The sequence below is a fragment of the Salvelinus namaycush genome, chromosome 26 (assembly GCF_016432855.1).
Source record: "Salvelinus namaycush isolate Seneca chromosome 26, SaNama_1.0, whole genome shotgun sequence".
NCBI classification, from domain to species: domain Eukaryota; kingdom Metazoa; phylum Chordata; class Actinopteri; order Salmoniformes; family Salmonidae; genus Salvelinus; species Salvelinus namaycush.
In genome coordinates, this window is record NC_052332.1 from 26,705,982 (window position 1) to 26,766,869 (window position 60,888).

The window sequence follows — 60,888 nt, forward strand, 5'->3', positions numbered from 1 at the left end:
ATAACCTGCCCAGGGACTGCGGTTGAAAATTAGCCGGGTGGCTAAAACCGTCACTTTTACTGAAATGTTGATTAATGTGCACTGTCCCTGTAAAAATAAAATAAACTCAACTTATATATATATATATATATATATATATATATATATATATATATATACAGTATCAGTCAAAACTTTGGACACACCTACTCATTCAAGGGTTTTTCTTTATTTTTACTATTTTCTACATTGTAAAATAATAGGCATCAAGGCATCAAAACTATGAAATACACATATGGAATCATGTAGTAACTAAAAAAGTGTAAGAAAAAATATATATATATATATATATTTGAGATTCCTCAAAGTAACCACCCTTTGCCTTGGACAGATTTGCACACTATTGGCATTCTCTCAACCAGCTTCATGAGGTAGTCAACTGGAATGCTTTTTCAAAAGTCTTGAAGGAGTTCCCACATATACTGAGCACATGTTGGCTGCTTTTCCTTCACTCTGAGGTCCACCTCGTCCCAAACCATCTCAATTGGGTTGGGTTGAGGTCGGGTGATATGATGCAGCACTCCATCACTCTCTTTCTTGGTCAAATAGCCCTTATACAGCCTGGAGGTGTGTTTTGGGTCATTGTCCTGTTGAAAAACAAATGATAGTCCCACTAAGCACAAACCAGATGCGATGGCGTATCGCTGCAGAATTCTGTGGTTGCCATGCAGGTTAAGTGTGCCTTGAATTCTAAATAAATGACTGACAGTGTCACCAGCAATGAACTCCCACACCATCACACCTCCTACTCCATGCTTCACGGTGTGAACCACACGTGTGGAGATCATCCGTTCACCTACTCTGCGTCTCACGGCGGTTGGAACCAAAAATCTCCAATTTTGGACTCATCAGACGAAAGGACAGATTTCCACCGGTCTAATGTCCATTGCTCGTGTTTCTTGGCCCAAGCAAGTTTCTTCTTCTTACTGGTGTCCGTTAGTAGTGGTTTCTTTGCAGCAATTCAACCATGAAGGCCTGACTCATGCAGTCTCCTCTGAACAGTTGATGTTGAGGTGTGTCTGTTACTTGAACTCTGTGAAACATTTACTTGGGCTACAATCTGAGATCCAGTTAATTGCCAATTTCTGAGGCTGGTAACTCTAATGTGGTCCCAAGTGGCGTAGCTGTCTAAGGCACTGCATCTCAGTGCTTGAGGCATCACTACAGGGTGTCCCTGGTTCGATTCCAGGCTGTATCACAACTGGTTGTGATTGGGAGTTCCATAGGGTTGCTCACAATTGGCCCAGCGTCGTCCGGGTTGGGCCGGTGTAGGCCGTCATTGTAAATAAGAATTTGTTCTTAACTGAATTGCCTGGTTATAATAATTAACTTATCCGCTGCAGCAGAGGTAACCCTGGGTCTTCCTTTCCTGTGTGACGGTCCTCATGAGAGCCAGTTTCATCATAGCACTAGATGTTTTTTACCTCTGCACTTGAAGAAACTTTAAAAGTTATTGAAATTTTCCAGGTTGTCTGACCCTCATGTCTTAAAGTAATGATGGACTGTCATTTCTCTTTGCTTATTCGAGCTGTTCTTGTCATAATATGGACTTGGTCTTTTACCAAATGGGGCTGTCTTCTGTATACCACCCCTATCTTGTCACAACACAACTGATTGGCTCAAACGCATTAAGAAGGAAAGAAATTCCACGAATGAACTTTTAACAAGGCATACCTGTTAATTGAAATGCATTCCAGATGACTACCTCATGACGCTGATTGAGAGAATGTCAATAGTGTGCAAATCTGTAATCAAGGCAAATGGTGGCTACTGTGAAGAATCTCAAATATATAATATATTTTGATTTGTTTACACTTTTTTGGTTACTACATGATTCCATATGTGTTATTTCATAGTTTTGATGTCGTCACTATTATTCTACAATGTAGAATATAGTAAAATAAAGAAAGATTTTGGAATGTGTACAGTGGGTGTGTCCAAACCTTTACAGTGTGGAAAATAGTACAAATAAAGAAAAAACCCTTGAAGGAGTAGGTGTGTCCAAACTTTTGACAGGTACTGTGTATCTTCAAGAAATCTATGCAAACTGGTATTGTTCCTAAAGATTTGAACAGTTCCAAAATTATCCACCTTCATAAATCTGGGAATCCAAGATCTTTTACAAATTATCGCCCAATTTCTTAAAATTCATGGAAAAGTTGGTTTATAAGAGAATGTTGAAATATATAAATAAACGCTGTATTCCATATGAGCAGAGCCAGTCTTGACCTCCCTGGGGCCCTAAGCATACTTCTGCTAACGGCCCTCCAACCTGATCCGTGAGCCATGTAAACCATTTGCCATTGCCACACAGTCACACCTGACACCCCAGGGCTCCCACTACAATCCTCCCTCCTTTAGAACAGTTTGCTCCATCTGTCGGTCTAAGAATAAGCTGACCTATACAGAACGAGGTATAAACAAACAATATTTCTTAAATATAGTATTTTTTTATAGAATCGTTAGATAATATTCACTTAAAACTTCTTATGGCTGCAACGGGATCGATATGACAACAGCCAGTGAAAGTGCAGGGCGCCAAATTCAAACAACAGAAATCTCATAATTCAAATTCCTCAAACATACAAGTATTGTAAAGGTAATCTTGTTGTTAATCCCACCACAGTGTCCGATTTCAAAAAGGCTTTACAGCGAAAGCACCACAAACGATTATGTTAGGTCACCGCCAAATCACAGAAAAACACAGCCATTTTTCCAGCCAAAGACAGGAGTCACAAAAAGCAGAAATAGAGATAAAATTAATCACTAACCTTTGATGATCTTCATCAGATGACACTCATAGGACTTCATGTTACACAATACATGTATGTTTTGTTCGGTAAAGTTCATATTTATATAAAAAAATCTCAGTATACATTGGCGCGTTATGTTCAGTAGTTCCAAAAACATCCGGTGATTTGCAGAGAGCCACATCAATTTCCAGAAATACTCATAATAAACGTTGATCAAAGATACAAGTGTTATAGATGGAATTTTAGATCCACTTCTCCTTAATGCAACCGCTGTGTCAGATTTCAAAAAAGCTTTACGGAAAAAGCAAACCATGCAATAATCTGAGGTCGGCGCTCAGAGCCCAATCAAGACAAAAAGATATCCGCCATATTGTGCAGTCAACAGAAGTCAGAAATAACATTATAAATATTCACTCACCTTTGATGATCTTCATCAGAATGTACTCCCAGGAGTCCCAGTTCCACAATAAATGTCTGATTTGTTCGATAATGTCCATCATTTATGTCCAAATAGCTACTTTTGTTAGCGCGTTTGGTAAACAAATCAAAACTCACGAAGCGCGTTCACTAGTTGCAGACGAAATGTCAAAAAGTTCCGTTACAGTCCGTAGAAACATGTCAAACGCATGTGAATGCGCGTGACCAGCTCGTGGCTGCTGGCAGACCTCTTACTCATTACCCTCTCATTCAGCCCCCCTTTAGAAGCCTCAAACAAGTTTCTAAAGACGGTTTACATCTAGTGGAAGCCTTAGGAAGTGCAACATGACCAATATCCCACTGTATCTTCAATAGGGGCTGAGTTGAAAATCGACCAACCTCAGATTTCCCACTTCCTGGTTGGATTTTTTCTCAGGTTTTTGTCTGCCATATGAGTTATGTTATACTCACAGACATCATTCAAACAGTTTTAGAAACTTCACAGTGTTTTCTATCCAAATATACTAATACTATGCATATATTAGCAACTGGGACTGAGGAGCAGGCAGCTTACTATGGGAACCTCTGGGCACCTTATTCATCCAAGCTACTCAATACTGCCCCCAGCCATAAGAAGTTAACAAAAAAAAAATGAAAATCTAAAATGTAGAAAATAATAAAATATAACACTGAGCTTTGGCTCTTCTGCCTGGTAATTAGTCCAGTCCTTACAATATTATACAATTAGCTTTGCCTATACTATTTAAACCTAAGCCTATAGACTATGGCTGCAGCTATATGTCTCAAAATAGTCAAATAAAACCTATACAGCTGTATGATTAACTTTGGTTCCCTCTACAGCCTGGGCATTGTCAGCATCAGCATGGACACCAGTCTGTCTGGACTGTCTGGAAGAAATTGAGAACGTATGTCACATACTTAAGCAGTCATTTACACAAATGCACTTCTGCCATACAATCTTAAATGTTACTAAGTGTGTAAACATTTGAATGTTTAAATTAAAATCTTACCATCAAAATATCCCTATTCTGCACTTTCTTGAGGCAAAATCATCAATGATGTCATCATACGACATGTGTATCCCCACGTCATGATTTATACTCATGATGGCCAGACCATTCAAACGTTCCTGTGACATGGAAGACCTCACGTAGCTTTTGATGAGCGTTCACTTTGAAAAGCTCCTCTCTGCCGATCCTACTCTTACTGGTAGGGTGACTGCAATTCTTAGGGCTATCCAAAGATTAGGATAGAGTTCCTCCAGGTTTTTCTCACAGAGAAAGGAAAGCAGCTCAAAGGCAGTCATCTTATCTGATGGCAGATCAGGTAAATTCTGATTCTCGTGTACCAGATCCATTCCACTGATGTCACAGTCATCTCTGAAGGTCAGAGTGTTTAACTTCCATGCAGTGAGCCTTTAAAGATTCACTGGACATCTGAGAGGCAGTGCTGAAGTTCAGCAGCACTCCATATTTGGTTTTCACCTGGTTGAGTGTTTCAAATCTCTCATCCATGGATGTCACAGCAGAGTCGACCACAATGTTGAAGTAGTTGACTTCAAGGTTTTTCAGTGCGTCAGTCACGGGTTCATCAGGAACTTCATAGCTGAAATGCCTCTTGCTGTTTCTCAGTCTCTTCTCTTTCAGAACAGCCTCCACATAAATTTTTTCTTCCGGACCAACAGATGGTATGTAGTGAGGGAGTGCTTGTGCCTCCACTTTGGCTACAGGATCGTTGATCGTCTGTCTGACTTCCAGTAATGCCTCCCGAACCTCAAGAGCTTGATACCTGATTGCATGAACACTTTGGAGCCTACTCTCCCATCTTGTGTCACTCCATGACTTCACGGTTATGTTCACGTGTTTCTTCAAAACACTCCATCTTTGTGTGCCAGCTGAAAAGAAGGTGAAGAGCTTTTGCACATGCCCAAAAAACCCAACTGCATCTTTTGAAGATTTGGCAGCATCTGCAATGACAAGGTTTGGACTATGTGCTCCATATGGGACGAACACGGCTCTGGGATTTCTTTTAGCAGTCTGGCTTGTACTCCTTGGTGCTTGCCCTTCATGTTGGCCCCATTATAAGCTTGCCCTCTGCAATCTTCAAATGGAATCTTCAGCTCGTTCAGCTTATCTAAGATGACAGTGGACAGATTCAGTTCTGTTATAATCTCCACCCGGCACAGCCAGAAGAGAACTGGCCACCCCTCATAGCCTGGTTCCTCTCTAGGTTTCTTCCTAGGTTTTGGCCTTTCTAGGGAGTTTTTCCTAGCCACCGTGCTTCTTCACCTGCATTGCTTGCTGTTTGGGGTTTTAGGCTGGGTTTCTGTACAGCACTTTGAGATATCAGCTGATGTACGAAGGGCTATATAAATACATTTGATTTGATTCGGGCCTGTTGTAACCTCAACATTCACAAAGCTGAGGAAGTGCTCCTTGATCTCTGGCTTTCCCTTTAAAGCCACGCTTCTCAGAATAATGGACATTTTCTCCTGGTGACTAATGTCAGGTGTACAGTCCAAGATAATGGAGAAGTACTTTGAGTCTCTTACTTGAGTCACTATTGCTTCCAGAATCTTGTCACTCACAATCTGTATCAGCTCATTCTGTGTGCGCTTCCCAAGGTAATGAGCATGTGTCTCTCCATCTTTAATTTTGCTGAGATGATTTTCCGTAACAGGGTCAAATTTTGCCAGTAATTCAACCTCTTTTAGGAAGTTTCCATTATCTGGTTGCAAGAGTTTGTCTGATGAACACCTGAATGCTAGGGTTTATTTCAGCCAGAGACTGGGTGATACTTATTAAACGTCTTTAGGGTAAGAAAAATCCAGTCGTGGTTTGAATGGACCTCTGCGCACTAACTCAGTCATCATAAAGTCTGTTAAGACTCGGGGCCAATCTGCTGGGTCATTTGGTGGAGCAGCAACTGTTCTATTAGGGTCTGAGCTGCTTGTATCTGATGCTGGTTGTACACCTCTGGTTGAGCTAGTACTGGCTGAGGCTGCCTGTACATCACCCGGGTCTGTATTAGTACTTGCTGAAGATGGCTGTACTGTGTCTGTGTTAGTATTTGCTGAAGCCAGCTGTACTGAGTCTGTGTTAGTATTGGCTGAGGATGGATGTGGATCAACTGAGTCTGTGCTTGTACTGACTGATGATCCAGCATCTCCTCTACTGACAACTTAAGCATAGCACCTGTAAATTATAGATAATAATAGTATTGTTCATTTGATCAGCTGCATCAGGCCGATTCAAACTGTCTCCCCCAGATTTAATTTCATACATTTTCAAATATAAAATACTATTTATACTATGGTGCATGATGTGATGATACAGATGTGATACTGATGTGCATCCATATTGCCCAGTATGCCCAGCTAAGCAGCATTTTAAATTCAATATAAACATCAATAGTCAATTTCAGTCCATTGCTTTCCATCCTGCATTAGTCCAGAGTTGTAACTAAACCTTGACTGACAGACTAGATGATCATTGTCTTGTTTTAAAATTATGTGCGCCTATGAGGAGTGCCATCACGCCCATATATTGTCTGGACTGGTCCCCACAGAGGTTGCTGCTGGAAAGTTTCATTTCGCGCACATGCATTTTGACGCATGGGCACAGGGTGAAACCCAGATGCAGACATGGGAGGCAGATGGTTCGAGTGTCTGATATTTATTATGATCCAAGGGGCAGGCAAGAGAATAGTCGTGGACAGGCAAAATATCATAAACTAGGTCAGAGTCCAGGAGGTACAGAGAGGCAGGCAGGCTCGAGGTCAGGGCAGGCAGTATGGTCAGGCAGGTAGGTTCAGAGTCAAGGCAGGCAAGGGTCAAAACCGGGAGGACTAGCAAAACAGAAATAAGGAACAAGCAGGAGCATGGAAAAAACACGCTGGTTGACTTGACTTGACAAGACGAACTGGCAACAGACAAACAGGGAACACAGGAATAAGTACCCAGGGACTAATGGGGAAAGCAGGTGACACCTGGAGGTGGGTGGAGACAATCACAAAGACAGGTGAAACCGATCAGGGCGTGACAGTACCCCCCCTCTAGGGATGCCACCTGGCGTCCTACCTGGGCGCATACCTGGCTGACCGGGGTGTCGGCGATGAGGGCCAGGTCCAGGATGGATGAGAATGGGGGCAGTAGTGAATCGCTGCTTCAGATCCACAAAAGCCTTGTCCGCTGCTGGGGACCATGTGAACGGTACCTTGGGAGAGGTGAGTGCAGAGAGGGGAGCCGCCAGGCTGGTGTAGCCCCGAATGAAACGGTGGTAGAAATTAGCAAACTCCAGAAACCATTGTAGCTGCACCCTGGACGTGGGTTGGGGCCAATCCAACACCGCTCTCACTTTTTCCGGATCCATCTGAATATTCCCTTCAGCGATAACATATCCCAGAAAGGAGATAGTGGAGCAGTGGAACTCACACTTCTCAGCTTTTAGAAACAAAAGGCACTGAAGGACTTGTTGAACACGGAGAACGTGTTCTTGGGCAGAGCGAGAGAAAACCAGGATGTTGTCGAGGTAGACAAAAACTAAACGATTCAACATGTCCCAGAGCACATCGTTGACCAGGGCCTGGAAGACAGTGCAAGCGTTGGTGAGTCCAAACGGCATGACCAGGTACTCATAGTGTCCACTGGCTGTGTTGAAAGCCGTCTTCCACTCGTCTCCTTCGCGTATCCGAACAAGGTGGTAGGCATTCCGGAGGTCCAGTTTGCAAAAGATGGTAGCCCCCTGGAGAGGTTCGAAAGCCGAGGAGAGGAGTGGCAGCGGGTACTGATTCTTGATTGTGATGTCATTCAGGCTCCGGTAATCAATACATGGATGCAGGGTCTTGTCCTTCTTCCCCACAAAGAAGAACCCTGCGCCGGCAGAAGGGCAAATGCTCCCAGCAGCCAGAGTCCTCAATGTACTCCTCCATGGCCTTGGTCTCATGGCCAGACAGGGAATATAGCCGGCCTCGAGGAGGTGTGGTGCCCGGGAGATGGTCAATAGCACAATCGTAAGGACGATGTGGAGGAAGGGAGGTGGCACAAGCCTTGCTGAAAACCTCCAGGAGGTCATGGAACTCTGCGGGAACGACAGAGAAATCCGAGGCCGTACTTAACTTCTTGTCAATAGGGGGTGCTGTTAGCACTTTGTAATAATGACGTTCCCAAATTAAACTGCCTCGTACTCAATTCTTGCTCGTACAATATGCATATTATTATTACTATTGGATAGAAAACACTCTCTAGTTTCTAAAACCGTTTGAATTATATCTGTGAGTGAAACAGAACTGGACTTAGAGCAATTTTCCTATGTGGATGTGAGAATGCCAAATTTTGCAAGCTGCTCTGAGATCTGTTTATAAATCTGCCTGTCTTCTATTGGTTGAGATGCACTGCATACGCCTTCCCCTGGATGTTAGCGAATAGGGAGACTTGAAATGGAGTCTCTACGTAGATCTGAAAGGTTATAAATCGCTTGGCAAGGACGTGTCTGGTCTTTTCCCTCTTCGCTCTGACGCACTGAGGACCTTGGCATATTGTACTAGAACCTTCGGTTATAGCTCTTAGAAATTTCCGGCTGTGTTTTTATTCGATATAGGCTTTAAAGACATCATAATGTTGTTATTTTAAACCGAATTATATCAGTTTATGTCAGTATATTGCGATTTTCGGGTATTTATTTTCGTGGCGTTCTAGGAAGTTGGGTATCTCTCTCTCACATGCTAATGTTTACTGCTAATTGCAACGTTGAAGAGGACGTTCTACAACCAAGCAACGATTCTTTTGGACAAAGGACACCTTTCCCAAGATTCTGATGGGAGTTCATCAAAAAGTAAGAACTATTTATGCTGATAATTCGTTGTTCTGTTGAAAAATGTCAAATGCATAAGCCGCCATTAATTGCAGTGCAGCCTCGCTTTAACGCACGCTGTATGTTGAAGTAACGTTAATTTAAAAAATGTAACACAGCGATTGCATTAAGAACTAATTTGTCTTTCATTTGCTGTCCAACCTGTATTTTTTAGTCAAGTTTTGGATTAGTTACTGATTAGAATAGGTGCCTCTCCAAAGATTTCTCCCGACATTTTCTGGGCAGCTTTGCTACTTTTCTCATTGTATAACCACGATTTGTGCCGCTAAATATGCACATTTTCGAACAAACTCTATATGCATTGTGTAATATGATGTTATAGGACTGTCATCTGAAGAATTCTGAGAAGGTTAGTGAAAAATTTAATATATTTTGGTGGTTTATACGTTATCGCTATTTTTGGCTTGAATCAATGCTGTTGTGATGTTTGCTATTGTGGTAAGGTAATATAACGCTATATTGTGTTTTCGCTGTAAAACACTTAGAAAATCTGAAATATTGGCTGGATTCACAAGATCTGTGTCTTTCATTTGCTGTACGCTGTGTATTTTTAAGAAATGTTTTATGATGAGTAATTAGGTAATACACGATGGTCGCTGTAGTTATTCTAGTTGCTTTGGTGAGAGTTGTGATGGTGGCTGCAATGGTAAACTATGATTTATACCTGAAATATGCACATTTCTCTAACAAAACATATTTATTGTATAGCATATGTTATCAGACTGTCATCTGATGAAAGTGTTTCTTGGTTAGTGGCTATTTATATCTTTATTTGGTCGAATTTGTGATAGCTACTGATGCAGTAAGAAAATGGTGGAGTAAAAAAAGTGGTGTCTTTTGCTAACGTGGTTAGCTAATAGATTTACATATTGTGGCTGGATTCACAAGATGTGTATCTTTCATTTGGTGTCTTGGACTTGTGATTTCATGAACATTTTATTATATGATATCCCTGTGGCTTTAGGCTAGGCTATGCTAGTCAGCTTTTTTGATGGGGGGGTCCCGGATCCGGGTTTGTGACTCGTTAGAGGTTAACCCTGGAGGCAGACGTTCCAGGGAAGGCTGCACCGCCTTTAGGCAGTGTGAATGGCAGAATGGGCTCCAACACCAGGATTGAACACGTGGTCCAATCAATATCGGGGTTGTGCTTCTGGAGCCAAGAAAATCCCAAAACAAAAGGGATGTGAGGAGACTCAATGAGGAAAGCTGTATTGACTCACTGTTATTACCAGATACCTGCAGATTAATGGGAACTGTGCTGTGCGTGACTCTACCAATGGAGCGGCCATCCAGTGCTCTGGCATCCATGGGAACGGAGAGGAGTTGAGTGGAGATACCTAGTTCCGATACTAGGGTAGCGTCTATGAAACTCTCATCAGCCCCAGTGTCAATGAGCACCCAAAGAGACTTAGACGGGTCTCCCCACAGCAGGATAACAACAAAAGGAGTACAGGTAATGGGAATTGGAGGGTTCCCAGTTTGGCTCACCAGTGTACTTGTACCTACTAATGATTGAGGTCTCTTCACTGGGCAGGTGGCTCTTCACTGGGCAGGTGACTCACCCACTGCCGATGATTCTCGAGGGAACTCGGGTGGCTTCGGGTCTTCTCGGAAATACAGCCTTCGGGGACTTCTGGATTCCTTCAAAGATGAATGAGCATCAGCGGTTGAACGAGTGTGCCCATGACCCGACCTCCTCTCACTCCTGCGTTCCCGTAGATGCCCATCAATCCTAATAGTAAGGGCGATAAGGGAATCGAGGTTCAGCGGTAACTCCAGAGCTGCTAGCTTGTCTTTTATTTCCTCTGATAGTCCGTGAAGGAAGGTATCGAATAGGGACTCTGGATTTCAAGCATTCTCGGCGGCCAATGTGCGAAAATCTACTGCATAGTCTGCCACACTACGGGAATCTTGATGTAATTCAAGTAGTTTTCGGGCCACCTCTCACCCGGATAATCAAACACCTTCCTCACCTCCGTCATGAAATCTTCCAGATGACGACAAATGGCGGATTGTTGCTCCCAAACTGCCATAGCCCAGGAGAGCGTCCTTCCCGACATTAGCGTAATAATATACGCTATCTTTAACCCATCCGAAGGGAACGAAGATGGCTGTGGCTCAAAAATGAGGGAGCACTGAGAAAGAAAACCCCGGCAGGTTCCAGGATCCCCAGAATATTACTCTGGAGGAGGTAAGCGGTGTTCTCGGGGAGCCGGGGTAGGCTGTACAAACCCACAACAAATAGGGGAGTTACTGAGCCACTGGGAGGACTCCGTTATGGAATGCTGACTTTGAGATACCTCACGGAATTGCTCCAGTAATGTCTTAAACCCCTGGTCATGGCGTTTCGTCAGCAAATGGATCCCTTCCATAAGGTTCTTGAGTAGCTCCTCATGTCTTTGTATAGTGGCCTCCTTGCAGGGAGACAGAGTGACGGAGCCGGTCTGTGTCTGCTGGGTCAGTCATGGCCAGTTCGTATTATAAGGGTACAGGGCGAGACCCAGATGCAGACATGGGAGGCAGATGGTTCGGGTCTCTGATATTTATTATGATCCAAGGGGCAGACAAGAGACTGGTCGTGGACAGGCAAAGATCATAAACTAGGTCAGAGTCCAGGAGGTACAGAGTGGCAAGCAGGCTCGAGGTCAGGGCAGGCAGCGTTTGACACAGGTGATCATGAAATAAAACTTTCTAAATTGCATTATAGGGGGCAGTATTCGGAAGTTTGGATGACTGAGGTGCCCAAAGTAAACTGTCTGTTACTCAGGCCCAGAAGCTAGGATATGCATATAATTGGTAGATTTGGATAGAAAACACTCTGAAGTTTACAAAACTGTTAAAATAATGTCAGTGAGTATAACAGAACTGATATGGCAGGAGAAAATCTGAGGGAAATCCATCAAGGAAGTGGGATATTTTTGATGTGTGTAGTTTTCAACTGCCTATACAGTATGTTATGGGTTAGGACCCAGATTGCAGTTCCTATGGATTCCACTAGATGTCAACAGTCTTTAGACATTAGAATGTAGAATGAACCAGAGCTGGTTTGCGCCCATGACCGATTGTGCGCCGTTCGTTGTTTTTCCTTTCGATTGTCCAGTTGAAATATTATCGATTATTTAGAAAATAGACAACCTGAGGATTAATTATAAACATTGTTTGACATGTTTCAACGAACTTTACCGGTACTATTAGGATGTATTCGTCTGCCTGTTGTGACCGCCTTTGAGCCAGTGGATTACTGAACAAAACGCACCAACAAAACTGAGTTTTTGGGACATAAAGAGGAATTTATCGAACAAAACTAACATTTACTGTGTAACAGGGACTCTTGTGAGTGCAACCAGATGAAGATCATCAAAGGTAAGTGATTAATTTTATTGCTATTTCTGACTTTTGTGACTCTACTTGGCTTATATGTTTGTATGCTTTTGTAAGCGGAGCGCTGTCCTCAGATAATCGCATGGTATGCTTTCGCCGTAAAGCCTTTTTGAAATCTGACACAGCGGCTGGATTAACAAGAAGTTAAGCTTTATTTTGATGTATGACACTTTGTATTTTCATGAATGTTAAATATGACTATTTCTGTAATTTTAATTTGGCTCTCTGCAATTTCACCGGATGTTGTCGAGGTGTGCCGCCAGTGGGACGCCTATTAACTTGGGTCAAACGTTTTGGGCAGCCTTCCACAAGTTTCCTACAATAAGTTGGGTGAATTTTGACCCATTCCTCCTGACAGAGCTGGTGTAACTGAGTCAGGTTTGTAGTAGAGGTCGACCGATTAATCGGAATGGCCGATTAATTAGGGCCGATTTCAAGTTTTCATAACAATCGGTAATCGGTATTATTTTGTGTTTTTTTTGTGAAGTGCACCAGTCCCTCCTGCAGCAAAGCACCCCCACAACATGATGCTGCCACCCCCATGCTTCACGGTTGGGATGGTGTTCTTCGGCTTGCAAGCCTCCCCCTTTATCCTCCAAACATAACGATGGTCATTATGGCCAAACAGTTATATTTTTGTTTCATCAGGCCAGAGGACATTTCTCCAAAAAGTACGATCTTTGTCCCCATTTGCAGTTACAAACCGTAGTCTAGCTTTTTTATGGCGGTTTTGGAGCAGTGGCTTTTTCCTTGCTGAGCGGCCTTTCAGGTTATGTCGATATAGGATATAGATGTTGTTGTACCTGTTTCCTCCAGCATCTTCACAAGGTCCTTTGCTGTTGGTCTGGGATTGATTTGCACTTTTCGCAGCAAAGTACATTCATCTCTAGGAGGCAGAACGCATCTCCTTCCTGAGCCGTATGACAGCTGCGTGGTCCCATGGTGTTTATACTTGCGTACTATTGTTTGTACAGATGAACGTGGTACCTTCAGGCGTTTGGAAATTGCTCCCAAGGATGAACCAGACTTGTGGAGGTCTACAATTTATTTTTTGAGGTCTTGGCTGATTTATTTTGATTTTCCCATGATGTCAAGCAAAGAGGCACTGAGTTTGAAGATAGACCTTGAAATACATCCACAGGTACACCTCCAAATGACTCAAATTATGTCAATTAGCCTATCAGAAGCTTCTTAGGCCATGACATAATTTTCTGGAATTTTCCAAGCTGTTTAAAGGCACAGTCAACTTTGTGTATGTAAACTCCTGACCCACTGGAATTGTGATACAATGAATTATTAGTGAAAAAATCTGTAAACAATTGTTAGAAAAATTACTTGTGTCATGCACAAAGTAGATGTCCTAACCAACTTGCCAAAACTATAGTTTGTTAACAAGAAATTTGTGGAGTGGTTGAAAAACGAGTTTTAATGACTCCAACCTAAGTGTATGCAAACTTCCGACTTCAACTGTATATATACAGTGGGGAGAACAAGTATTTGATACACTGCCGATTTTGCAGGTTTTCCTACTTACAAAGCATGTAGTGGTCTGTAATTTTTATCATAGGTACACTTCAACTGTGAGAGACGGAATCTAAAACAAAAATCCAGAAAATCATATTGTATGATTTTTAAGTAATTAATTTGCATTTTATTGCATGACATAAGTATTTGATAACCTACCAACCAGTAAGAATTCCGGCTTTCACAGACCTGTTAGTTTTTCTTTAAGATCCCTCCTGTTCTCCACTCATTACCTGTATTAACTGCACCTGTTTGAACTCATTACCTGTATAAAAGACACCTGTCCACACACTCAATCAAACAGACTCCAACCTCTCCACAATGGCCAAGACCAGAGAGCTGTGTAAGGACATCAGGGATAAAATTGTAGACCTGCACAAGGCTGGGATGGGCTACAGGACAATAGGCAAGCAGCTTGGTGAGAAGGCAACAACTGTAGCTTGGTGAGAAGGCAACAAAAACTAACAGGTCTGTGAGAGCCGGAATTCTTACTGGTTGGTAGGTGATCAAATACTTATCATACAATGTGATTTTCTGGATTTTTGTTTTAGATTCCGTCTAAAACGCTACTGTTGGAGCATGACCTGTACGTCAAGGCTGAGAAATGCCTGTTCTTTCAACAGTCCGTCTCCTTCCTAGGGTATCGCATTTCCACATCAGGGGTGGAGATGGAGAGTGACCGCATAGCAGCCGTGCATAATTGGTCGATTCCCACCACGGTAAAGGAGGTGCAGCGATTTTTAGGGTTTGCCAATTGCTACCGGAGATTTATCCGCGGTTTTGGCCAAGTGGCTGCTCCCATTACCTCACTGCTGAAGGGGGATCCTGTATGTCTGCAGTGGTCGGTTGAGGCGGATAGGGCTTTTGAGCAGCTGAGAGCTCTGTTTACCTCGGCTCCCGTGCAGGCCCATCCGGATCCCTCTTTGGCATTCATAGTGGAGGTGGACGCATCAGAGGCTGGGATCGGAGCCGTGTTCTCTCAGCGCTCGGGTATGCCACCGAAGCTCCGCCCCTGTGCTTTATTCTCGAAGAAGCTCAGCCCGGCGGAGCGGAACTATGATGTGGGGGACCGGGAGCTGTTGGCTGTGGTTAAGGCTTTGAAGGCATGGAGACATTGGCTTGAGGGGGCTGAAGTCACCCTTTCCTCATCTGGACTGACCACCGCAACCTGGAGTACATCCGGGCAGCTAGGAGACTGAATCCTCGTCAGGCAAGGTGGGTCATGTTCTTTACCCGTTTTGTGTTTACCCTGTCCTACAGACCAGGTTTCCAGAATGTTAAGGCAGACGCACTGTCCCGGCTGTATGACACAGAGGAGCGGCCCATGGATCAGACTCCCATTCTCCCGGCCTCCTGCCTGGTAGCGCCGGTCGTGTGGGAGCTGGATGCGGACATTGAGTGGGCGTTGCATACTGAACCCGCTCCACTCCAGTGTCCCGTCGGACTTCAGTACGTTCCGTCTGCTGTCCGTGACCAGTTGATCTATTGGGCCCACACATCACCCTCCTCTGGTCATCCGGGGATCAGTTGGACGGTGCGCTGTCTGTCTGGGATGTACTGGTGGCCCACCTTGGCTCGGGACGTGAGGGTTTATGTTTCCTCCTGCTCGGTGTGCGCCCAGTGCAAGGCTCCTAGACACCTGCCCAGAGGTAAGCTACATCCCTTACCCGTTCCACAACGGCCTTGGTCACACCTGTCAGTTGATTTTCTAATGGATCTTCCTCCCTCACAGGGGAACACCACGATCTTGGTCTTTGTGTTCTGTCGTCTCCTCCCTCTGCCCGGTCTCCCTACGGCCCTACAAACTGCGGAGTTCCTGTTTACACGTCTTCCGGCACTACGGGGTGCCTGAGGATATAGTGTCTGATCGGGGTCCCCAGTTCACTTCGAGAGTCTGGAGGGCGTTCATGGAATGTTTGGGGGTCTCGATCAGGGTTTCCACCCCGAGAGTAATGGGCAGGTGGAGAGAGTGAACCAGGATGTGGGCAGGTTTCTGCGGTCCTATTGCCAGGACCGGCCGGGGGAGTGGGCGGCATTCGTGCCCTGGGCAGAGATTGCGCAGAACTCGCTCCACCACTCCTCCACTAACCTCTCCCCCTTTCAGTGTGTATTGGGGTACCAGCCGGTCCTGGCACCGTGGCATCGGAGTCAGACCGAGGCTCCTGCGGTGGACGAGTGGTTCAGACGCGCGGAGGAGACCTGGGAAACCGCCATGGTCACCTCCAGCAGACCACGCTGCGCCAATAGACCAGCGCGGACCGTCACCGCAGTGAGGCCCCGGTGTTCGCACCAGGGGACAGGGTCTGGCTCTCGACCCAAAACCTGCCCCTCCACCTGCCCTGCCGGAAGCTGGGACCGCGGTTTGTGGGGCCATTCAAAGTCCTGAGGAGAGTGAACGAGATGTTACAGGTTACAGCTTCCCCCTGATTACCATATTAACCCCTCGTTCCATGTGTCTCTCCTCAGGTCGGTGGTGGCTGGTTCGCTCCAGGAGTCTGAGGTACGGGAGGTTTCTTCCTCCCCCTCTGGACATAGAGGAGGCCCCGGCGTACTCCGTCCGTTCCATCCTTATTGAAGGCGGGGGGCCTTCATTATCTCGTGGAGTGGGAGGGGTACAGTCCGGAGGAGAGGTGCTGGGTTCCGGTGGCTGATGTATTAGACCCGGCCGGATCGCCCTGCGCCTCGCCCTCCGGGTTGTCCCTGTTTCATATTTCCATCGACTACACTAATCGACACTAATAGTGTAGTCGATGGAAATATGAAACACCATTAAAAGAAAAACAGACCGGGTATTACGATCGTTGATGGAAGGATCGGACCAAGGTGCAGCGTGGTAGGCGTACATCTTTCTTTTATTGATGACACCCTAAAAAACAAATACAAAATGAAACGCACAGTTCTGTAGGGCTGGAAAGCAACAGTACAAAAACAAGATCCCACAAACTAAGGTGGAAAAAAGGCTGCCTAAGTATGATCCCCAATCAGAGACAACGATAGACAGCTGCCTCTGATTGGGAACCATACCAGGCCAACATAGAAATACAACATAGATTGCCCACCCTAGTCACACCCTGACCGAACCAAATAGAGAATTAAAAGGCTCTCTAAGGTCAGGGCGTGACACTGGGTACAATTGTAACACTTTTTAGATTTAATTTACTCTTGTTTAAAAACTCTAAGCACATTTTCAATTGACTGAGTACGACAAACAAATTCACAAAGTCACTTGTTTACTGCACCAAATCACTCTTTCAATTTGGATACGTATTCAATCTAAGTATCTGCTTTTCAAAATGCAATATTCACTTTTGATTTTGATATGATTTTCTTGTCATTTGTCAACAATACAATTAACTATCACTTAAACAAACTGCTCAAAACTGATAACTACTGAATCAAAATTATGTAGTGCCTCGTTAACGTATACAATTTTTTTGTATTGCTTTGGTGCAATTTTCTCAAGTATGTGGTAAAACAAAATTGTACAAAATTCAAAACAGGTCATCAAAAAGACAGTTTCAAAACTCTAAGCACATTTTCAATTGACTAAGTACAACACACAATCATAGTCACTTTTTCACCAAACTTTCACCAAAAATCAGCGTTTCATTTAGATATACATGTTTCACTTTGCAGTTCATTTTCATATAAAGTAATGAAATGCTCACATTACTTTATATGATTCTTTTGTTAAAATAAATACATTGATTTTACTATTACTTAATCCGACTGCTCTTAATTGATGATCACTTAAACGTTAGGTAAACCTATTTTGAGAACTACAGTCCTTTCATACCATACCTCCACATGTTGTTGTGTTACAGCCTGAATTAAAAATGAATTAAATCTATTTGCTTCTCTCACACATCTACCAAGACGACACACAATACTCCATAATGACAAAGTGAGAACATGTTTAAGACATTTTTGAACATTAATTGAAAATTAAATACAGACATAAGTATTCACACCCCTGAGTCAATACTTTGTAGAAGCAGCTTTGGCACCGATTACAGCTGTGAGTCTTTTGGGGTATCTCTCTAAGAGCTTTGCACCACCTGGATTGTACAATATTTGCCCATTTATTCTTTAAACATTTTTTCAAGCTATGTCAAGTTGATCATTGCTCGACAGCCATTTTTAAGTCTTACTATAGATGTTCAAGATGATTTAAGTCAAAACTGTAACGAGGCCACTCAGGAACATTCAATGTCGTCTTGGTAAGCAATTCCAGTGTAGAATTGGCCTTGTGTTTTAGGTTATTGTCCTGCTGAAAGGGGAATGTTGGAAAGCAGACTGAACCAGGTTTTCCTCTAGGATTTTGCCTGTGCATCTCCCACAGCTGTATTCCATTTATTTTTATCTTAACGCCCCAGTCCTTGCCGATGACAAGCATACCCATAATGTGATGCAGCAACCATCTTGCTTGAAAATATGAAGAGTGGTACTCAGTGATGTGTTGAATTTGCCCCAAACATAACACTTTGTATTCAGGACAAAAGGTTAATTTCTTTGCCACATTTTTTGCATTATTACTTAAGTGCCTTATTATATTTTTATTCTGTACAAGCTCCCATCTTTTCACCTAGTTAATCATTGCTGTTTGAACTGTCTAATTGCTCAGTACTTGTGACTATCGTTGTGGACTTGGATTAGTTTCAGGCCAATTTGTGTAATAGCCCTTGGCAATTGTTGTGTGTTTTAAGAGGGAGTGGCCTGTCTTCCCTGACTGTATAAGGAGCCTTACTTGGCCCCAGTCTTAGTGCGTCATCTATAGTTAGGAAGGGGATCAACTCTTACAAGATCAGAAAGTATATTTTTTGATTCAATAAGTATCTGTTATTGTCTTGCGAGGGAAATTTAATTTAGGTGCATTATTATACCTAGTAGCCTAGTTAATCATTGCTGTTTGAATGTCTGATTGCTCAGCACTTGTGACTGTCATTGTGGACTTGGATTCATTTCAGGCCATTTTGTGTAACAGTCTTACTACATTGTGGGTGTGTTGTATTGTAGGGAGCGTTGCCTTCACCTCTGCCAGGCAATCAACAATCAGTGCTGGGAGGTGTGTCTTTCACCTCTGCTAGGCATTTAGTGCTAGTACTTCAGTCTCCTCTATTTTTTTCAGCGGCAGTATTGTCACCAAAACGAAGACTGTCGCTGAAACAAAGATGTTCTGCAGAGTTGTTTGAGAACGGAAAGAGGAAGGCTCCACACCACTCTCTTACTTGCGTATCTTACTTAGTTATTTTCTGATCTCATTTAGCTCTTTTGAAGCTTTGGCAAGTATGTGTGTTTCCCATCCCAGTTCGCTCCTCTCCCTGTACATTGTACAGACGCTCCCGAACCCGTGGCTGCAACCCTTCTAATTTAGTGTACCCTGCACGCACACACCCATGTTGAATTCCTATTCTTAGGCAGTGTTTGGAACTGCCGATCTGCAGTGAATAAGGCTGAGCTCATCTCAGCCTATGTTGCACTTCAGGCCATACACTTGTTGGCTCTGACTGAGACATGGATTTCCCTAAAGAACATTGCTACTCCAGCTGCTCTCTAGTCATCTGACTATATATGTTCTTAATTGTCCGAGAGCATCTGGTTGTCGCGGTGTTGGCACAGGGCTACTAATTTCTTCTAAATGGAGATTTTCTCTTCTCTTCCCTCTCACCTGTCTATCTCCTCATTTGAATTCCATGTGGTCACTGTAGTGGTCACTAGAGGTGTCCACTCAAGCTTAACGTTGTTGTCATCTATCGCCCACCAGGTGTCCTTGGAGAGTTCCTCAATGAGATTGACACCTCTAAGCTAATTTCTCAATGATGGCTCATCACGACTTTAACCTCCCGACGCCGGATTCATTTCTTTCCACCTCTTTCTTTCCACTCCCTTCCTCTTGTGACCTCATCCTTTCCCAGTCACCTCCCACTCACAAGGCAGGAAATACGCTTCACCTCAACTTTATTAGAGGCTGGTCGCCTACTAATCTCACTGCAACCACCCTCCATGTCTTCGATCACTACTTTGTGTCCCTTTCCTCCAATCCTAGCCACTCAGCCCCTACCCAGATGGTAATTCACCGAGGAAATCTTCGCTTTGACACCATTGATCTCACATTCTTTTAGAGAGATAGGAAAACCTAATTGATCTACACAAACAAGTTCTTGCCTGGTTTAGATCTTATCTGTCAGAAAGATATAACTTTGACTCTGTGGGTGGTTTGTACTCTGACAAATCAATAGTAAGTTTCGGTGTTTCTCAAAGATCTGTTTTAGGACCACTATTGTTCTCACTATATATTCTACCTCTTGGTGATATTATAAGGAAACATAATGTCAATGTTCACTGGTATGTGGACGACACACAGCTGTACACTTTGATGAAACATGGTGAAGCCCCAAAATTGCCTATCCTGGAAGCCTCTGCTTCAGACATAAGGAAATGGATGGCGGCAAATGTTTTCCTTTAAAACTTAGAAAAAACAGAGATGCTAGTTCTAGGTCCCAAGAAAAAAAATGAGATCTGCGGTTTGACCTGACAATTAGTCTTGATGGTTGTACAGTCGTCTCAAATAAAACTGTGAAGGACCTCGGTGTTAATCTGGACCCTGATCTCTCTTTTGACGAACATATCAAAAATATTTCAAGGGCAGAGCTTTTCCATCTTCTTAACATTGCAAAAATCAGACACTTTTTGTCCAAAAATGATGCCGAAAAGCTAAGCCTTAATTTTGTCACTTCTAAATTAGACTGCTGCAATGCTATACTTTCCCGCTACCCGGATAAAGCACTAAATTAACTTCAGTTAGTGCTGAATACAATCTTGACTAGAACCTCCCAAAAAATATAATATTACTCCAGTGCTAGCCTCTCTGGCTTCCTGTTAAGGCTAGGGCTGATTTCAAGGTTTTACTGCTAACCTACAAAGCAATACATGGACTTGCTCCTACTTATTTCTCCGATTTGGTCCTGCTGTACATACCTACACGTGCGCTATGGTCACAAGACGCAGGCCTCCTTATTGTCCCTAGAATGTCTAATCAAACAGCTGGAGGCAGGGCTTTCTCCTATAGAGCTCAATTTTTATTGAATGGTCTGCCTATCCATGTGAGAGACGCAGCCACGGTCTTGACCTTTAAGTTTTTGCTGAAGACTCATCTCTTCAGTAGGTTCGATAATTGAGTGTAATCTGGCCGAGGGGTGAGAAGGTGAACGGCAAGGCAATGGAGTGACGAACGGCCCTTGCTTTCTCTGCCTGGCCGGCTCCCCTCTCTCCACTGCGATTCTCTGCCTCTGACCCTTTTATGGGGCCTAAGTCACTGGCTTACTAGCGCTCTCCCATGCCGTCCCTAGGAGGGGTGTGTCACGTTGTGCCAGGCTTTTTTCGCTGTACTATGGGTTTAGTCACTGACATGATCTTCTGCCCCCCCCCCCCCCCCCCAGTCTGTCTTCAGTATCTATGCTGCAATAGTCTATCCAACCTGGTGTAATTATCCTGTCTTATCTGTGTGAACTTAAGTATGCTCTGTCTACTTCTCCCATCGCGCTCTCTCCCTCCTGGAGGAACAGAGCCTCCTGGCTGTCCCTGTACCTAGTCCACCTGGGTGTGCTGCTGATCCAGTTTCTGCTGTTTTGCCCGTGGCTATGGAACCCTGACCTGTTCACCGGACGTGCTAATTTGTCCTGGACCTGCTGTTTTCGACCCTCCCGCTCTCTCTCCCTTTCTACCCCACCTGCTGTCTCAGCCTGGTCTCATAGACTAGACACAACATAGTGAACTTAAATCTGGGATACACAAATTTGTATTAAATGTTACGTTTGGTGTGTTTACATAAGACAGATGGTTACTTTAGGCAAAAAACTAAAGTAGGGTGGTTCCCATGGCCAAGCAGCGCACACACAAGCCTAAGATCTCCATGCGCAATGCCAAACATCGGCTGGAGTGGTGTAAAGCTCGCCGCCATTGGACTCTGGAGCAGTGGAAATGCATTCTCTGGAGTGATGAATCATGCTGCACCACCTGGCATTCAGATGGACGAATCTGGGTTTGGCGGATGACAGGAGAACGCTACCTGCCCCAATGCATGGTGCCAACTGTAAAGTTTGGTGGAGGAGGAATAATTGTCTGGGGCTGTTTTTCATGGTTGGTGCTAGGCCCCTTAGTTCCAGTGAACGGAAATCTTAACGCTACAGCATACAATGACATTCTAGACAATTCTGTGCTTCCAACTTTGTGGCAACAGTTTGGGTAAGGCCCTTTCCTGTTTCAGCATGACAATTCCCCCATTGACAAAGCGAGGTCCATACAGAAATAGTTTGTTGAGATCGGTTTGCAAGAACCTTGACTGGCCTGCACAGAGCCAGTCGAACACCATCGAACAACTTTGGGATGATTTGGAACGGCAACTGTGAGCCAGGCCTAACTGCTCAACATCAGTGCCCGACCTCACTAATGCTCTTGTGGCTGAATGGTCCCCCAGCAATGTTCCAACATCTAGTGGAAAGCCTTCCCAGAAGAATGGAGGCGGTTATAGCCGCAAAGGGGGGACCAACTCCATATTAATGCCCATTATTTTGGAATGAGATGTTCAACAAGCAGGTGTCCACATACTTTTGGTAATATAGTGTATCTGTTATCTTTACTTTTCACAATTAACACAAGAGCATGTACAGTTTGGTTGATACATTAAACACTATGACTTATATTCTCCATTGTACTAGTGAAGCTGTATCATGCATGATTGAGTGTTTTTTTTATTTTTTATTCAAGCTTTATTTTATCAGGGAGTCATACTGAGACCAAGGTCTATTTTACAAATAAGCCCTAAATTACAGAAAGACAAAACACGGTAGAAACAAAACACGGTCATAAAAGTAAAATAAATAAAGGTGAAATTAAAAACATTAATAAAAACAAACACATTCATCAGTAATAAGGTCCTCACTCAGGTTTCTGAATTGCCCTCAAGGCACCAAAACAACCAATTTTAAGAACATTTTCAATATTGTTCCACAAATACGGTGCAAAAAAAACCATGCTTCACAACATTCCAATACAGAGGTATTCTCAAAGATTGAGTTCCGCCCCCATCTTAAAACGTCTACTTCATCACAATCCCGGATCCGGGAGCACCCCCATCAGTAAAAAAGCTGACTAGCATAGCCTAGCATAGCATCACAAGTAAATACTAGCATCTAAATATCATTAAATCACAAGTCCAAGACACCAGATGAAAAATACACATCTTGTGAATCCAGCCATCATTTCTGATTTTTAAAATGTTTTACAGGGAAGACACAATATGTAAATCTATTAGCTAACCACGATAGCAAAAGACAACTTTTTTTTTTCACCATTTTTTTCCTGCATATGTAGCTATCACAATTTCGACCAAATAAAGATATAAATAGCCACTAACCAAGAAACAACTTAACTGTACACTTACCATCCTTAGAACCAAAGCATTACTTTAGATGACTGATTCAGAAAATGTATTACAAATATTTTGCAGTTCCGACTTAACAGTTGTTTTGTGCGCGGCACAAATCATGCTTCATTGACAGCATGGCCAATGTTGAATATTTATCATTTTAAACTAGGAGAAGAGACCATTAATAGACTTGGGACCACACAGCCACTCCACTGAATATCAGGCTAATGATTGCTTTGCAATGCTTGCAGTTAGCCACTGATTCCTTCCAAACCACTCATTGTTGAATTAGCGATTTCCAACTTGTTGTGTAATGTTTATGTCCAATGGCAGATGAGCACCGACACATTATATCTATAATTTCTCTTGATTATTTATCTTCATATGATAAGGATTAAATAGGATTTGCCTGTAGATTGTTGATTTGAACAATGATGATGACTGTTAGCTAAGATTTTGGAAGTATGATGTTCAGTCCAATCAAAGCTACTGTAGGTATAATGTGATTTGTGTCATTTTATCTGTGGCCAATGACCTTGAGCCTTCTTGGATGGGCACTTCTCTATGGGGGCACCCAAGGGGCTTGAATTTTCGAGCTCTACCCTTAGACTTGGCGGTGAACTAGTGTCCCCATGAGTGACAGAACACTGAGCCAATCACGGCGCAACGCTCCGCATTTTCTGTTGGCATACCCCACCACAACAGAAAGCACTGAGCTAGGCTGAAACACCTGCATTTTGGAGCTGCCTTACTCAAGAAAACAAAGAGACCATGTTTGCATGCAGCTTTATTAACTGAACTATATATTTTTTTACATTGTTTGCAAAATATGTGACAAGTATTAAGGAAAAAATAACATGCAAAACAGGCAAGCCCCCCCCCCCCCCCCCCAAAAAGTAAAAATATATAATTTTTGGTTGCTCCACCTGCCTTGAATGATGGGTCACCCGTTTTCATATCCAATCAGTTTAACATTGAATCAATGTCATAACATTACATTTTTTTGTTGAAATGATGTGGAAAAAACGTTGATTCAAACAGTTTTTGCCCAGTGGGTTGTCCCTCTGGTTGTATCTGACAGGAATGCTGTCAGGCCAGTCTGGCTAAGTCATTCTGCACATGTCAATGTTGGTCATGGTGTTTGTAACTTAAAGGTCCAATGCAGCTTTTTTTATCCGAATATCAAATAATTTCTGGGTAACAATTAAGTACCGCAGTGTGATTGTTTTTGATTAAATTTGTAAAACATTTTGTGAAAAAATGTGTTCTTAGCAAAGAGCAATTTCTCGTGCAATAATTTAGCTAGGACTGTCTGGGAGTTTAGTTTATTAGGATCCCCATTAGCTACTGCACATGCAGCAGCTACTCTTTCTGGGGTCCACATAAAATGTACAAATACATGACAAAGTACAGAACAGTAATAGACAAGAACAACATAAGATATTACATTAAATAAAAAAATAGAATATGAGTTATATATAGGAAAGACACCAAGACACAGCAAAAATACTATTTATACTCAGAGTGGTCTGAGTGGGGAGGGGAAAACTGAAAACAAACTGTTATTGGCTGAAAAATTACTGAAAACGACCTGTTATTGGCAGAGAGGTTTGGAACTCTTTTTTTTATTGGTCTATAAACTAATTTACTGCCTGGTCACCAGGCAGGCCAAAACTCCAAAACAGGCAGCAATTTCAGGCAGTCTTTTCAAACAGCTCTTACATTAAAAGGGCATTACCATAATTTTCACAATTTCACAGTATTATTCCAACCTCATAGTGTGAAAATATATATAAGTCATGTTTTTGACTGTACTGGGCATTTAAACGGTTCAAGAGCAGTGGTGAACCTAAAATTTACCATTATTGCCTATGGAGCATTTATGCAAATGCAAAATGGTTATAATTCAAAAAGTAATAATGAACTAGTAAAGAGCAACAAGAATCCAAACATTTATTTGTGACAAAGACTTGAAGCAGTATATTTTATTCAATTGAATTTTCACATTTCTAAAAAGTATGCTTTTCTGTGTTTGCTACTTTGTAGTTAGGTCTGCTTTACTGTTCTAAAATGCAACAAAATAACATTCCAATGCACCATATAATGCAGCAGAGCATTACTTTTTTTTGCGGCATTTGAGAACAAAAACACTGACTCAACTTGTTAGTAGAAAACAGCCTTGACTTTATATATGAGCCAAAGTACAGGTCATCTTCAACTGTACAAATCACATTGTAATTCATAAACATTTTAGGCCACAGGAAACTATTTTTAGGAAAGTGATATACAATTACATATCAAATATCATGCGATGTGCAGGTTCCTTTTTTATTTAGAGTGTAATTCAATCCTGAAATCGAGTGATATTCAACAACATTTTTAAATACATTCTCTCTCCAGGTATGCAATTAGTATATGACATAGGCTGTAGGGGGTGGTTGGGAGTATGGCGGTATGTAATGGTGCGAGTAGCTATATGATATGGCAACATCAATAAATCCCACCTTCCTATCATAATGCTGATGAGCTATACATGAGGGTACAGATATGTAAAAAACATTTACATTTCTAAGCTGTTGTGTGCACAGGAGACTGCAGATGGGAGGATGGCTCATAATAATGGCTGGAATGGAATTAATGGAATGGTAACAAAACACGTGTTTGATGTGCTCGATTCATTTCCATCTATTCCATTCCACCCATTACTATGAGCCCCCTACAGCACACACACAAACAAATACAATAATATTTGTTTCAGGCTACTCAATAACAAGATTACCAAAAGCAGCAGCTACTCTTCCTGGAGTCCAGCAAAATTAACGCGGTTTATACAAATTTAAAAACATTACAATACATTCACAGATTTCACAACACACTGTGTGCTCTCAGGCCCCTACTCCACCAGTACCTCATATCTACAGTACTAAATCCAAGTGTATGTATAGTGCGCATGTTATCGTGTGTGTGTGTGTGTGTGTATGTGTGTTTGTATATGTCTGTGCCAATGTTTGTGTTGCTTCACAGTCCCTGCTGTTCCATAAGGTGTTTTTTAATCTGTTTTTTAAATCTAATTTTACTGCTTGTGTCAGTTACTTGATGTGGAATAGAGTCCAATGTAGTCATGGCTCTATGTAGTACTGTGTGCCTCCCATAGTCTGTTCTGCGCTTGGGGACTGTGAAGAGACCTCTTGTGGCATGTCTTGTGGGGTGCATGGGTGTCCGAGCTGTGTGCCAGTAGTATAGACAGACAGCTCGGTGCGTTCAACATGTCAAAACCTCTCATAAATAAAAGTAGTGATGAAGTCAATCTCTCCTCCACTTTCAGCCATGAGAGATTTGCATGCATATTACTAATATTAGCTCTCTGTGTACATCCAAGGGCCAGCCGTGCTGACTTGTTCTGAGCCAATTGCAATTTTTCTAAGTCCTATTTTGTGGCACCTGACCACACGACTGAACAGTAGTCAAGGTGCGACAAAATTAGGGCCTGTAGGACCTGCCTTGTTGATAGTGTTTACAATCTAGGGTTACTCCAAGCAGTTTAGTCATCTCATCTTGCTCAATTTCCACATTTATTTATTACAAGATTTAGTTGAGGTTTAGGGTCAAGTGAGTGTTTTGCTCCAAATACAATGCTTTTAGTTTTAGAAATATTTAGGGCTAACTTATTCCTTGCCACCCGCTCTGAAACTAACTGCAGCTCTTTGTTAAGTGTTGCAATCATTTCAGTCGCTGTAGTAGCTGACCTGTATAGTGTTGAGTCCACATACATAAACACTCTGGCTTTACTCAAAGTCAGTGGCATGTCGTTAGTAAACATTGGAGAGAAAAAAAGGTAAGGAAAGTAGAACTGTCAGCAGGACCATTTTTAGGGATTGTTTTCCTATACATAGTGGAGTCAAACGTTTAGAGTCACATTCCCCTATGCCACATGCTAAATGTTTACTGTCCTCATTTTGATGTGTGTAAATAATCTTCTATTATCCAACGGTGAGGGGTAAAGTGCGGAGGGGCTTGTAGGGTCTGCTATTGGAATCAATTAAAGGTCATCTTGACATATATCTGTGTTCTCTATCCATTCCTAGACCTAGATGACATTCTCAAAGAGCTTTATGGAGGCCATGATATCTTCATCCTGGTGAGAGAAATTAAGAGTTAAGGAATTTGTTGTTTTGGACACAATGTCAATTGAACACTACTTATGGCAGTACTGTTCTTAGCTTTTCATATGTTTTGTGCTCCTCTGACATGTTGTACAGGTTCTGTAAGACAAAGCTGACAGAACTTGCTGTCTACCAACTACAGGAATACCTGAAATGTTAGCCAGGCAGGTTAAAACGATGCAATAGCCAGTGGCTTGTCCTGGCATTTTTAATATAAGGTACATATTTTCGCCAGTAAAGATTGTGGAGAATGTGTTTACCTTCTGACAGGTCTCTATGAACTCATCAATGGTCACCACCCCGTCTCTGTTCCGATCCATTTTCTGAAAAAGGTGGCCATTAAAGATCGTGGATGATTACATACCGTACAGTCGTGGCCAAAAGTTTTGAGAATGACACAAATATACATTTTTAAAAAGTCTGCTGCCTCAGTTTGTATGATGGCAATTTGCATATACTCCAGAATGTTATGAAGAGTGATCAGATGAATGGCAATTAATTGCAAAGTCCCTCTTTGCCATGCAAATTAACTGAATCCCCCCCAAAAACATTTCCACTTTATTTCAGCCCTGCCACAAAAGGACCAGCTGACATCATGTCGGTGATTCTCTCGTTAACACAGGTGTGAGTGTTGACGAGGACAAGGCTGGAGATCACTGTCATGCTGATTGAGTTCGAATAACAGACTGGAAGCTTCAAAAGGAGGGTGGTGCTTGGAATCATTGTTCTTCCTTTGTCAACCATGGTTACCTGCAAGGAAACATGTGCCGTCATCATTGCTTTGCACAAAAAGGGCTTCACAGGCAAGGATATTGCTGCCAGTAAGATTGCACCTAAATCAACCATTTATCGGATCATCAAAAACTTCAAGGAGAGCAGTTCAATTGTTGTGAAGAAGGCTTCAGGACACTCAAGAAAGTCCAAAAAGAGCCAGGACCGTCTCCTAAAGTTGATTCAGCTGCGGGATCGGGGCACCACCAGTACAGAGCTTGCTCAGGAATGGCAGCAGGCAGGTGTGAGTGCATCTGCATGCACAGTGAGGCGAAGACTTTTGGAGGATGGCCTGGTGTCAAGAAGGGCAGCAAAGAAGCCACTTCTCTCCAGGAAAAACATCAGGGACAGACTGATATTCTGCAAAAGGTACAGGGATTGGACTGCTGAGGACAGGGGTAAAGTCATTTTCTCTGATGAATCCCCTTTACAATTGTTTGGGGCATCCGGAAAAAAGCTTGTCCGGAGAAGACAAGGTGAGTGCTACCATCAGTCCTGTGTCATGCCAACAGTAAAGCATCCTGAGACCATTCATGTGTGGGGTTGCTTCTCAGCCAAGGGAGTGGGTTCACTCACAATTTTGCCTAAGAACACAGCCATGAATAAAGAATGGTACCAACACATCCTCCGAGAGCAACTTCTCCCAACCATCCAGGAACAGTTTGGTGACGAACAATGCCTTTTCCAGCATGATGGAGCACCTTGCCATAAGGTAAAAGTGATAACTAAGTGGCTCGGGGAACAAAACATCGATATTTTGGGTCCATGGCCAGGAAACTCCCCAGACCTTAATCCCATTGAGAACTTGTGGTCAATACTCAAGAGGCCGGTGGACAAACAAAAACCCACAAATTCTGACAAACTCCAAGCATTGATTATGCAAGAATGGGCTGCCATCAGTCAGGATGTGGCCCAGAAGTTAATTGACAGCATGCCAGGGTGGATTGCAGAGGTCTTGAAAAAGAAGGGTCTTTGCATCAACTTCATGTAATTGTCAATAAAAGCCTTTGACACTTATGAAATCCTTGTAACTATACTTCAGTATTCCATAGTAACATCTGACAAAAATATCTAAAGACACTGAAGCAGCAAACTTTGTGGAAATTAATATTTGTGTCATTCTCAAAACTTTTGGCCACGACTCTACTACTGACCTCCACAGTGACACAATGTGAAGCTTTAAGGTTGTTAAAATTAAATCCGACCAGAGTTCTCATCAAACAATAACCAACAATAAAGCCTTAGGACAGAAACAATACAAACAGAAAGACAGAAGGTGTTAAACAACATGTAAAATGTCAGACATGGGAGGGGGTTAAACACTGGGGGGTTTATGTACCTGAAAGAACTTGTCCACATGCTCAGATGGGTCATCATCTCGTACACTGGGAGAGGTATACCTGCCCATCATGTCATAGATGGACGTCATTATGGCCAACATCTCCTGTACACAGGTGCACACAATACACACATACACACACACACACAACACACACATGCACACTTGCACGCACGCACACACACACGCACACACACACACACACATAACACACACAAAAACACACACACAAACACATGGACGCACAGTTGCACGCACACACACACAGTCATGAGTCAGTGCTATAACTTGCAGTGTTACGTCTAGCAGTAGAACTCTCACTATGCAACAGACAGCACCTCCTTGGTGATGCAGCCATCCTTGTTGATATCATACAGATTGAAGGCCCACAGGAGTTTCTCTGTTTCTGAACCTCTGAGCAGTACAGATAGTCCAATCACAAAGTCCTGGAGGGGAGGGGGAGGGGCGGGGGGTTGAGCAGGTTATTGGGATGGCTAAGATTGATTGTTCAGGAAGGTTTTATGCGAGAGAAGAAATTACCTTACTTTAAAGGAGCTTTGCTTACCTCAAAACGGATAGAGCCATTTCTGTCCATGTCAAAAGCGTTGAACAGGAAATGTGCATATGTGGTGGCATCTGAGAAGTGATACCAATAATGTAGTTAACATCAGGCAGGCGTACAGTGGATGACAGTTGGTTATTTATTCTCTTTTCACTTTCATCCATTTTGACGGTTGCTCAGAGTGAAATGGGTCAGTCTTTAAAGCATCTACAGTGCATTCGGAAAGAATTCAGAACCCTTGACTTTTTCCACATTTTGTTACGTTACAGCCTAATTCTAAAATTGATTCAATATTTTTTCTCATTAATCTACACACAATACCCCATAATGACAAAGCAAAAACTATTTTTTTGATTTTTTTCCTAAATTATTAAAAATAAAAAACAGAAATGCCTGGTGTACATACAGTAAGCATTCAGATTCCTTTGCTATGAGACTCAAAATTGAGCTCAGGTGCATCCTGTTTCCATTGATCATCCTTGACATGTTTCTACAACTTGACCACAGTCCACCTGTGGTAAATTCAATTGATGGGACATGATTTGGAAAGGCACACCTGACTATATAAGGTCCCACAGTTGACAGTGTATGTCAGAGTAAAAACCAAGCCATGAGGTCGAAGGAATTGTCCGTAGAGCTCTGAGACAGGATTGTGTCGAGGCACAGATCTGGGGAAGGGGACCAAAAAATGTCTGCAGCATTGAAGGTCCCCAAGACCACAGTGGCCTCCATCAGTCTTAAATGGAAGAAGTTTGGAACCATCAAGACTCTTCCTAGAGCTGGCCGTCCGGCCAGACTGAGCAGTCGGTGGACAAGGGCCTTGGTCAGGGAGGTGACTAAGAACCCGAACTCTATCATTCTGACAGAGCTCCAGAGTTCCTTTGTGGAGATGGAAGAACTTTCCAGAAGGACAGCCATCTCTGCAGCACTCCACCAGGCCTTTATGGTAGAGTGGCCAAATGGAAACCACTCCTCAGTAAAAGGCACGACAGCCTGCTTGGAGTTTGCCAAAAGGCACCTAAAGGACTTTCAGACCATGAGAAACAAGATTCACTGGTCTAATGAAACCAAGATTGAACTCTTTAGCCTGAATGCCAAGCATCACGCCTGGAGGAAACCTGGGACCATCCTTACAGTGAAGCATGGTGGTGGTAGCATCATGCTGTGGGGATGTTTTTCAGCGGCACTGATTGAGAGACTAGTCAGGATTGAGGGGAAGATGAATGGAGCAAAGTATATAGAGATCCTTGATGAAAACCTGCTCCAGAGCGCTCAGGACCTGAGACTGGGGCGATTGTTTACCTTCCAACAGGACAACGACTCTAAGCACACAGCCAAAACAACGCAAGATTGGCTTTGGGACAAGTCTCTGAATGTCCTTGAGTGGCCTAGCTGGAGCCCGGACTTGAACCCGATCAAACATCTCTGGAGAGACCTGAAAATAGCGACGCTCCCCATCCAACCTGACAGAGCTTGAGAGGATCTGCAGAGAAGAGTGGGAAAAATTCCCCAAATACAGGTGTAACAAGCTACAAGCTTGTTACAAGAAGACTCAAGGCTGCAATCGCTGCCAAAGGTGCTTCAACAAAGTACTGAGTCAATGGCCTTTATGCTTATGTAAATGGATATCTGTGTCTTTTAATTTGATACATTTCCCAAAATTTCTACAACCCTGCTTTTACTTCATCATTATGGGTTATTGTTTGTAGATTGATGAGGGGAAAACATATTTAATACATTTTAGAATAAGGCTGTAAAGTAATAAAATGTGGAAAAAGTCAAGGGGTCTGAATACTTTCCAAATGCACTGTATATATCAATCGATGAGGTTCTGAGTTGTCAGAATCTTGCATCTACTGATCAAATTTTCATTCAAAAACAGTAAGACAAAGCTCTATCAAATAACAGTCCATTGAAATAGCCAGCCTGTCCTTAAGGACATTATATAGTAAATGTAAATCTGTAACACTCAAATTAGTATGATATGTTACATTGTGTATTGTTACTTAAGCCAAAAATGAGGTTGGTCGGGGAGGATTGGTGGGCATACACAAAAGTCTAGCAAGCCAAAGGCGTCATGGGCAATTTTAGCTAATAAGCAACTTTGCAACTACTTACTTCTTCTTAGCTACTTTGCAACTACTTAGCATGTTAGCTAACATAACTATTAACCTTAACTCTAACCTTAACCTCTAACCCTAACACCTAGCCTAGCTAACTTGCTCTATCTAGCCACCTTGCTAACATTAGCCACAACATGTCATACGTATTGCAAATTTGTAACATATTGCACAAATTGCAATTCATAACATATCATATGAATTGTAATTCGTAACATTTCATATGAAATGTATGATGGACATCCACAAATGAATACCATACAAAACATATCATACTCATTTGAGTGTCACAGATATATATTTACTATGTGAGGTCTACCCCTGAGTCCAGGTTGAAATTGCTGATAACAGTAGGGGCAGTTAAAAGAGCGTCTCCCACCCATCTGCTATCAACCATGGTGCCCCCCTTGCATCTCTTGAGGGGAGAGAATCCTACCTCCCTGGGGGAAGAACTGTGAATAGATGGTCTTGAACGTCTCCTCATCCACCAGCCCGCTAGGACATTCCTGTTCAGAGAGAAAATAAAATATCTTGAATAAGTTTGTCTTACTTAACTTGTATGTACTGTACGCATGTTAAAATGTAGTTAAATATCTGTGAAAATAGGTGTGTCTAACGGCTTGTAAACGGCTAATATGCAGTTAACTGCCAAAATAAAGGAAACACCAACATAAAGTGTTTTAATAGGGCGTTAGTCCACCATGAGCCAGAACAGCTTCAATGCACCTTAGCATAGATTCTTATTAGTGTCTGGAACGCTATTGGATGGATGTGACACCATTCTTCTGTGAGAAATTCCATAATTTGGTGTTTTGTTGATGGTGGTGGAAGACTCTGTCTCAGGCACCGCTCCAGAATCTCCAATAAGTGTTCAATGGGGTTTAAAACTGGTGACTGAGACGGCCATGGCATATGGTTTACATAATTTTCATGCTCATCAAATCATGCAGTAACCACTCGTGCACTATGGATGGGGGCATTGTTATCCTATGGAGGCATAGCCATGGCTGCAAAAATAATGGCCTGCCCATCATTTTTATACAGGACCCTAAGCATGATTGGATGTTAACTGCTCAATTAACTCAGGAACCACACCTGTGTGGAAGCACCTGCTTTCAATATACGTTGTATCCCTCCTTTACTCAAGTGTTTCCATTATTTTGGCAGTTACCTGTATGTCTAAACGGCTTGTAGTGTATGTAAATATCTGTGTAAATGTATGTAGCTATGTAAGTATGTAAAACATATTGTGAGATGATATCTTTGCAGTCCTTCAAGTCCCTGACAATGTTTATTTAACCACCCCACTCCCACTCGGTGCTCTAAGCCCAGCCAAGTCCCAGTCGCACATTTTTGAAGCCTCTGTAGAGTGACTGCAGCTCTTTCCTGGTAAACTGGGTCTGGGCCTGGAGCTGTTCTAAGCCTTCGGGCTGGTGACGAACAGTAGAAAGCTCCAATTCACAGTCACTACTCTCTGTTTGAGAGAGGAGGGGGAGAGAGAGAGAGAGGAGGACAACCCAGGGAAAGGAAGGAAAGTCGGGAGAAGGGGAGAGGTGAAAGGGAGAGGAGAATGAGGATTCAGGGAGAGGCAAAAACAGGACAGAAATGGATGAGAAAGGTTGAAATCGGGAGAGGAAGATGTGGGGATAATCAGAAGAAATTGGGAGGGAGAGACATTTGTGTGGTGGGTAACAAAAATGGGATTGGATGACAATGGTGTACAATAACATTTTTAAAAGCAAAAATATGGTGGATAATAAAGTAAGAGAGGATGATGAGTGGAAGACAAGCAACCCTCAGAGAGACAAAATATATATATATATATAATGAGAGAGTGGGGCACAGATTAAAACATACATAATCAAGACAAAGGAAATGAAGAATACATGGAGTTACTACTGTGTGTGTGCTCACCATCTATGATATACAAACAACCAGAGAAAGGAATAGGGAGAGGAAGAGATTGAAGTATAGGGAAGTGAGGAGGTGAGAAAGGGAGAAACACACAATCAGGTTAAGTCAGGTGGCCACAGTGTTGTCTTTTCTATTTCTATCTATCTTTAATAAGACATGAGACCTTCGTGTTTTGAGGCATTTTGTCTTGATATGCAGTGGAAGCCAGCTGTCTCTCATAAATTGACAACAGTGAAATCATGTAGCGTCAACTATCAACAACACAGTACGAATAGCGTATGTCTATTTGTGAGGAATATGATGGCCTTGATCAGAAAAGAGACTGGGGAGTCTGTCCCTGTTACTTACCATCTAATGACAAGGGCTCCCAGACACCAAACTGCTTGAACATTACAAAAAAAAGGCCAATGACTACAGTAATTGCAATCAGTTCCATGCCATCCAGCACCATGGCTGATTGATTTGAGTAAGAACCTTTATATGCTTTCTATTGGCCAGCCCTGGACATATAGGATGTGTATTCCATAACTTTACAAATGTTTGCTGCTGTAAGTGTGTGTCTAAAAAACATCCTATCAAAGAATTGAAGAAGATGCCTGAAAAATAGCTGCAAACACTGAAATCTATTGGTCACTCTACTCCCCCCATCCTCCCACCCACACACACTGTTAAAGCAGGTGAAATCTGCAAGTGACGATGCTCTTCATGGGTGAACAAGGTAAAGATCCAGTAACAGTCACTCTGTTTCAGCTGCCATTCATTTAACCCCTTGATCTCCAGCGAAGGCAAAAAGGTGAGTTTGTTGATAATAAGTCCCTCTAAATCCAGGTCCAGTGCATGGTTTTGAGTAAAAAAACAAAAAAGGTATACTACTTAATTCCTCATCTCCCAAATCTCTACATCCTTTGTGAAGTATCCTCTGTAGTAAACATTCTGTCCCAGTTAAGGGCTGAACCCCCTGTGTCTCCCTTTTTGGGTAAGTCCGTCCCACAGGTCCATCAAGACAGGAATTCTCCCTCTAGTGCAGTCTCCGGTTTGAGTGAGCGAGAAAGATGAGTGAGAGAGGGGGGAGGAGGGCAGCGAGTCCGGAGGGATGATGTGTGTTTTTTACTAATAGTTTCTGATTGACCGTCTGAGCGTTTCCTTGTTTGCCCAGGCATTTTAAGGATGATGTAAAGCTGTAAACCAGGCATTGATCCACATCCGCTGATGGCTGGAATATGACCAGCAGCACTTAGAGTGAAGGAGTCTGCCCTGCCCTGTGTGGCGCTGCCTCTGTCTACCTCCCATTGACACATATAGCACAAAAAGGCAGACTCACATCAAACATAACACTGGATGGATTCACAAATTGGGGGAAGAGGGGAGGTAGACAGAGTGCCCTAAGGTTTTTCCCATCCTATTTCTCTTTAAGTCTCTGTCAAGTTTTAGCAACAATGCTCTCCATTAATTTACAATCCACCAACACTTTCATGATATCAGTTGTGGTAGTGTGCATGACTGTGAGGGCGTAAACAAGACAAAGAGAAGAGACAAAGATGGGTAGAGTTCATAACTGATGAGTGTGCACATCTTAATGGAGTGAGTTTAAGCTGGAGCTGAGAGAGGGGGCAGGGGGGATAAATCAATCATCAATCATTGAGATGCAAAATGCTGGTCTTAGGACTGGAATGGGAACAGGCCAGAAATGCATTTTACCAGAGAGAGAGAGAGATTTAGATGGAGTTAGTCACTTGACTCTCTCTTCTAAGTGCCCAGAGATGCTGCACATAAAGGTGCTGGATACTATAGGGAAAACACTTAAGCAGCACTGACAAGACAGTCTGAGGCCCCTCCCACAACTGAGCCTGTGTTCATAATTTCAAATCAAATTTTATTAGTCACATCTCCCGAATACAACTTACAGTGAAATGCTTACTTACGAGCCCCTAACCGACAGTGCAGTTTAAAAAGATACAGATAAGAATAAGAGATAAAAGTAACAAGTAATTAAAGAGGAGCAGTAAAAAACAACAATATATACAGGGGGGGGGGTACCAGTACAGAGTCAATGTGCGGGGGCACCAGTTGGTTGAGGTAGTATGTATATGGAGGTAGAGTTAATTAAAGTGACTATGGATAGATGACAACAGAGAGTGGCAGTGGTGTGGAGAGGGGAGGGGGGGCAATGTGAATAGTCTGGGTAGCCATTTGACTAGATGTTCAGGAGTCTTATGGCTTGGGGGTAGAAGCTGATTAGAAGCCTATTGAACTTAGACTTGGCGCTCCGGTACCGCTTGCCGTTTGGTATGAGAGAGAACAGTCTATGACTAGTGTGGCTGGAGTCTTTGAGAATTGTCAGGGCCTTCCTCTGACACCGCCTGGTATAGAGGTCCTGGATGGCAGGAAGCTTGGCCCCAGTGATGTACTGGGCCGTTCACACTCTGTAGTACCAGGCAGTGATGCAACCAGTCAGGATGCTCTCGATGGTGCATCTGTAGAACCTTTTGTGGATCTGAGGACCCATGCCAAATCTTTTCAATTTCCTGAGGGGGAATAGGTTTTGTCGTGCCCGCTTCACGACTATTATGTTGTGCTTGGACCATGTTAGTTTGTTGGTGATGTGGACACCGAGGAACTTGGAGCTCTCAACCTGCTCCACTGCAGCCCCGTCGATGAGAATGGGGCCGTGCTATGTCCTCTTTTTCCTGTAGTCCACAATCATCTCCTTTGTCTTGATCACGTTGAGGGAGAGGTTGTTGTCCTCGCACCACATGGCCAGGTCCCCTCCCTATAGGCTGTCTCGTTGTTGTCGGTGATCAGGCCTACTACGGTTGTGTCATCAGCAAATTTAATGATGGTGTTGGAGTCGTGCCTGGCCGTGCAGTCATGAGTGAACAGGGAGTGCAGGAGGGGGCTGAGCACGCACCCCTGAGGGGCCCCTGTGTTGAGTATCAGCGTGGCGGATGTGTTGTTACCTACCCTTACCACCTGGGGGTGGCCCGTCAGGAAGTCCAGGATCCAGTTGCAGAGGGAGGTGTTTAGTCCCAGGGTCCTTAGCTTATTGATGAGCTTTGAGGGCACTATGGTGTTGAACGCTGAGCTGTAGTCAATGAATAGCATTCTCACATAGGTGTTCCTTCTGTCCAGGTGGGAAAGGGCAGTGTGGATTGCAATAGAGACTGCATCATCTGTGGATCTGTTGGGGCGGTATGCAAATTGGAGTGGGTCTAGGGTTTCTGGGATGATGGTATTGATGTGAGCCATGACCAGCCTTTCAAAGCACTTCATGGCTATAGACGTGAGTGCTACGGGTCAGTAGTCATTTAGGCAGGTTTCCTTAGTGTTCTTGTGCACAGGCACTATGGTGGTCTGCTTAAAACATGTTGGTATTACAGACTCGGACAGGGAGAGGTTGAAAATGTCAGTGAAAACACTTGATAGTTGGTCAGCGCATGCTCGCAGTACACGTCCTGGTAATCCGTCTGGCCCTGCGGCTTTGTGAATGTTGACCTGTCAAAAGGTCTTACTCACATCAGCTGTGGAGAGCGTGATCACAGTCTTCCGGTACAGCTGGTGCTCGCATACATGTTTCAGTGTTATTTGCCTCGAAGCAAGCATAGAAGTAGTTTAGCTTGTCCGGTAAGCTCGTGTCACTGGGCAGCTCTCGGCTGTGCTTCCCTTTGTAGTCTGTAATGGTGTCCAGGCGCTGCCACATCCGACGAGCGTCAGAGCCGATGTAGTACGACTCGATCTTAGTCCTGTATTGACGCTTTGTTTGATGGTTCGTCGGAGGGCATAGCGGGATTTCTTAGAAGTTTCCGGGTTAGAGTCCCGCCTCTTGAAGGTGGCAGCTCTAGCCTTTAGCTCAGTGCAGATGCTGGCTGTAATTCATGGTTTCTGGTTGGGTTATGTACGTACGGTCACTGTGGGGACGACGTCATCGATGCAATTATTGATGAAGCCAATGACAGATGTGATGTACTCCTCAATGCCATTGGAGGAATCCCGGAGCATATTCCAGTCTGTACTAGCAAAACAGTCCTGTAGCTTAGCATCTGCTTCATCTGACCACTTTTTTATTGATCTTGTCACTGGTGCTTCCTGCGTACATTTTTTGCTTGTAAACAGAAATTAGGAGGATAGAATTATGGTCAGATTTGCCAAATGGAGGGCGAGTGCTTCTTTGCAAACACATACAAGTTGAAATACTAAGAGTCAAAAATGCCTTTTAGGAGAAGTTTCCTCACTGTCAACTATTTCCACAGGGAGCAAACACAGGTGACCAAACCACTACTATCAGAATGATCACAGAACATATTTACTCCACTGATGTCTCCATAAACATGTGAACTGCCAGAACAGTACCAGGCAGACCCTTCTATCCATGCATACGGTATAAGGTTAGCTCATGTAATAGACCATTTAAAACAACTGAGTGGCTGCGGTTCCGGATTTTCTGAAATCCGACTTGCCTTGGCTATTCATATGGAGATTTCTGCGCAAGTGCAGGATTTTTCTTGTACGTAGCTTCTGCTCAGTCTCCCACTGCCGCTTCTCCCTCATTGACATGGAGGGGGAAACTTTATGTTGTAGGGGAGAGCAGGGATTAAAGCAACACGGTGCGAAAGTAATGCCCATTTTCTCGTGTAACACAGAAGCTAGAATGATGCACAGTGAGGTCAGTGCATTCCTAATGTGGAGGACGAGCTCCCTGCAAAACAGCAGCCCATTCCGACCATGTTTCACCGAGTTATCAACAAAAAGTGGTTTTGAGCTAAAACAGATCTGAAGTGTTTTTCGGTTGTAGAGTTGTGTTTAGTTGTTTAAGGTTCCAAACATGTCATTTTCTTATCCTATCTAGTTACTAAATGACAGCATAGGTTTCAAGTATCATGCTAGCTAGTCTTGGGTGTTAGCCTGGGTGAAATTACAGCAAAACAATGTAAACTGATGACCAGGAATAAAATAAAATAAACATTTATGCACAGGCCATTGTCTCCGCTAGTTCATATTGCTTTTATAATGTTAGCAATGTATCAACAAGTGACTGAATGTTTGAAAATTATATGACATTAGAATTATGCCTTAATCAATTGACTTGATGGATCAGCTTCTCACATAAGCTTTTATATGCAGGTTAGTGGTTAAAAATACATTTATGATTCTGGAGGTCAAATATCTTACGTAAAGCCATGGAAATGTGATAAGCATGATGAGTTTGCCGTTTGTGAAGAGAATAAAGCCGTTTATTTTATCAAGACACGAGGAGCGCGCATGACAAGGACAGCTAGAGCGCACATAATTGGTCCAGCTAAGCATGAATAATCATTGAAAATGGTGAAAAACATTTCCTACTACATTCCAATTAAAGTGAGATAAGAAAATTATGGTTAATGTAGCTATTATGTGATCCATTTTAGTCTGATTCATATTGTAAGGCAAAATATTGTGTTTGCGTAACATTACAATGTTGATGCATGGTTCATTTTCATACATTCCGAACCTATAGGATTAATTATTCAAATCGACACAAACATGAAATGATGGCTTATAGTACATTTGTTGAAAGTAACGAGCATTACAAACCAGAAACATGGCGATGAGACAAATATTGTGCACTTCTCGCCAGCTGTTTCTTCCATCCCAAGGCTGTGTTATTCTCGCCCCACCGGCAGGTACAAAAGTAACGTTGCGGTAGTTCTGTTCTCTGTCTATTTCAACTTATTTACCCTAGAAATTAAATTACAATTCCTAATGGTAGAGGCAAATATATAAGTTGTTTGTCATAAAATATGGTGTATCTAGCTCTATCGATCTCTGAGTAATTAGGACCAAAACTAAAAGTGTTACTTTGGTCCTGCTTCTCTACACTAAAGATATGGTCGACATATTCAAACTATAAATTCTATGCCTCAAGCACGATTTCATGTTATTTTTTCAGGAGGGGTGTTAGGCTACATGCAGCTATCATGTTGTACACAAAAGACATGATCGACATGTCCGTACCAACTTTGTTGTGTGTTGTAACAGTATTGCAAACATAAGCACAAAACAAAGGTAGTCTACTTCAAGCAAGACAGAGACAGGCAGTCTCTCATAATCATTGCTAACATTGGCTAGGTCTTTTTTCATCAACTCTCGCTAAGATATGGCAGCATAACTATGAAGATTATCATCACAAATAGTAGGCAGTCTAAAGCAGTAGTTGACAAATGACATAAGGGTGCCGGGTGATGCAAAATGAACTTGACCATTGTCAGACTTTGGTTACCTGTCCTGATACACATGCTCAGCTGCCTATAACATTCGGCTGCACAGAGGTGGAACAGCTTGGTAGCCTACTCGTTGGTACTTGCATGATCATTGAGAAGCGAAAAAGCAGTTAGTATGGATGGGATGGTGTTGGTTAACATATGAGGAGACATAGGCTACATCATCATGGTTCAGAAGAGGGTGAGTAAAGACAGAAAGTAAAGGAAGTGGCAGTTTGAGCAGCAGTTACGTAGTGTGCGTAAAATAACACGGCCTTGAAACAAAGACAGCAGTACAAAGTGCTGATCGATCTTACAATAAAGACAGACGTTGATGGCATATCGGCATTAACATACTCGGCATTAACATACTCTTCGGATCAAACATTAACAACTGTAATGAGAGCAGCATTAAGGCCAATAGTCACAAACAATTACAGTACAGCTCTCTGTCTCAATTCAATTTCAATTTTAGGGGCTTTATTGGCATAGGAAACATATGTTTACATTGATAAAGCAAGTAAAATAGATAAACAAAAGTGAAATAAACATAGATTTTTTACATTACACACAGTTCCAAAAGAATAAAGACATTTCAAATGTGATAATATGTCTATACAGTGCCTTGCAAAAGTATTCATCCCCCTTGGCGCTTTTCCTGTTTTGTTGCATTACAACCTGTAATTAAATTACAACCTGTAATTTAAATAGATTTTTATTTGGATTTCATGTAATGGACATACACAAAATAGTAAAAATTGGTGAAGTGATATGAAAAAAATAACTTGTGCGTGCATATGTATTCACCCCCTTTGCTAAGAAGCCCCTAAATAAGATCTGGTGCAACCAATTACCTTCAGAAGTCACATAATTAGTTACATAAAGTCCACATGTGTGCAATCTAAGTGTCACATGATCTGTCACATGATCTCAGTATATATACACCTGTTCTGAAAGGCCCCAGAGTCTGCAACACCCCTAAGCAAGGGGCACCACCAAGCAAGTGGCACCATGAAGACCAAGGAGCTCTCCAAACAGGTCAGGGACAAAGTTGTGGAGAAGTACAGATCAGGGTTGGGTTATAAAAAAATATAAGAAACTTTGAACATCCCACGGAGCACCATTAAATCCATTATTAAAACATTCAACCGCAACAAACCTGCCAAGAGAGGGCCGCCCACCAAAACTCACGGACCAGGCAAGGAGGGCATTAATCAGAGAGGAAACAAAGAGACCAAAGATAACCCTGAAGGAGCTGCAAAGCTCAGTGGAGATTGGAGTATCTGTCCATTGGACCACTTTAAGCCGTACACTCCACAGAGCTGGACTTTACGGAAGAGTGGCCAGAAAAAAGCCATTGCTAAAAGAAAAGGCATGTGGGAGACTCCCCAAACATATGGAAGAAGGTACTCTGGTCAGATGAGAACACCCCAAGAACACCATCCCCACAGTGAATCATGGTGGTGGCTGCATCATGCTGTGGGAATGTTTTTCATCGGCAGGGACTGGGAAACTGGTCAAATTGAAGGAATGATGGATGGCTTTAAATACAGGGAAATTCTTGAGGGAAAACTGTTTGTCTTCCTGAGATTTGAGACTGGGATGGAGGTGCACCTTCCAGCAGGACAATGGCCCTAAGCATACTGCTAAATCAACACTTGAGTGGTTTAAGGGGAAACATTTAAATGTCTTGTAATGGCCTAGTCAAAGCCCAGACCTCAATCCAATTGAGAATCTGTGGTATGACTTAAAGATTGCTGTACACCAGCAGAACCCATCCAACTTGAAGGAGCTGGAGCAGTTTTGCCTTGAAGAATGGGCAAAAAATCCCAGTGGCTAGATGTGCCAAGCTTATTGAGACATACCCTAAGAGACTTGCAGCTGTAATTGCTGCAAAAGGTGGGTCTACAAATTATTGACTTTGGGGGGGTGAATAGTTATGCACGATCAAGTTTTCTGTTTTTTACAATAACAAATATTTTGCATTAAAGTGTCACACGTGTGTTTTTTGCCAATTTTAACCACACACTTTCTGTTTGTGTACATGGATTTTATAATGTTGTATGTTTTTCCCCCAACACCACTTTCCATCAATTTGTATAGCAGGCCCTCATGCCAAATTGAGTCGAACGCTTTTTTTTTTAAATCAACAAAGCATGAAAAGATTTTGCCTTTTGTTTTGGTTTGTTTGTTTGTCAATTAGGGTGTGTAGGGTGAATACGTGGTCTGTCGTACAGTAATTTGGTAAAAAGCCAATTTGACATTTGCTCAGTACACTGTTTTTGCTAAGGAAATGTACCAGTCTGCTGTTAATGATCATGCAGAAGATTTTTCCAAGGTTGCTGTTGACGCAATTATGTAATTACCAGAACCCACTGGATTCTCCAGTCTTTAATAGCTGATTCTAAGTATTGTATTTGATCATGTATATGTTTTTGCTGTTTGTTCTTTGTTATAGAGCCAAAAAATTGGAGAAGTGGTTTATCCATACATCTCCGTTTGGATAGATAACTCTTCGTGTTGTTTGTTTGGAGTTTTCCAATTTTGCCAGAAGTGGTTAGATTTTATGGATTCTTCAATGACATTGATCTGATTTCTAACGTGCTGTTCCTTCTTTTTCCGTAGTGTATTTCTGTATTGTTTTAGTGATTCACTATATTGAAGGCATAGGCTCAAGTTTTCTGGGTCTCTATGTTTTTGGTTGGATACGTTTCTCAATTTCTTTCTTGGATTTTTTCATTCTTCGTCAAACCATTTGTCAATTTTGCAAATTTTCTTAGGTTGTCTGCTTGAAATTTCTAGATTTGCTAGGGAAGCTGAGAGGTCAAATTATACTTTTTAGGATTTCTACTGCCAAGTTTACACCTTCACTATTACAGTGAAACCTTTTGTCCAGGAAATTGTCTTGAAGGGATTGAATTTGTTTTTGAGTAATTGTTTTTTGGTAGATTTCCACACTATGTTCCTTCAATCTATAGCATTTCTTAATATTATTCAGTTCCTTTGGCTTTGATGCCTCATGATTGAGCATAGCTCTGTTCAAGTAGAGTGTGATTTTGTTGTGATCTGATAGGGGTGTCAGTGGACTGACTGTGAATGCTTTAAGAGACTCTGAGTTGAGGTCAGTGATAAAGTAGCCTACAGTATTACTGCCAAGAGATGAGCTATAGGTGTACCTATCATAGGGGGCCCCTCAAAGCCTACCATTGACTATGTACAGTGTCAAGAAAAAGTATGTGAACCCTTTGGAATTACCTGGATTTCTGCATCAATTGGTCATCAAATTTGATCTGATCTTCATTTAAGTCACAACAATAGACAAACATAATGTGCTTAAACTAATAACTCACACAATATTGTATTTTTCTTGTCTATATTGAACACATATTTAAAAACTTCACAGTATAGGTTGGAAAAGGTATGTGAACCCCTAGGCTAATGACTTCTCCAAAAGCTAATTGGAGTTAAGAGTCAGCTAAGCTGGAGTACAATCAATGAGACGAGATTGGAGATGTTGGTTAGAGGTGCATTGCCTATAAAAACACTCACAAAATTTGAGAAGCATTGCCTGATGTGAACCATGCCTCGAACAAAAGAGATTTCAGAAGACCTAAGATTAAGATTTGTTGACTTGCCTAACGCTGGAAAGGGTTACAAAAGTATCTCTAAAAGCCTTGATGTTCATCAGTCCACGGTAAGACAAATTGTCTATAAATGGAGAAAATTCAGCACTGTTGCTACTCTCCCTAGGAGTGGCTGTCCTGCAAAGATGACTGCAAGAGCACAGCGCAGAATGCTCAATGAGTATAAGAAGAATCTTAAAGTGTCAGCTAAAGTCTTACAGAAATATCTGGAACATGCTAACATCTCTGTTGACAAGTCTACGATACGTAAAAGACTAAACAAGAGTTGTGTTCATGGGAGGATACCACGGAAGAAGCCACTGCTGTCCAAAGAAACAAACATTTCTGCACGTCTGAAGTTTGTAAAAGTGCACCTGGAAGTTCCATAGCACTACTGGCAAAATATTCTGTGGACAGAGGAAACTAAAGTTGAGTTGTTTGGAAGGAATGAACACACAACACTATGTGTGGAGAAAAAAGGCACATCACATCACACCAACATCAAAACCTCATCCCAACTGTAAAGTATGGTGGAGGGAGCATCATGGTTTGGGGCTGCTTTGCTGCCTCAGGGCCTGGACAGCTTGCTATCATCGACGGAAAAATGAATTCCCAAGTTTATCAAGACATTTTGCAGGAGAATGTTAGTCTTATCTGTCTGCCAATTGAAGCTCAACAGAAGTTGGGTGATGCAACAGGACAATAACCCAAAACACTGAAGCAAATCAACAACAGATGGCTTCAACAGAAGAAAATACAGCTTCCTGAGTGGCCCAGTCAGAGTCCTGACCTCAACCCAATTGAGATGCTGTGGCATGACCTCAAGAGAGCAGTTCACACCAGACATCCCAAGAATATTGCTGAACTGAAACAGTTTTGTAAAGAGGAATGGTCCAAAATTCCGCTCCTGACCTTTGTGCAGGTCTGATCCGCAACTACAGAAAACGTTTGGTTGAGGTTTTTGCTGCCAAAGGAGGGCCAACCAGTTATTCAATTCAAGGGTTCACATATTTTTCCCACCCTGCAGTGTGAATGTTTACACTGTGTGTTCAATAAAGACATGAAAACGTATTGTTTGTGTTATTAGTTTAAGCAGACTGTGTTTGTCTGTTGTTGTAACCTAGATGAAGATCAGATCAAATTTTATGACCAATTTATGCAGAAATCCAGGTATTTCCAAAGAGTTCACATACTTTTTCTTGCCACTGTACATACCCGCCTCTGACAGAGCTGCAGGACTTGTGACCCATTTTTGTTGGTTATGTAGTTGTGTCTCGGGGGGCATATGTGGGAGGGAATGCTGTCACCTCCAGGTAGGTGTTTGTCCCCCTGTGTGCTGAGGGTGTCAGGTTCTTGTCCAGTTCTGGCATTTAGGTTGCCACAGACTAGTACATGTCCCTGGGCCTGGAAATTGTTGATCTCCCCCTCTAGGATGGAGAAGCTGTCATTGTTAAAGTATGGGAATTCTATTGGGGGGATATAGGTAGCACACATGAGGACATTTTTCTCTGTGATCATTTCTAGCCAGATATAAAATGTTCCTGTTTTGACTAATTTAACAGAGTCGGTTAGGTCTGCTTTCTACCAAATTAGCATACCTCCTGAGTCTCTTCCCTGATTCACACCTGGTAGTTTGGTAGATGGGCCACCAGCTCTCTGTAACCTAGAGGGCAACCAGTGGGTCCGTCTCCTTTATACCATGTTTCTTGTAGGATGACAATGTCTGTATTTCCAATTTATTTGATGAAGTCTGGCTCTCTCTCTCTCTCTCTCCCCACTCCACTCTCTCTCCCCTCTCTCTCTCCCCTCTCACTCTCTCTTTCCATCACTTAAACAATTCTGAATAGTTCTGAGACTACCAGAGAGAGTGAGAGTACCATCTGGTGTGCATAGAGAGTACTTCTACTATGTCATGTAATGAGTGATACTATCCAGCAGATGGAAATCCCTAGACATGGTTGTATTTGGGGTTCCTTACTGGAGTAGAATGAGTTGAGGCAGGGCAGAAGGGCAATGAAGGGGTTCATTTGGGGGCGGGACGGGGGTTTGGGGGTAGAGAAGGGTAAGGGTCTCTTAGCTCTGGTGAGTGCACGTGCAGATGTTAACCCCAGTCTGCACGCACAGAAGGGCAATGTCAATAATTTAGATAGGTAGAGAAAATGAGGGCTAACGGGGTATAAGCAGCAACAGGCACTCTACTATTCCCTCCATACTCAGCTCATGCTTCAACCCATGAAAAAGGAAAAATATGCACATCCAACTAGTTCAGGTGCTGGATAGAAAAGTGAAAAACATATTCTTTTTTCAACAGCCCCTATTTATTTAACAATATTTTACATAGTCTCTCTATTTGCATGTGTTGTACTTGGTAAGGGTATGGAAATGATCTAAAACTAAATAATCCACAAAGGCTTTGAATCGAAAATCATCGATAATTGAACAAGATCAATTGACAAAATGACTGGCTATAGTCTCTATCAGGAGGCAGCTCTTCTCTATCTGTTGAGAGATGACAGGTATATTACTGTTAACACTGGCATTTTTATTTCAATAATATTTTTAAGCTTTCTACACTGAACAAAAATATAAACGCAACATGCTATAATTTCAAAGATTTTACTGAGTTACAGTTCATAAGGAAATCACTCAACTGAAATAAATACATTAGGTCACAAAGGTAGGGGCGTGGATCAGAAAACCAGTCATTATCTGGTGTGACCACCATTTGTTCTCATGAAGCGCAACACATCTCCTTTGCATAGAGTTGATCAGGCTGTTGATTGTGGCCTGTGGAATGTTGTCCAACTCCTCTTCAATGCCTCTGCAATGTTGTTGGGTGTTGGCCCGTACTGGAACACGCTGCCGTACAGGTCGATCCAGAGCTCAATTGGTGACATGTCTGGTGAGTATGCAGGCCATGGAAGAACTGGGACATTTTCAGCTACCAGGAATTGTGTACAGATCCTTGTGACATGGGGCTGTGCATTATCATTCTGAAATACGAGGTGGTGGTGGCAGATGAATGGCATGACAATGGGCCTCAGGTTCTCATCACGGTATCTCTGTGCATTCAAACTGCCATTGATAAAATGCAATTGGGTTCGTTGTTCGTAGCTTATACCTGCCCATACCATAACCCCACAGCCACCATGGGGCACTCTGTTCACACTGTTGACATCAGCAAACAACTCGCCCACATAACGCCATCTGCCCAATATAGTTGAAACCGGATTTCATCCGTGAAGAGCACACTTCTCCAGCATGCCAGTGGTGAGCATTTGCCCACTGAATTTGGTTACGATGCCGAACTGCAGTCAGGTCAAGACCCTGGTGTGGACGACGAGCACGCAGATGAGCTTCCCTGAGACGGTTTCTAACAGTTTGGGCAGAAATGATTTGGTTGTGCAAACCTACAGTTTCATCAGCTGTCCGGGTGGCTGGTCTAAGACGATCCTGCAGGTTAAGAAGCCGGATGTGGAGGCCCTGGGCTGGCGTGGTTACACGTGGTTAAAGGTTGTGAAGCCTGTTGGACGTACTGCCAAATCTCTAAAATGACATTTATGGTAAAGAAATTAACATTCAATTCTTTGGCAACAGCTCCGGTGGACATTCCTGCAGTCAGAATGCCAATTGTACGCTCCCTCAAAACTTGAGACATCTGTGGCATTATGTTGTGTGACAAAACTGCACATTTTAGAGAGGCCTTTTATTGTCCCCAGCACAAGGTGCACCTGTGTAATGATCATGCTGTTTAATCAGCTGATATGCCACACCTGTCAGGTGGATAGATTATCTTGGCAAAGGAGAAATACTCACTAACAGGGATGTAAAGAAATTTGTGCCAAAATGTTTTGAGAAATAAGCTTTTTGTGTATCTGGAACATTTCTGGGATCTTTTATTTAAGCTCATGAAACATAGGATCAACACTTTACATGTTGTGTTTATATTTCTGTTAAGTATAAATGCCTCCTAAAACTATTTGTAAGAATTGAGAGAAAAATAAATAGTCAACAATAAAACATTTAATAAAGACCATTCAAAAGAATTATGACAGGAGAGATTGGAAGAGCTTACAGGAACAAACTCAGCAGTAACCCTACAGCAATCAGTTTACTGGGACTGTGGAGGGAGCTAGAATGAATAGAGATTTATTGATAGATTGATTGGCTGGTATACTGAAGTGACACAAAGAGAGGAGAGGCTAGCACAGCAGAAGTCAACTGAGAGACAGTGAGAGACAGAGCGAGAAGATAGAGTTTTAAATATAGTCTTATAAGATAGGGTAGATGCATCAGAAATAATGTAATCAGTAGTATAGGCCAGGGGATTGAAAGACTGCATCCCCTCCCCCTCTACTCCGCCTTCATCTTCACTCCACCCCAGCTATCCCAAACAGGGTAGGACACATACACCACTGTGGCTGGGATGACTGAGCCTCATATTAGTTACAGTAGTTAGTTGGGTAGTTAGTTCTGCTCTGTCCCATACCTACCTGGCCCCTGTGCATGTGTTGTGCTGTCAATGATCCATTTGACGAGACAGCACTTCATCAGAGATTTACGACTGATCCGCGGCTTCTGCCATTTCCCTCTGTCCTCCCTCTGTCCTCCCGGGCTGGGCTCCATTCCATTGGCATCTTGCAGGAAACCATTGTCCATCCCCTTCCCATCAGCCTGGGGGACATAGAACTGGGTTAACAGATGACAGAGAAAGGGGGAAGGACACTACAGAAAGGACTGTTAGTACAGATGTAACGGATGTGAAATGGCTAGCTAGTTAGCGGTGGTGCGCGCGAGCAGCCTTTCAGTCGGTTACGTCACTTGCTCTGAAACCTAGAAGTAGTGGTTCCCCTTGCTCTGCAAGGGCCGCGGCTTTTGTGGAGCGATGGGTAACGACGATTCGTGGGTGACTGTTGTTGATGTGTGCAGAGGGTCCCTGGTTCGTGCCCGTGTCGGGGCGAGGGGACGGTTTAAAGTTATACTGTTACATTGATGCTGTTGACCCGGATCACTGGTTGCTGCGGAAAAGGAGGAGGTCGAAAGGGGGGTGAGTGTAACGGATGTGAAATGGCTAGCTAGTTAGCGGTGGTGCGCGCTAGCAGCCTTTCAGTCGGTTACGTCACTTGCTCTGAAACCTAGAAGTAGTGGTTCCCCTTGCTCTGCAAGGGCCGCGGCTTTTGTGGAGCGATGGGTAACGACGCTTCGTGGGTGACTGTTGTTGATGTGTACAGAGGGTCCCTGGTTTGCGCCCGGGTCGGGGCGAGGGGATGGTCTAAAATTATACTGTTACACAGACACAAAAGAGGTGTTAGTATACTTCAGAGAGGGTAGTTGGTACAGAAGGGTTAGTGAATAGACAGAGGAGAAATCATGGGCTGGACAGAGAGGGAGGAAGAGAACATCATTTCAAAACAGAAACACAATTGTGCAAAGAACCCCACAAGGCTTAAAATGAGCCATTCCTAAGCAGACTTAAGTTGTCAATTCCTTCAACTTGCCACCTATGCATTACCTAGCAACAATGTCTCATTAGAAGTTAGAAGAAAGAGTGATAAAACAAGGGAGGCAGGAGGCTGGTAATACAGGATGTTATGACTGAAGATAAGAGGAGGATGGGTTGTAGGATGAAGAAAATAATAGAGAAGGAAAGAGGTAGCATCAACCCCGACTGAGTGGAAGAAAACCTACTATTCAGTAGTACATTTGGTTCCCTGGAAGTTGTAGGAACGTGTGTTTTTGGTTTCACATTGGTTGTGGGAACGAAGCCATACATTTCCTGACCGGTAAAAGTGAACGTGTGTTTTTGGTTTCACATTGGTTGTAGTAACGAAGCCATACATTTCCTGACCGGTAAAAGTGAACGTGTGTTTTTGGTTTCACATTGGTTGTAGTAACGAAGCCATACATTTCCTCACTGGTAAAAGTGAACGTTTTTTTTAATATGTTTTGAATTTCTCCTGTTCTGTTTATTTTTAGGTTTCAGGGAGGTTCTGAGAACATTTTTATTTTTTAAAATTAAATTAAATTTAATTTTAAATTTTTATCCCATTTTCTCCCCAATTTTCGTGGTATCCAATCGCTAGTAATTACTATCTTGTCTCATCGTTACAACTCCCGTATGGGCTCGGGAGAGACGAAGGTCGAAAGTCATGCGTCCTCCGAAGCACAACCCAACCAAGCCGCACTGCTTCTTAACACAGCGCGCCTCCAACCCGGAAGCCAGCCGCACCATTTCGGAGGAAACACCGTGTACCTGGCCCCCTTGGTTAGTGCGCACTGCGCCCGGCCCGCCACAGGAGTCGCTGGAGCGCGATGAGACAAGGATATCCCTACCGGCCAAACCCTCCCTAACCCGGAAAACGCTATGCCAATTGTGCGTCGCCCCACGGACCTCCCGGTCGCGGCCGGCTGCAACAGAGCCTGGGCGCGAACCCAGAGACTCTGGTGGCGCAGCTAGCACTGCGATGCAGTGCCCTAGACCACTGCGCCACCCGGGAGGCCCGTTCTGAGAACATTTAACTCTGTTTCCTTGAAAGTTTTCCTGGGAGGTTTTATTAACGCTCTGAGAACGGAAATTCTCTAACACCTCACGGCACAACGACTCTCCCCTATTTGACCTAGATAGTTTGTGTGTATGCAGTGATATGTAGGCTACGTGTGCCTTTTACATTTTTTATGTAGTTCTTGAGCTCTTGAGCTGTTGTTGAGTTCTTGAGCTCTTGAGCTGTTCTTGAGCTGTTCTTGTCTATTGATGTTCTGTATTATGTCATGTTTCATGTTTTGTGGGGACCCCAGGAATCGTAGCTGCTGCTTTTGCAACAGCTAATGGGGATCCTAATAAAATACCAAATAGCAATAAGTTATTTGGAGTTTTTTTAATAGCTTCCTTAAAATGTTTACTGAACGTTTCAATAACACTGCTAGCTTATTTTGGGATAACTTTGTTTTAACTCCAAGGACAGATAGGACACATGGAAATTCATTTCCTTAGGCATTAATCATGCAAACACATTTGATTTTTTATTGTGACGAGCCATCAGTGAGTTTCAAACCTATAATCTTCTGTTCTCTATCCATGGAATTAGTCCACTGTGCCACAAGGATGGAGCTATCATGTTTTTTTACGCATACAAAGCTGTTCATTTTAGTCTAATCCAGGGGCCATGTGTGTGTTTGTGTGTGTGTGTGTGTGTATATGTATGCGTGTGGCCGCGTGGTGTGGATTCTTGTTTTGTTACAGTGTTTGAAGAGAGAATGGAGCAAAATATCGAGGGAGATACCCAGCTCCCTCATCATCTCTTCCTCTCCTATTTGAATATGAAAGGGAGCCAAGGCACACAGAGCATTGAGAAACTCAGAAAAACAGCATCAACATAAGATCAGCGTCAGGGTGGGGATGAGTACTGGCCATGTGTTGAACACCAGGACATATAATTAAATGTATTTATAAAGCCCTTTTTACATCAGCAGATGTCACAAAGTGTTTATACAGAAACCCAGCCTAAAACCCCAAAAGAGCAAGCAATGCAGATGTAGAAGCATTGTGGCAAGGAACAACTCCCTACAAAGGCAGGAACCTAGGAAGAAAACTAGAGAGGAACTTGTCACATCTGCTCCCACTACTCCCTCTGGTGTCCATCCGGTGTTGTCCTAACCTTCAGTTCTCCCCCTGTATACTCTCTCTCTCTCTCTCTCTCTCTCTCTCTCTCTCTCTCTTCCCCCCCCCCCCCCCCCCCTTGGTGTGGTTGGAGACAGATGTGCTGGAGTCAGAGCTAATCCCTACCAGCTGCATATTGTCCCATAAATCAAGACCTCTACATATACTTATTTCTGCCATCTCCACGCTGCCAGATCGTAATATATTATCTGTTAGTTATGATTCTAGCCTTTTGTCTTTGCTCTAGATCCTGTTTGCTCCGCTGTGCATGTTTCCCTGCCTTACATCATTTTTGTCCTCTCCTTGCAGTACCGCTCTGTCTCTGGCTCCTGTCTCCTGTTCCACATCTCACCAGCAACCACCTTGCTCTGGATATTACTCACCACCATTACCTTGGATTCCCCCCAGGACCTGTTCCCCTATTCCACGCTGCCAACTCCAACCTCACTCTACACTCCTGGTTATTGCAACTCATCTGAGCTGCCCCGGTTCTGCACTTTGCTGTGTTCAATAAACATTTTGTGCATTCATTCCGAGTCCGCTCTTGGGTTCGCTCATCATAACAGAACTAGGCTCTGAGGAGTGGGCAGTCCTCTTCTGGGAGAGAGAGAGAGAGAGAGGGTGAGGAGAGGGAGATAGAGGGTCGAAAACAACAGGTCTGGGACAAGAGAGAACTGGCGTACTGGACACCCCCGCAGCCCCCGCAAACTCTGGGGGCCCATGCGCTGTCATCGATGTCTATTTTGTTTTACATTTAATAAATCATTTTGACAGTAACCCTCCGAAAAGTCATTCATAAACCTTTTTAATCTCCATATGTACTAGGAAGGTAAGTGCTTCAGGAATGTGACTGAAAAAGTGAATCATTTTTTTTTACTGATTGAAAGTATAAGGGGATATGAGTGTACAAATGCTGTGGTCAAGGCTACGACGGTGCCAGTGCAATGACTTACAGGTGGTCAGGTGTTCAAAAGCACATATCAGACCGGGAGCCTAATGATTCTTAGGTAGTTCTTTATGAGTTTTAGTTGAGAAAACACTCTCTCTGTAGAAGCAACAGTTACAGGGATGGTAAAAACAGCTTGATTGCCGTAGCAACATCAGGGAAACTGGGCAGAAGGGAGTTGTACTTCAAATACACCAGTTCTGCAACATCTTTAATTGAGCCTCTCATTCTCCTTAATTGCCAGTCGCAACATATTACGGAAAGAGATTAACTGAGAGTGAAATCAACAGTCCCTTATCTCTGGTATATTTTGGAATGCATCATTCAAGACTAGTTTAAATTGTGTGCAGCGCAATGGACATATATTGTACAATGTCTCAGGAAGGTCTGGGTTGGCAATTCAGTATTGAAAACAGTCGGGTCCGCATCCCGGACCTACAAAAAAGGAAGACTTAAAGACACCAGGGTATCTCTCAAGTTAGATTTTTTATTTTTTTATTTACAGTAATTTACCTTGAATATTGCAGCCCATTTGTGTAGGCTATTAGCCAGACAAAACTGCTGAGTACAACAATAAATAGTGGCTGAATTTATCCTCAAGCCGAATACTTATTCCTCAGTGTTAGGCTATTTGATGTCATTTTGTAAAAAGTTTCTAAATAGCAGCTAAATACAGTTTATAGTTATAGATGGTACACTGCGTAATGAAACAATTCCTAGTAAGCTAGTGTTTTGAGGGTGGACTGACTGTATTATTTGGCATTAATGGACTGGTTTTAAGCACAACATTTTTCTATCCAAGCTGGGAGAGAGCACGAGGACAGTTCATGTCATGCAGGTTCAGGTAGCCTATACAGGACAGTTGTATATTCAACAAAATCAATTGGTAGCTGATTAGTATGCTGTTGCATCGAACATTTATTTTACAATCTGCAATGTTTGCATTTCATTGGATACATTATTGTCACCAGCCAGCAGTCTAAAAATGGCAGCATTGTGACACTGTGTATAGCTTCGTGAAATTATTGTTAGGCTTAACATGAGAAAATTATGACCAAATAGGACTATAAATAAACATTTATCCATTAGCTAAAGCAAAGCTATACATGCCCTGGCACCACAGAAAGCCTATCATCGATTCGATAGGCATGCAGTCGCATAGACATGTCGCAATTGCAGCACCATGGGCAGCGATCAGCAGTCAATACTTCCCCCCCCTCCATATTGATCATGTTAAAAACTTCTTTGGGCTAGGCGTCCCGCCACCTGTCGACAACTTCTGGTGAAACTGGAAGGCGCGCAATTCAAATAAAAAATCGTAAAAATTATGGATAATAAACATCTATGTACATACAAATGCCTTATATCGGTTAAAAGCTTAAATTATTGTTAATCTAACTGCATTGTCCGATTTACAATAGGCTTTACAGCGAAAGCATGCCATGCGATTGTTTGAGGACGGCGCTCCACATCAAAATATTTTTCAACCAGCACAGGCTTCGTAAAATCACAAATAGCGATTAAATACTCACTTACTTTTTGAAAATCTTCCTCTGATTTGCAATCCCAAGGGTCCCAGCTACAACATGCGATTTGATAACATTCAGCCACAAGAGCATTATTGAGGTCGGTCACTGATGTTGGGCGATTAGGCCTGGCTCGCAGTCGGCGTTCCAATTAATCCCAAAGGTGTTTGATGGGATTGAGGTGATGGTCTGTGCAGGCCAGTCAAGTTCTTAAACACCGATCTCGACAAACCATTTCTGTATGGACCTCGCTTTGTGCACGGGGCATTGTCATGCTTAAACAGGAAAGGGCCTTCCCCAAACTGTTGCAAGAAATTTGGAAGCACAGAATCGTGTGGAATGTCATTGTACTGTATGCTGTAGCCTTAAGATTTTCCTTCACTGGAACAAAAGGGCCTAGCCCGAACCGTGAAAAACAGCCCCAGACCATTATTCCTCCTCCACCGAACTTTACAGTTGAAATGATGCATTGGGGCAGGTAGCATTATCCTTGCATCCTCCAAACCCAGATGGTGAAGTGTGATTCATCACTCCAGAAAACATTTTTCCACTACTTCCACTGAGTCAAATGGCAGCAAGCTTTATACCACTCCAGCCGATGCTTGGCATAGCGCATGGTGAAGTTCGCAACAAACAGTTCTTGTGCTGACGTTGCTTCCAGAGCCAGTTTGGAACTCGGTAGTGAGCGATAACAATAACAGAACCGAGGACAGACAATTTTTTACGTGTTATGTGCTTCAGCACTCGGCGGTCAGGTTCTGTGAACTTGCGTACCCTACCACTTCGCGGCTGAGCCGTTGTTGTCCTAGACGTTTCCACTTCACAATAACAGAACTTACAGTTTATCGGGGCAGCTCTAGCAGGGCAGAAATTTGATGAACTTACTTGTTGGAAAGGTGGCATCCTATGACGATGCCACATTGGAAGTCACTGAGGTCTCGAGTAAGGCCATTCTACTGCCAATATTTGTCTATGGAGATTGCATGGCTGTGTGCTCGATTTTATACACTTCTCAGCAACGGGTGTGGGTGAAATAGCCGACACTACTAATTTGAAGGGGTGTCCACATACTTTGTATATATAGTGTACTTGAACAAGCAAATACACTCTCTTATAGAAATACTTCAAACTGCCTCCATAGTCCCTATGCACCCCTACAAGTTGTCTCCTCTCTCTTCTCCCATTGGCATGCTCATTAAGTAGCCGCGCGTGCACTTCCTCAGATAAAACAGATTCCACGACAGGGGAGAAAGGGGTGGGGGGTGACCTCTCTTTTATTTGCCTGGATGAATTGTTCAGTGAACAATTCAATTTAAGTTACAGTGTGGTTACATTTGAATCTTATCAAATTGCCCTCTGCGTCTGCAATCACAATATATGAAAGTCTCTGCTTGGATCTATAGACCCCAGGGTTTCCTCAACTACTGTATTGTGTGGACTTTGGGGAAATAGTTTTTACATTACAAAAGCCCATATTTCCTAACTCAAGCAATTGTAGCTATCCATTCTGGTATTGTGTTATTTCCTGAGAAAGGGACTGGCAGTTGAGAAGTTTTAGGGTACAGTGCTGTTGGGTGGTAAATCACAGAGCCTCTAGGGTTCAATCATGCCTGTAATGCCTTGCTGCATGGAACAGCTGGGACTCAGCTGATTATTGTCACAGAGGGATGCACTGTATCACAGAACACTATTGGTATATTGTATCTCTGTGCACTGTATCGCACATGCACTGTGTCTCTCAGAGTCTAAATACATTACAGTACAGACTGAGACAAATACATTGAAAATGGTCCCTCATTGGTTTTGTTGGGCGGACGGTCCCAAGACATGAGTGTATGCCAAAAAATAGTTTACCATCGCTGTGTGTGTGTTGTATAAGGGGGTGGGGAGGACTACTACCTCACTTGTTTTTCTTTCAAACCAAGAAAACATTTCAGCTCCATACTTGTACATATTTTCCAGACCAACAAGTAACACATTGAGCTTTTCCAACGTGTCGTCTTAACCAACATAATTTCATGCCAAGTCTCAATGTACGACTCCAAACAGTGAGCCAACTGCAGAACACATGGTCAATTTCCAGCTGGAGCTGCAGCAGCAATGAGTGATCTCTACATACTGTATCTGACAGAATGCTCAGCACTTCACTCAACACACTCAACTATTGCACTCATAAAAAGCTTTTTGCAGCTTCTAGACTTCTGTCTAGCACAATCTGTCAGGGTTTACCAAAATTGGACCCAGAAGCAGACCAGGACAAGGTGAGTATGAAGATGGTGAGTATTTATTAATAAATGAGAACGTGGAGGTAGATAGTTCCAGGTGGTGGAGCGGGCAGCGGAGGTGTGTTGATGGGATTGGATAGGCAGATCCAAGGGATAAACAAAAACTGGCGACGAGCAGACAGGGATGGGATATGGGTTCCGGGTGAATGGCTGTAGACAGAACAAACGGAGGTAAGTTAAAGGCAAGCAAGACGTACAAAACAACAAAACAAACTCTATCAACTGGAGGCTGGTTCGTGGGCACAACATACTGTTCATGGCTAACGATCCGGCAGGGAATGGATGTCAGGTCCGGGCTTAAGAAGAGGAGAGATGATGATCAGGACCAGGTGTGCAGATAGCTGATGGGATACAGGTGCGGGTAATCAGAACTCCCCCAACTGGCTACATTGCCCGGCAACCAGACAGGGTGCGTTCCAGGACGCCGGAAAAAACACTCCAGGACAGAACACAGGCAAAAAACAGACTCAGGAAACGGGATTCGTGACAGTACCCCCCCTCCGACGAACGCCACCGGGCGGACTACCCGGAGCGCCAGGGTGGAGGCGGTAAAAGTCACGAAGCAGGTCATCGTCAAGGATCTGACGCCGAGGAATCCAACTCCTCTCCTCTGGACCATATCCTTCCCAATCCACTAAATACTGGAACCCTCGACCCCGCCGTCTGGAGTCCATGATACGGCGCACCGTGTAGGCAGGACCACCTCCGATCATCCGAGGAGGAGGAGGACGAGGAGGAGGGGGCAACAGAGGACTGAGAAGAACCGGCTTGAGGCAGGAGACATGAAAGGTGGGGTGTACTCTAAGCGTTGCCGGCAATTTGAGTCGGACCACAACAGGGTTAATGATTCTGTCCACCACAAACGGACCAATGAACCTTGGTGACAGTTTCCTCGACTCAGTCCGTAGAGGAAGATCCCGTGTAGCCAACCAAACCTTATCTCCGATGGTATACGCGGGAGCAGGAATGCGGCGACGATTCGCCTGGATCTGATACCGGTCAGAAACTCTGAGGACCTTCCTGGCCCGATGCCAGGTCCGGTGGCAACGACGAATGTGGGCCTGGACAGAAGGAACCGAGAGATCCCTCTCCTGAGAAGGAAACAAGGGAGGTTGGTATCCGTACAGGCATTGGAAGGGGGACATCCCAGTGGCAGATGAAGGAAGGGTATTATGGGCATACTCGACCCAGGGTAATTGAGATGACCAAGAGGTGGGATCAGAGGAGACAAGACAACGTAGCGTAGACTCCATCTTCTGGTTGGCTCTCTCCGCCTGACCATTAGATTGGGGGTGAAATCCAGAAGTGAGACTGACTGTAGCTCCAATGGCCAAACAGAAGGATCTCCAGACAGCAGAGGTAAACTGAGGACCACGGTCAGAAACAATGTCACTGGGCAATCCGTGGACCCTGAAAACCTCCCTAACAAGGATCTCGGACGTCTCCGTGGCAGATGGAAGCTTGGAGAGAGGGACAAAATGAGCAAACTTGCTGAATCTGTCCACAATGGTCAGAATGACCGTGTTCCCAACAGAAGAGGGCAATCCCGTGACAAAATCCAGGGCCAGATGCGACCAAGGTCGCCGAGGAATAGGTAGGGGGTGAAGAAGCCCAGAGCTGGGCCGATTGGTACTCTTGTTCTGCGCACAAACAGGACATGCGGCAACAAACCTCCGGGTATCTTCTCCCATGGCAGGCCACCAAAATCGTCTGCGCAGTAGCGCCATAGTCCGAGCAACGCCAGGGTGACAAGCTATCTTGCTGGCGTGGGACCACTGAAGGGCAGCAGAACGGACCGACTCAGGCACGAACAACCGACCGGGTGGACCGTTACCGGGACCGGGCTGCGTCCGAAGGGCCGCCATCACATCCTCCTCAATCCTCCATGTAACGGCTCCCACGACAAGGTTCTGGGGAAGAATCGTCTCAGTCTTGGCCCCACTCTCATCCGTCTTGGAGAACATCCGGGACAAGGCGTCCGCTTTGCCGTTCTTCGACCCAGGTCGGAACGTCAGGGAAAAATTGAAACGTCCAAAAAACAACGCCCACCTGGCCTGACGGGAGTTGAGACGTTTAGCCGATTGCACGTAAGCCAGATTCTTGTGGTCCGTCCAGACCACAAACGGTTGCTCCGCTCCCTCCAACCAGTGACGCCACTCCTCCAAGGCAAGCTTCACAGCGAGAAGCTCCCGGTTACCCACATCGTAGTTTCTCTCAGCTGGTGAAAGACGACAAGAGTAGAAGGCGCAGGGATGGAGTTTACCGTCAGTAGAGCTACGCTGGGACAGGATGGCGCCCACCCCCACATCAGACGCGTCCACCTCAACAACAAACTGACGGGAAGTGTCAGGTTGAGAGAGAATCGGGGCGTTGGTGAATCGGCTCTTCAAGTCCAGAAATGCTCGGTCTGCCTCAGGAGTCCAACAGAAATTCCTGGTACAAGACGTCAAGGCAGTAAGAGGAGCGGCCACCCGGCTGTAATCCCGGATAAACCTCCGATAGAAGTTCGCAAATCCCAGGAATCTCTGGAGCTGCAATCTCGTACCGGGCTGGCCCCAATCCCGAACCTTCTCTTGGTCCATCTTGATCTCTCCCCTGGAGATGATGTACCCGAGGAAGGACGTAGTGTGGGCGTGAAAATCACACTTCTCAGCCTTCACGAACAGACGGTTCTCCAATAACCGCTGCAGGACCTGCTTGACATGCTGGACGTGGCTAGAAAGCTCCCTCGAGAAGATGAGGATATCATCCAGGTAAACGAACACAAAAATACCAATCATATCTCTCAGCACGTCATTCACCATACTTTGGAACACAGCAGGAGCGTTGGTCAGTCCAAACGGCATCACCTGGTACTCGAAATGTCCCATAGGTGTATTGAACCCAGTCAACCACTCGTCCCCCTCTTTGATCCGAAACAAATGATAAGCATTGCGTAGGTCAAGCTTCGTAAACACCGTAGCACCCTGTAATGAGTCGAACGCAGAGCTCATCAAGGGCAGGGGATACTTGTTTTTGACCGTTATATCATTCAAACCCCGATAATCAATACACGGTCGAAGTGAGCCATCCTTCTTGCTCACAAAAAAGAATCCTGCTCCCAGGGGTGATGACGAGGGGCGAATGAGACCTGCAGCTAGAGACTCTTTGATGTAGGTCTCCAAGGCCTCACGCTCAGGTCGAGAGATACTGTATAATCGTCCCTTGGGAAAAGCAGCTCCAGGGAACAGCTTAATCGCACAGTCATAAGGTCGGTGGGGAGGAAGTGACAGAGCCTTCTGCTTACTGAATACTTCACCCAAATCGTGATATATTTCTGGAACCAGGGACAAATCAGGGGGAGCAGACTCACTGCCCTGACTGGGGATAGCATGAGAACAGGCAGTCCTAAGGCAGTTAGCATGACACTCAATGCTCCAACTAGTTACCCTACCCGTCACCCAATCAACCGAGGGATTGTGTTCTCTCAGCCAGGGGTAACCAAGAACCAGGGGAACATGGGGCGAGGACAAAATGAAGAAGGAGATAACCTCTGAATGATTCCCCGACAACAACATCTTAACCGGTTCAGTCCTCATAGTGATCCGTGCCAGACTACTGCCGTTCAGAGTGGTAGCTTCAATGGCTTTCGGCAATTGCTCCTTGGAAAGCCCCAGCTGTTCCACCAAATCGGCATCAATAAAGCTGCCATCGGCACCTGAATCGATAAAAGCGTTCATCGCTAAACTCTGATTCTTATTAATGAGGGTCGCAGGAAAACAGGGTCTGACAGGGTTCTTGAGAGGTTGAAACTGGCTCGCTAAAAGACCTCCCAAAACTAGCGAGCCGGGCAGTTTAACGGGCGCTGAGGACAAGCGGAGATGTAATGTCCCGAGCTACCACAGTAGAAGCAGCTGTTGGTCTCACGTCTACGTTGGCGCTCCACCTTAGTTAACCCGTGTCGCCCTATAAGCATGGGTTCAGGATCTGACGGCAAGACCCCTCCACTAATCCTGTGTGGGGAATAATGATCAACACGTTCTGGTCCGCTTCCTGACCCGAATTGTAAGCGAGTCTCAGATTGATTAGACGGACCCCACTGCTTCTCCCTCCTCTCTCGGACTCTATTATCTACCCGAATAGCTAAGGTGACCAAACTGTCTAGGTCACTAGGCTCTGGATAGGAGATCAGCTCGTCCTTGAGTTGCTCCGACAACCCCTGGTAAAAAGCCGCTTGTAGTGATTCCTCATTCCAACCACTCTCCACAGCCAATGTCCTGAATTCAATCACAAAGTCTGCCACACTGCGAGCTCCTTGGCGAAGAGAGAACAAACGTT

At 43.6% G+C, this 60,888-nt stretch overlaps 1 protein-coding gene across 1 annotated transcript; it reads right to left on the minus strand.

The window, feature by feature from the left end:
- Window positions 1–27,519: 27,519 nt before the first annotated feature.
- On the minus strand, window positions 27,520–34,752 carry LOC120021756 (calsenilin-like). The gene is made up of 8 exons (XM_038965601.1): window positions 34,650–34,752; window positions 33,737–33,861; window positions 32,824–32,893; window positions 30,271–30,341; window positions 30,044–30,151; window positions 29,706–29,810; window positions 27,856–27,918; window positions 27,520–27,567 (listed from the first exon to the last, which is right to left on the minus strand). Exons 1-8 carry the CDS (start codon window positions 34,750–34,752, stop codon window positions 27,520–27,522), a joined length of 693 nt encoding a protein of 230 aa, XP_038821529.1.
- Between the last annotated feature and the right edge of the window lie 26,136 nt (window positions 34,753–60,888).

What these genes read in the sequence shown, in the direction of transcription:
- LOC120021756 (XM_038965601.1), bottom strand. Translation starts at nt 34,752, where the DNA reads ATGGTGCTGGATGGCATGGAACTGATTGCAATTACTGTAGTCATTGGC. An exon ending in ACAGTTCTTCCCCCAGGGAG is followed by an intron (nt 30,342 to 32,823) that starts GTAGGATTCTCT and finishes ATCACTTCTCAG; the next exon opens with ATGCCACCACATATGCACAT. An exon ending in ATGGCTCTATCCGTTTTGAG is followed by an intron (nt 30,152 to 30,270) that starts GTAAGCAAAGCT and finishes CCTCCCCTCCAG; the next exon opens with GACTTTGTGATTGGACTATC.